A 72,089-nucleotide genomic window follows, 5' to 3' on the forward strand; every position below is an offset into this window, starting at 1 on the left:
CTCAGCAATTTCTTAAAGTCCCTACAAAATTAGACTTTTTCCATTGAAAAATATAAACTGGTGAAAAGTTTATATGAAGGAGAGCCTTGTCTCCTCTGGATGCTTGCAGAAAATATTCCTTCCACTTTTATACCACCACCTCATTAAACACTGAACAGGAGTGCAACTAAATTGCTTCTTCTGTGCTAGAGCAGCGATAGAAATACTTCACAAGTTGCACGCAGTACGGGAAGAACATGTGGCTACTTTTTTTATCCACAAAAAATGAAACTTGCAAGGAATACAAGAAAAACTTCCATCAAAAACACAGGCCCTGAAAATGCAGTCTGGGCTTGGAAAGACGTTTGAAGGAGATCCTTGAGATTAAGGACAACATGCACTCATGAAGGCAGCAGCAAGCTTGACTGTTTAAAAAAAAAAAATTTTCGGCATGAATAAAGCTGACACTGCTAAAAACCCTTGGAAACAAAACCATGTAACTGAATAAACAAAACCAAGTAATCGAATAAATAAAAACAAATAATTGAGTATGAAAGAGCAAAAAGAATTACAGGAACAAAGAAATGTGCTAAAGCTTACATCTCTGGCTCCTGTCGGAAACTTTTAGGAGTGTTTGACAAAACAGAAACTATTTTGAAAGCTTGCTTGCCAGGGGCTGTCTTTTGAGAAAGCACTGGGGTTTATCCTGCCTGCCCTGCACTGAATCTTCACTGTGAGATCTCTGCTTTGCTTTGACCCAAACCTTTTCTTTGAGCTAGCCCATTTCTTAAATACATCCAGCACAAGAGGGAGATGCTTTCCCATTCAGTAATTGTCAGAGTATCCATTTTTCCCCCTTTAACCTGGTACCAGAAGGCAAAAGAGGCAAGAAAGGACAGATACACGTGGTCACTTCCAAAGCCTAAGAATTTTGACCTTAATTATACCATACCTCCAGCCAGTGCTATAAATCACTAGACCGCTGTTTCAGCGGGATGGATGTGACTCTACTTACAGTATATCGCTCCATCTTCAGTGAAAACATATGCGATTTCCTGTGGAAAGCTTTGTTTACATATTTTCTTATGAAAAAATTGTACCAGTGGAAAGTTCCCAGCTGGCTGTACGTGAGGCTTCGTGCAATAAACCTCTGAGAGGGTTTGCTGACACTCTCGACATTCTCTGAGCAGTGAGCGCTCCCAGCTGGTGCCATCGCGCCCCATGCCCTGACCCCTGCAGCTGGCAGGACTCCTCTCAGGTGCACCAGCCTCTCTCCAGCTCCCTGCCAAATTCCTCCCTTTCACCTGCCCTGTTTTCATTTCCTACACACAGAAAAATGAAGTCCCTATCACTCAACGAGGCCTCATATAAACTTTCATCTCTGAAGCCCACATGAGGCATAACGGTACAGAAGAAGCCGCTGCTTCAAATAAACGTGTTCCTTCTTTGCTTTTAATGGAGTGTTCCCTGCTGTGCTCCCAGCAGCACCAACCTCGCAACACGCTTTGAAGGACCAGCACCTAATAGCAGATTTGCATCTGGCCATTAAAGATGAGGACAGATGGCACGTGGCACTGCAGCCCAGAAGCACCAGCTGCAAGAGGGGCACAGGAAGATTTCTGACCACAGAAGGGGGGCTGAGAAGGAGGCAGCATCTCACTCCAACCACCATTTTCAAACCAAGCAAGGAAAATAGATAAATAGATAAATAGATAATCTGTCAAGCACTAAAACCACAAGTTTCTCCAAGAAGCTGCATCTCCATGCCCTCCTGTCCCAAACTTGTGATTCCCAAAGCATCGCGGCCCTCCACGTTTTCAGGCGTTAATGATTCCCCGTCCTCCACGCTACAAATTGCCGCCGCGCTCTCCTGGCCTCCCGACCCTGTGCAGGCCACCCCGCAGCCCGGTACGCGCGGGGGCCCGGCCCGGCCCGGCGGCACCGCTCCCGCCCGGGCAGCGCTCGCCCCGCGGGCGCAGCTGGCTGTAGTAGCGAGCGCTTGCCCCTGGATGGCACCCCAGCCCCAGGCTTCTCTCTGTCGCTCCTATGGTGGAGACACATTCACTGCCTGCTACTGCACAGGGGACCCACGCATCTGGCCACCAAAAAAAGCTCTCGTGGGGTGGGAGCTTCTACTGCACGACCTGTGTGTTCGCAGTGCATCACCTGCATCACCGGGGACTCATCCAGCGCACACGGACACCCACGACACCCCACTGTGCTGCCAAGGCAGAGCCTTGCAGGTCCCAAATAATCTTGCCGTGTAATCATATTGATTACACTTAATTACCTGAAAAACCCAAAAGGGGGACAGCCATGCAATTCTTATCATGGGCTCCAGATAATCTATGTGACATCTGCTTCAAGAGAAATCACTTTCCAGCAGGATCTGCTTCTGCAGCAGTCTCTCATGGAGGACAAGGTCACAGTAAGAGGGTTTTGGGTTTTTTTCCTCCTTGCTTTAAAAAGTGAGGACACAACCATGTACATGGTTCAGGAGCACTGACAACATAGCATTGGAACAGAGCTCCTTCGCACCAGCACCTTCACACCATAGGAGGGTTTGGAGCATGGGATGGGGAATGACATATTTGGTTGTTGGGTTCCCACACTCCTCCAAGCATTTGGCTTGTGGGAGTTTTGAAGTGGCTCAAGCCCACAGCTGTGCCACCTTGTTTGCCCAAGATGATGCCCAAAGAGAAGGCCAGGCACCAGCCTGTAATCTGGGTTAATCCACAAACTCATCCCCATTCCATCAGCAGACAAGCTACAACATGCTGCTTGCACAAAACACACCTACCTGTTTTCACCACTGAAAAAAAAAAAAATCATTCCAGACAGGTCAGCAGGGGGACAACCCAGACCAGGTTTATGTAGTTAAGGTCACAGAAGTTTGTTTACATGACACCAGTCTCACACAAATTGTTCTTGATTTTCTTCAAAGCCACTCATGGTTCTGGGGACTTCTGCACTGTCAGGCCACTGTTTTGGCAAAGCTCACCGGACACCCAAGCTCTCACCCATGGGTTCCATGAGTGAAGGAATTGGTGCATTGGGATCACCACGTCCCTCCAGCATCCGCAGCCCTGTTCCAGCCTTGCTGGACACAGCAAGTAGGCAAATCCCCCCCAACAGCTGGTGGCTGCTGGGCATCCCCTCTCCCACCACAGTACCCCGAGGCTCAGACCATGCCAGACTTGTGTCAGCTGCCACTACATCCCCCAGACCTGTGGTTTCTGGAAACGAGCCCGGATGGGATGTCCCTGACACAGGGAACAACTTTTCTTCCTCCTTTTGGGTTTTGCCCTAACTGGGCTCTTTCCCTACACCTGCAGACATCATCTTTGGGCACACAGCAAGACTTCAATAGCAAGGTTTTACAGAAGCTACCATAAAGGCAAAACCTCACTAAAACACAGGTTGAGAATAACTGCACTGCCAGTGCCCATTTTAAAAAACAAGAGTTCCTCAAGCACACCCTGACTCTAGGGTGTCTTACAGATCAGTGGACCTGGTGCAAAACGAAAAGACCAACCAAAGCAAAGCTAAAAGCAACTGAGGACAGGCTGCCATGCTGGGTCAGTGTAAATAAGGAGAGAAGCATGTATTTAAATGTTTTTATTTCAACTAATGCTTCGCCACCATATTACATCACTTTGAATAGCTTGGAATAGCAATATGATCTCAAAATATAGCAAATAGCTTGCCAAAGCAAGATAATATTAAATCCTATGGATACAGCATCTTCCTTCTTTGGCGACAATGCTTCCTTTTATCTGTAAAAATAGTTTTATGTTCCAGCACATTTGCTGTTCAGTTTATTGAACCCTGCTGTTTATAACATTTGCCTCTTCCCTGCACAAAACCTCCCCACAATGTAGTATGGTTTTATATCCAACAGCATTTTAAATAAAAAAGTTATAGTCTTCATGCAGATTCTTGTAAAAATTATTTTCTAGGTGCACAGAACTGAACCAAGATGCATACAAAAATGCATTCACTTCCATTCTCAGGTGTAACTGTGCCATCAGCAACATGATATCATACGTTACTGCAAGAGGTCCAAGGATGGTGGTATTTTCATATATAGTATAACTTTAAAAAACACCCAGAACAAAATAACAAAAAAAATCCTTTTTATAAGCAGCAAGAGAAAAAACTGCCATGCTTTATTTATAAAGTAATCAAAATAGTTAATGTATAAAAAAGCACCATGTACAGAGAATACCAGAGGAAGATCCATCTTCCTAATTACACGTCTCATTCAGGATTGCGAGCTGGCCTGCAGGTCCCAACTTGTACTGTAGCTTTATTTGCAAAGGTAAAGAAGTGGTCAAACCTAGAATATGCTTGGACCATATGATAGAAATTAAACTGGATTGCAGATAGAAATTAGAATTGTTTCCATTACAACTAATACCAACCACCTTATAGCCCTCAGGGGTAAAAAAACCCACGCACTAAGTATCTGAGAAATAATGGAGTGAAAACAGCTCCAGAGCAGTACTGCAAGATGCAGGTCTGTTATGAATGCATTTCTGTGAGCTCTTGATAAGTTGAACTTTCCTTTGGGAAAAGAGCATGTCTGTTGGTTAAAACTCCTCTCCCTGAGAATTTTGATAAGAGTTTGTCTTGCAAAGCAAAACAAAGTCCTTTGAACTTCAACAGTTCCTAGGCCAACAGCATTTCAACATGGTCACAGCTGATCTGCTACTCATGCACCCAGGGTGGCAGGTTGGGTTTTTGTTCCGTTTTGTTTTTTTTTTTTTTTTTTTCCTTTACATGGATCAACCCTTTTATACTCGCTTCATTCCTCTGCCCATCAAGCAGGCAAACACGGTCATGACCATCTTCGGTTTCACCTCCACAAGATCTTCTGGAAGAGCATAAACTCTGGCACCAATTCTTCTTGCCATGGACACAGCATACCTATTCACCATGGAAAGATGAGTGGGTCAGCACTGAGACTGCTACCAATAAATGACAAGTCAGGTCCTGCTCTAGCCAACACAATTTCACCTATTATACTAAAGATTCAAGATGTGCGACAGTCCAATCACACCACATCTGTTTGTTTTATAAATGTTTTTTGATCTTTTGCAGTGTTCCTTTTCCACAGTAGAGGAAAGTGTCTTTAATGCACAAATTGATCTTTGAATGTCAAGTCCACTTTACCAACAGTTAAAAAAAATTGTAATTAATATTTGTTAGGGCTAATAGATAGCACGTATAACCAAGGATTAATCAGCTAACATTTACATTTCCCCTTCTGTTTGCTCTTTAAGAATAATCAAGCGAGACTATTATCTGCAAGAAACTTTGCTGTCATTCTGCCACTGCAGAACAGTCGCAGAACACACATTTCAAAGGCATGTTTTAACAGGCATACTTTAAACTTGACAACCTATGATGATTCAACGAGACATGAGACATACAAGGGTTCAATTTCAACATCCTGAGCCACAGGCTGAGCACTTCATATGCCTGAACAAACAGGTGAGAAACAGAATATCACTGCTAAGAACTGCCTGGGCTGTTCTGCATCTCTCTCAACAAGCAAGAGAGTCCAGCCAACTACTCCCTCCAGCATTACAGGCAAGGACAGCAATTAGATTTCAAGAAGTGCTCTCTGTCTAAAAGGTACAGTGTTAAAAGAGATTAAAAACCACAGTAATAAACTGTGGTAAAAAGACTTGCAGCTTGAGGCCAGCGCATAGAAGGTGCACTCTTTCAATGCAAAACAGCTTTTGAGATAGCAAACTTACTTAGCGTTATTTTGTTTGTCATCTTCCGATAGATGACCAGTCTTTACAAGGTCATAGTTGATACAACCAGGCTGTATAGCATCAATTAAATCCACAACCGCCAAGCTTGTGCTGATAGTCTTGTCCTAGAGAATACAGGGACAGACAAGTACAGATGAATGTCTAATCCTTAAAGCATACTTCTCAATTCAGCTGCTCTGCAACGTGCAACAAAACAAGCTTTAAACAAGCCATTTCAAAGCAGCAGTGTTAGTGATTATTCCCAGCTGGACCACAGGGAAAACCAAACTGCTGCTTCTCCTTTGGTAACAGTACAAGATCATTACTCCAATTTACTGCAAGTGCTCTGGAAATACGAAGCAGTAACCGATGTGCAGGCAGCAGGTCTGCCCCGCTGACCAGACCCCAAGGGTAGGCTCACCTACAAACGCTCGCCAGCTCCAGCCCCTATGCTTGCCAGCATCTCAGCCCCCACCTCTGCCCCAGAGCCTGACCACCCTTCCCTCCTCTGCCATCCCATCAGCTCTCTTGCCCTACCACTATTCCCCACCGTGGGCAGTCCTAGAAAGTCTCCTCTCTGTTAGCTTGAGGCCACTTTGTTCCCACCACAGACTGAATCCTGTCCTGTTTAAACCCTTCTCTCAGATGCTGCTGTTGTTCCTCCAGCCAAGGAAATACTTTTTGGGCACCTCTCTTCTTTTGGATGCAAGAGGGGAACCTGCACCTTGAAGTTCTGGATGGAGGTCGACTTGCCAGCTTCTTTCAGGGTCTGGTTTACCCAGCTGACTATAATGTCATCGTTAGCTTTCTGACCATCACCCAGGTCCTCGAGGACATTCAGCGTGTACCTGAGAACCGGCAGAGAAAACAAGATTAGGCACAGAGCCTGGGCAAAGCCCTGGTAAGCGTGCAGCCAGGATGCAATATGAGCCCATGGCAGCTGGGAAAGTCTTCACGTAGTCTCAGCCCTGCATTTTTGGGGAGGTTTCTTTTGGGGTTTTTTGTTTGTTTGTTTGTTCATGTGGTTTTTTGGGTTTTTTTAAACTCCTTTAGCAAAAAGGAAGAATCATCTATCTTATCTGAAGTGTGATTTCTGCCAAAGCAGTTAAGTCTTTCTAGCCTTTCAAGTCCTTTAATATGAGCTCACAAAATTGCCTGGGCTCAGGACACTCGTTAAACTGTTTCACCATTAACTATTTGCTCCACAGGGGTAACACATTACCTAAAAGGTGTGGATCAACTCAGGAGTTAACATTCTGACCTCTAATGCCAAATAAGGAGCTACCATGCAGCTATTTTGCAGATATATATTTGCATCATGTTAGAATTCTTCAGAAATAGATAACAAAAAGGACGATCAACTTTATCTGTTATTAAGTTTCTCCTTCCCCCCATTCCAATGCAGAAGGGGGTTATAAAGCAGCCCTGGAATGTTTCTCTCTCAATTTCCAATTAAAAATTAGAACATAAAAGTTGTGTAAATGTTCCTGCTTAGGGTTTCTGCATGTGGACCAGACTTGAGCAGGTGAGAGAGAAGGGATCCTGGTCGGCAGGATGTTCACAGATCCACCAGCAGGTTCTCCGGAGGTCCCTGCTCCAGCCTCCCATGTGCAGCAGTATCAGCTCTGCCAGAGTTTTGTCCAGCTGTGTCTCAGAAACACCCCAAGGACAGAGGTTTTACAATTTTTCTGGGTGACCTGTTCCAGTCCTGCAGTGCTCTCATGGCAAAAAAATTCCCAAACTCTGTACTCCATTCACAAGTTTTACATGTTTGAGACAGGTCCTACCTTCTCATCAACTGCCAGACTAAGGCTAGTGTCAGCGTTGGGTTTCCGTCATTCAGATCCTGTCCTCCGATGCCAACCAGGGAGAATTTAGCTGGATGCTTTCCCAAGTCTACAGCGTAGTTACAGTTTTCTAGCTACACAGGAAAAGAGTTTAAATAGAAAATCACTCACAAATACACTCACTTGACTGGAAGCGTTAAATAGGAATTTTTAGTGTCCATGGCTTCTTTTAATCTCTTTTGAAATGCTTACCTTTTTCATATTTGCTCCAAGCTTAGGGTACGGAGGCTTGTTAACCTTATTCCAGTCAACAGGAACTTTGATCTTTTCATATAATTGTAGTATTACCAGTGCATCTTGGAGATCGCTAAAGTGGAAAACATTAAGCCAAATGTTTCAAGATTTAAATGCACCCTGACTTCGTCACACCATGAATAATTACTGCTCTTTACAGGTTGTTGCAATTTCAACAACCCTAAAAAGAAAAAAGTTCAAAACATTTTGTAGTTTTCAGGGCAGGAGAAATGCTCCATGCTTAACATCAGCTAGCTGCTGAGCTAAAGCAGGTTTTAGCATGGTAATCAGCAACAGATCCAGGGAAGAATTTTCCTACATAAAATCCAAAGGTAGCCACCTCTCTCCACTGACTACAGGGACCCAGAGTATCCTGCCTCTTAACTATGATGTTTTAGTTAAGCCCTAAAATTAGGTGACAGGGAATTTAGTTCCAGTTGCTCTGATCTAAATGTATTGGGATCTCAGGGTACCAATTTACACAAGATAGGGGAAAATAAACAAACTGCCTTCAGCCCTTAAAGCCAATTGCTGGTGTGCCAAGTGCTGGCTCAGAAATCCCCAAGCTACGGACTGCAGGGAGGTTACAGCGAGCATCTCCCACTCCCTACCATCACCCCTTCTCAAGCCCTTTGCTCAGCATTGTGGGCAACAGGACACTGGTGTGGGCACATCTCTAGTCTGATCTAGTTGGGTCTCTCCCAAGAGCCTAACGCTTACCCGTAGAGGTGATTTACATGGGGGTTCACACCAAGGGAGTTCATCCAGTTGCGGAAGGTCCGTTCCTCACGTGTCTCTCCTAGATGAGAGAAAACAGGTTCATGCAACTTCTGCAAGCTCAAAGCTGCACAGGGTTTTCCACCTTGCAAGGCAGGGAGCTTTGAGCAGCATAGCTCATCAATTAGGTTTTCGAACAGAAAAAGGGTATTTTTTTCTACTATATTTTTTTTTCAAAGGAAGAGGGTTGCCCTGATATCTAGTTTTGGATATCAGTTTGATTTCTCCAGGCCTCAGAAGAGCATGACTTTTGTACTTTCTGCAAGAAAAAGTAGCAGGAAGGTCTTTCACACGGGTGTAAGCTACCTGCTGTCTGGGAGCCAGGCAGCCAAAGCCCTAATCCCAGTTCTGCCAACAATTAGTGCTTCCACGAACGTCTCGCTGGATTACCGAGGTGCTCCTGCCCATCGCAGAAAATGGCAAAACCAACTTCCCAGCCCTGGCATGGGGACTGATGGGCTGCTGGCAGTGCTCCAACAGGTTCACGCTCCACATCAGGGTCAGAGCAGCTGAACAGGCTGTCAAGTCCCTTCACATCTGCCCCAAATGAGTAAACAACCACTGCAGCACTGAAGCCTCAAATCATAGGTGTTACTTCAATGGAGATACCTCCGCTGGGCACAGCCTCTTGTGACACAAGTGTTTACTTTAGATATTTCCCTCCTGCTAATTTTGTGACTGATATGGCCATCACCTTCCAGTAGGGTCCAGTCGATGTCCTGGTTTTCAGGCTTGGTAAGTGCTGGGTACTTGTTGAACAGGTTGGCAACAAAAGCCAGGTTCAGTTTGGGATTGCCACTGACCACATCAGCAGGCGTGACGAACTGCCGGCAGCCAAGCCGATCTGCCTGCTGAAGCATGTACTCTGCTCTCCGCAAGTCGTCCTTTTCCTGCCGGGGATGCAATGGACAAGAGCTGTCATGGAAGAGATTGGGCTACAAAGCAGATGGGAAGCTCCTGACTGCTACCTGGGGCAATGTCACAACTCCACCCGCCTTCCTTAGGCATCAGTTGCTAATCAAAGGGATGAAGCATGCACGCTAATCCCTGCTGCTGTGGATGTAATTGTCCCAGTTTGTCTTGGTATTTTTCCTAGCACGGTGCTTTCCAAGTTTATATGCTTTCCAACTTTTATGCCTGTTGAACTTGGTGGTTCAAAAGCAGACATCAGCATGCTCCCAAATGGAGCAAAACCACAAATGATTTCTCAATCATATATGTTAATTGGCAGGTAGTGATCAGGCCTGCAACAACCACTCATTTAGCACATACCCACGGTGCGCACATGCCCACTGACACTTTACATGCTCTAGAAATTAAGATACCAGGTTACCTAGATATCATGGGTCAATTATAGGGTACAGGTAGTTCGCGATTGTACAGCATGAGGACACAACAGCCTGAATACTTACATTGAAACCCGACATGTTAATATCAATCTGAGGCTCTCCTTCTTTCTGCCCTTTAGGTGCAATTTGATTGAGCAGGTGGAAATAAGCTCTGGAATCCTGAAATGGATGAAAAAGAAAATTCAGGTCTCCCACGCAGCAGTGAATACACCATAACAATTCATTTCAGGCTCATCTTTAACAAGCCATTGTGCATAATTGGCTTATGTACCTTTACTGAATTACCAAAATCTGCAAGCTTAAAAGAGAGCATAATGGCAGAAATCCAGGAAGCAGAAAAGGAAACAGAAAAGGAAAAGGTTAGAAATATTTAAGATGAAAATTATGGGTTTTAACTGTTTGAAAGCTGCCTTTGCTGCAAGCTCTGGTGTCACAGCCTCCTCTCCAATGGCTGGAGGAGGCAGTGACCCCATGCTGCTCGCTCTCATGGCCCCCACAGATGCCCCAAGGTGGCCCACCCTACTGCCACAGCAACAATGGAAATGGCTCAGTGAAGACAAAGTCCAGGCAAAAAGCTGATTATAAGGAGTCTGAATGTTTCCTCCTGTGCCTGCCCATTAGCTAGAATAGCTTAAAGGAGAGAGGCCAGGGATGGTCACAAACTAGGAGGAGCAAATAGCTGCAGTAATTATTTATCAACTACAAGTCCTTTTAGTCCGCAGCACTAAGCAGGACCTCAGCATATCCTGGCAGCCTATGGATTGCACCAGACAAGCCAGTCATCAGCAAAGCTGTAATTTTGAAGTTGGAAAGAAGAGTGACCATGTGTGTATGCACACATGCACACACACAGGGGAGCTCTGGGCTCCCCATGCACCTCAATTATCAATTCTTTTTTTCCACCCCAACAGTCCTTTAACCTGGAATCCACTTCAGTCCTCTTTCTCCTCCTTGAAACTGCTGGCCATGTGAATAAGCTCCAGAAACCTGCTAAGACCAGTGTCCCAAAACCCCACACTGATCAGGACTCACCACTCTCCATTTCTCACTAGTGCTGAGAGAAGAGAGCCACCCCCTCACATCCGAAAAATAGCTGTAAGACTCCCTGCTCCCACTTCTGCTCAGCCCAGCGTAAAGAATAAAGGGTCTTGTTTCCCTTCCTCTCTCCAGCCCATGGCGTTTTGGATGAAACGCCATCACGTGCCAAGAGTGTGTGGAAGGCACTCTCTCCAGGGATGCAGTTAAGCATTTCACCCTGTCTGAGCAAGCTCCATGCCCTTGAAAAATTATTTCTATCAAAAAAAATGGATTAAGAACATTTGAAAACACATTAATAACACCAGTTTCCTACTCAATTAAAACATGCAACAGCTTTGCAGCAGGACCCCCCCACTAGCACTGGAGGAAACATTGAGACAGTTCAACACTGGGCTCAACCTCACGGCAAGAGAGAACAGCACTGCCGTACCTTAAATATACCATCCCTAAAACCCCTGTTAAGCCTGCTCAGTGTATTAAGGTTAAGAAAGGTCCTGTCTGCGGATGAAGGGCCTCATTTACACACGCAAACACGGCCCTGGCTGGCTCCCAGCCTGTTCCCAGGCCCATGCAGGCCAGGAGAGCTCTCGGTACCTTGATATCCGAGCTGAAGTTATTGATTTTGTGCCAGCCTGCGTTTTCCAAGTGGAAGTTGGCCCATCTTAGGAGCAGCTCTTCTGGCGATAGTTTCATAAGATCCTCCAGATTTTCACCATCACGAAGTAAGGCAGCCAGTGCTACAAGAAAAATGCTTGTGAGGGGAAGGAAGGAGTTTTCAAGAGGCAAACCTGCATGCCAGAATTAGCGCTGCAGCAACATTTCAGAGGGGCAAGGGGAGGACAATACCAACTACCGATTAAGTCAAAATAATCTGGGTATTAGTGGAGTTTTCCCGAGTTGGTCATTAGACAGAGAAGAGTACGAATGATCTAGAAAACTGTGTGTAAAAAATATTTTCCATTTTCTTGTATAAAATTCTCTGGATTTTACGTGCAGTCTTTTAAGCTGATGACAGTAAGCTAAATGTAAATGTACTTCTATCTGAATGAAAAAGTGCTTCCAGTTTCATACGCACTGTTAAAAAAAGCCAGAGAAGTCAAGATAAGCACCCTTTCAGCTGGCCAGTGCTTCCCTTGCCATGAATTCTCAATCCAAGCCAAACAATGTTACCACTTCATGATTGGGAAGTTTAAATAAAAGACACTGAAGTCCCTCCATCCATCTGGGTGCTCTGATAGCCCATGCAGGAATAACAGAACTCTTTGAACAATTTGAAAAAATTTAAATTTTGGAGGCTGTTGTGCAGGACCAAGCGAGCACAGGGGGAGAGCTGCAGCACCGCTCTCCCACAGCCAAGAACGAAGCAAGAGCTCAGCTGCACCACTGACAGCAGCAAGGAGGATTTTAGGAGAACCAAGTCATTGTGAACACATTCCCAAAGAGCTGAAGCCCCCCCTTTTTTTTGTGTGTGTGAGGAAGATGTGCAGTCACCTATAATCCTAAAAGGATGCAGGTAGCTTTTGCCACCTCCCAACACCGTTACGTACCTATGGCTGAAGCACACCAGGAGAGGCTGCCCAGCCCGAGGCATCACAAAGCAACACGCTCATTTGCACTGCAAGGCTTGAGCCAAGATGAATCTTGACTGTTCAGCCAGTTCTCCAAGGCTGACACACATTACCAGGATGGCACAACCCACCCACCTGAACCTGCTTCACAGCTATAAACAGGCTGGAGAGCACTCAACTTGGCACATGCCCTGATGAACCCAAAGGTGAGTACTCCCCTTTCAGCAGGGAGGAGGGGAGGGAAGAGGCAGCGACGGGGCTGGAGATGACAGCGCAAGCAATGCGGTGTTCATGCTTTAGAAGTAATCACTTATAGTCTCATTTACCTTCATTTCTGCTGAGCTCTATGTCGGCGAACAAGCCGATCTTAATGATCTGCCAGAGAAGCCCAAGGACCAGGTGGGGTTTCCCTTCCCTCAAGTCCTCTGCACCAATATTGACAACATGACACCCGATGGCGGATGCAGAATTCAATGCCAGGTTCAGGTTCTCCTGCAAACAGCACAGCCAAGTGAGACACAGCCGGAGAGATGCTGCTTTGCCTTTCATCCAGCACCAGCAGAGCAGAGATTTCCCCCTCGTCCTTGCTCCAACAGCAGCAGCTCAGAGTAAATGCTCCCAGTTGCTCTCCAGCTGAAGTTTTAATGGAGCTGTGGTGGCAGCAGGCTGAATCAATAAGAACTGAACTAGGCACCAGGGTTTAATTTCAGCCTCCGGTATTTAGTTTCAGCGTCTGAGTTAGCTGCATCTAGTGGCATCAACAAGAATAAGGCTAGAGAAGTGTGAAGTTATATGCACACACAGGCATCCTCGCAAAAACAACCTGTCGTACTATGAAATGAGTCATAGATAGCCAATGTCAATAACCACATTGTTTTAAAGACAGCGCTGTATATAATCACTGCAGCAATATCAGGTGTGCACAGCATTTCAGCCATTTTACCTATTTTGTCATTAAGTATACCATTTTTGTCTTTTGAACTGTACCCACAGCACTGTCAATTATGCGCAGTACAAAACTGCCTTTAATAATTAAATGCAAGTTATAAAACTCGCTCCTTCCCAGAGTTCCACAATAATGCCTTGAGCCACCATGCTGTTTTCATTAATTCTATCTGAATATGAATTTCAGCAAAATACAGAAATGTATTATACCTGAATTATGAACGGTGTGAGTTTCTTCTTGTTAATTGCTCTTTCATCAATCGTGTCCGGAACAGAAAGATTGATCATTTTGCTGGTAGGAGGAAAACCAATAATATTTGAACAACATTTAGTATTTAATCTCAACAAAACTTGAAGCACTGTTACAATACTCACCACAGTACATTTCCTTTTGCCTGCTTGGTTTTGTGGGTTTTGTTTTTTTTTAAATCAAGGTTATATAAATCAGAAGTTAATATTTACGTTATCAAGAACATATTTGTAACTAATAGGTAAGCCTGAAACCTTAAACATGTTACTGGCCACTACTGATCTCAGCTGCTGGAGCAAAAAGAGCACATGAATTATTCACAGTGCAGTCACTGAACTAGCGAAGACTCGCTGCTCTGTTGCATCCACTGCAGATTCTAGTGAGACAACGCGCTTTCTCCTATTGTAAAGGTGTACTACTGCTGGCAAGAAAAAACTGCCCCAAAAAAGCGCAAAGACTTTGAGAGCTCAGTGGAGAGCACGTGAGCACAATGAATTTTTAGTCAACAGAAAACACGGCAAGTTTTTACTTTATATTATGAACTACTTCCTACTCAGTTCAGTCTTCGCCTGAAGACCTGAATTACTTGAAACTGGGGAAATAAAGAAAAAAAAAATCACCAGCTAAAGAAAAAAAAAAAAAGAAAAGAAAGGCAATGGGCAGCCCACTAAACATCTTTTGCGCATTGATACAGAGTTACTGAAATTCCAGGCTGATCCAGTTCTCCACTATATTAATTCACTTACATTTAAAAAACAAACAAAAACCACAAAACCAAAAGAAATCCCATACATAGAAGGCAGCTGCTGTTTAGCAGTCCTGGATGCCTTCTGTTTTCAGCATGCAGCAAAATAAGTTACTTTACTAACTTAGTGCAGCTATTATCAAAAGCAACAAGAGGATTCCCAGAAAATCCCTTTTTGGGTTAATTCATAAGGTTACTAACATTCCCACAGAGGTTACCGTCTGTCTGAACATCCAAGAAAATGGGCTATTTAACACATCTGCCCTCCCCCAAGCTACCCAGCATCAGGCTGCGTTTGCACCAGGACAACTTCTGCTCCCGCAAGGCACCTTCTCCCCTTCAGCAAACTCAGTCTCAAGCCCAAACAAAAACACTAGACAAAAATACCAGCTTGTGAAGTTGGCAAAGCTGAAGCACCATGCAATGACAATGAAAGCTTGGGTGACTGAGCCCCTTTTTATATGTGCAAAACATTATGCACACACACTAGTCACAAAACCAGCCTAGAATAGGATGAAAATTCCCCTAACTACAGTTTTGGGAAGTTATTTTGGTGATTTTTTTTTTTTTAATTTTTTTTTTTTTATATTTAGGAGCCATTGTGACTTACCACAGCACAATCCCATCTCCCACAGCTTTGAACAGGTCATCTGTATTTGGGTTCATTGGAATAACGTGCCTACAGTCAGGATCATTCTCCAGGGCTTTGTTTATCCAGTTTACAAAGGCATATTTTTCTTCCTCTAAGATAACCAATTGTAGATTTAATACAGGCTTTTTCATAACATAGCAAAGATTTTCCCAAAAGAATCAGCGTACAATAGCCCAGGGAAATAAAAGCACCACTCTCATTACCACACTATTTTATTAGTCACACAAAGTTTAAAGAAATATGACTTTCACTTCCAATTACCAGAATATTCCTGTTATTTACTCATTACTCAACAACTTTGTTATATACAAGCATGACACAAGGACTTCATCGGCAAGCACAGTTAACAAAACAAAAAAGCACACATTTAATTTACACGCGGCTAACCTTGCATTACCCTCTAATTCTGTCCTGCTCTCACCTTGACGTGAGATCATTCAGCTATTGGAGAACAAAAGCACAGCACATGGCAGGGCAGTAGAAACCCACTATTTTTGGCGTATGGCCTCCACTCACCCAAGAGAGGAGCTGAAAGGCAAGAGCGATACCTGAGTAGGAGTGCTGCGTCCCCTCGCTGGAGAGCTCCGAGGTCCCCCCGATCGCACAGATTCCTTCCTTCCTGTTAATTGCTTTTCTGAATGTTTTAGCGATATCGCTGCTTTTCACCTCTTGGAAAATCTACAATTTAAAGTGCTCTGTTAGACAAGAAAAACTTGTCTTCATAAAATGAAAAGACCACAGAAGCAGCTATTTCTTCTCGGCTTTAAAGCAAACTTCGTAGTAAAATCAGCAAATGTGAAGGGTCCAGCAAGGGTGTAGTGGTATTAAATTTAACATGGCTAGTGGGCAGAGAGTCATCCCACTCTCTCAAACACATATTGCAAGTGCCTATTGAAGGAGAAGCATTAGGCATGAAGTACCTCGCATACATTTACCTTTTCAAGTAGATTTCAAGAGACCACGAGAAAAAAAAACGTGAAACCTTTGCAGTCTGAGAGCAGGTACACATGCAGCAGTTTCCGCAGGACCGAAGTTGAGAAAGCTGTTGTGCAATTTTAACCTTTCCGCGTAAGCCAGATGCTCGTGTGACTGTGACTTTAGTTCACACAAAAGACTTTGTGCACAACTCAAGAAACAATTCTCTTTAAGTGTATAACAGTCAAATCTGCAATAACGTGTAACAACGAGCGCTTCAGGTAAGGATTCCCCCTCCCCCAACAGCAGGTTTGGGCTAACTGACAAAACACCTCACGTTTGAGGGCAGAAGAGATGCTTTAGCGCAGAAAGATTACACATGCCATTTGCACAGGTTGTACACTACTATTAGTGACCCTGAGGTCCTACAGAACTGAGCAACTGTTAAAAAATACATTCAATGGCTTGAAAGCCTACTGTAACTCCCTCAAAACTTAACCAAATGAGTTTCAACCATGCTGAAAACACAAATGAAATGTATGCAGGTTCTCTAAACACTACCCACAAAAAGGCAATGAAACAGCACTGCAAAGCAGAACAACAAAGTGCTTCTGTTAAAAAGAGAGGAGGGGACTTGCCCACCTGGCTGCAGAGGTGTCACCGCAGGGCCAGCCTGCTGGCTGTCACGCCTTACCTTCCCCGTCCCTTAAACACAGGGAAGGTGGCAAGTCAAGATGATGATGCAGTGCAGTTAAACCATCTCCTGATGGCACGCAGAGGTTTTGCTCACGCCAGCGATCAGGTAGAGCTGAATGAAGACTCAAGAGCCCAAGAGTTTTGCGTTTTCTGGTTGGTTGGTTTTAAACATAAGGATTTTGATACAGATTTATTTATCTTAAAATTTGCTGGACTAACTACTGGCATTGCATACCTTCTTTGAAACTACGTGCTTTAATGCTGAGGTACCACTAAGTCGCTTGGCCCGAACCTCAAGTCAGTTCATGTCATCCTTTGTACCATAAACCCCAGCAAAGTGCTCAGAGTTAGAAAACAGCAGCAGTTGTTTGTAAAAATCCTACAACTAACCATTGCTTCTACTGTATAGCTTAGTCGCCCATAAGACATTTCAAGTTTACTCGATCATTGGTACCATACAAATGTGACAGAAGATATTTACTTCTTCCTTCCTAGTGCAAAGTTAGAGTTACGGACCAGCTCAAACCAACAGCTGAAACATGCACCCAGCATGCAAGTGTTCACAAACTGCAAACAAACTCCAACTTACTAGCTGACTCCGAACTCAAAAGTTCAGAGGGTCTGAAAACAATTAAGGAACAGAAGGTGAAGATAAATTAAGAAATATCAAGAAAAATAGTTGACATGTAAACAGCTCCCTCAATGTACTGCACATACTTTTATTACTCTTTCAGCATTCAGTCATCAGAGTATAAAAAGGATGAAGGGATGGGTATTGAACCAGTGTCTCAGAAGAAGTGTTGTGCTTTTGTAAAAATAAAATAAAAAAAAATTTAAAATTCTGACCTATTTCTACAGAAAAAGGCTGAAGGTTAGACCCATCCTCCAGCTTCTCCTATCTCCTTACTCCTGTTCTTCTCTTTTAAGGCAACAAATGGATCTGAATTTTCCTAGATCAGCATCTAGGACTAATCTCCAAGTATGTCCTGAAATGCCCTCTCAAGTCTTTAGCAAATAGTTGTAGTCCCATTAAATTGAGAAAGGAATTATACTGCTTCACTGGGAAAACAAGCATTCATCTATGCGCCTGGAAAAACTAAGTAGCTTCCAGTCAATACTGTAAGCTTGGAGAACTGGAAGTCTTTTTTCCAGTTATCACCTCATGTGGAAATGGTCTTTCAGCCTCCAACGAAGTTTTCATATAGGAAAAGCATGTGGATTTTTTTGTTTGTTTGTTTAAAAACCAACATATTTCCCCTCTGTCCAAATCTAAAGGCTAGCAGTGACAGCACAAAAGACTGGTCGTATAAATAGATCTGTACAAAGAACTGATTTTTACATGGCAAGTCCTCAGAAGTGATCAGTTTGTAGAAAGAAAACTAGGTTTACCATAAGTGACTGAGAAGCCAGGTTCAACCTCTTCTACCCCTTCCTTAGCTTTGTCTAAAAGGGCTGCCCCAGGCTGCCGGAAATTCAGAAATACCACTTACATAGACAAACTCTTCAAAACTAATCTTCCCATCTTTATTCTTGTCACTGTCGATCATGAGCTTCTGGATGATCTCTCTCACTTTGTACCCTGGGAGAGGCAGGTTGGCTTCCTTGAAGAGCTCGTGCAACTCGTAGTCGCAGATGAACCCATTGCTGTTGAGGTCTGAGGAAGAGAAGGGGCAGGAGAAGGTTTTAAAAACGTGCCAGTACCCTGACAGGACCAGCCCCAGACAGCAGAGCAGAAACACAGTCCCTATGCTCAAAAGTGCTTTGCAGAGAGCAACCTGCGCACTGTGGACATCTACAAGACATGGAGGTAAGGAGGAACCTCCTAGCATGGCCCGTCACAGCATACCTGTTTTGGGGCCACACTGCACAGAGCATTCATCTTTGCTGAAAGCAAGATCCGTGCAGGACACAGACACACAGCAGGATCCCCACACCAAAATACCAAGTCCAAGTAGTACACTATTCAATGGACACCACCAAGAATACACCAGGAATCAAAGGCACGTGGTGAATACACATGGCGCATCCTCAGAGAGGGTCCCAGCGCAAGCCATGAGATCTTTCTGGCTTTGGGCAGCAGCAGCTTCGAAGCAGAGCTGACCAGGATGGCTCTCGGCACACGTGACTAAGTCTGGTGTAAAAGTTTCACAACAGAGCATCTGCGTTTTCATAAATTATCTCCAGAGCATTTCTTTTTACATCTAACTGCAGCTGGCTGTGCATGTTAAAAATATACAGTAATGAAACACAGCACTTCTTACTTTCTGAACTGAAAACACTAAGTCAGCTCTGCATTTACATTTTTTTATCATGTTGAAAATGATGTTATCCATTTATTGCTGACAGAAAATTGTGGCCAGATATCTTAATGCTGCCTAAGAATCCTCTGCAAGGACATTTACTTTGACAGTCAATCACCAAGCCACAGCAGCACTGCATGCTCAGTGAGACGTTATCGCCTACTAGATTTGGGAAGAACGAAAACAAGAATCTAGTGTGAATTTGGAGCTTTTCACATCAACAGATCCCAACCCCTTTGGGGACATCACCACATCTATTGACTGCACAGGGCAAATCCAGCAGCCCTAGCCTTTCTTCAGGCAAGTGATGTTTTGCTGCCACCATGGACAGGCACGGGTTGGGTGTCTCCTTCCTCAGGCTAACCAGGATGAGCAGACTGTGGTTCACAGCACGGCTGGTACCCAGGCCCCAACAGAGTCAGGTTTACAAGCAGCCAGGGCATTTGAAGCAGTCAGACGGCCCAGATTCACATCCCAAGACATAAGCATGACCCTCCAGCATGTTCGGAGAGACAGGATTCAGGGCATGTTGTGCTCTTACTAGCTCAGTAGTGATGTTAAAATCCCTTTGCTGCAGGCAAGTGGTACAGACAGCCCAGGGAAGTTAATTCAGTGCCTGAGCTGCCATCTCCTCCCCAGGGCTGGGGCTGTGGGGAAATACCAGCCCTGGATTACTGCTCCTGGTGGGGAATACCTGGATGGGCTGAGGAGGTGGAGATTTGGCAGTCTCCTACAATCGTCATTCAACCACAGGCTCTGCAAAGTTGACACAGTGCCTGTACTGAAGACATCAGCCAAGCCCTCTAAGGCTAAATGAGAGCAGTCTCTGCATTTAAGCAGCTGCATTACCTTCCCCCCCACCTCCAGAGCTCCTGGCGCTGCGATGGTGCACTGCCAAGTGCAGCTCACCAGCACCGGCTGCCAAAACCACACCGTGCTGCAAGGCACCCGGCCCCGCTTGGCTTCACCCAGCCACTGTTCTGCCCATATCCCACACAGGAGGATTTTTCTGCTATTTATAAGGCAGCAGCCTCTCCCTAAGGCCGTAGAGTTAAATTCCACTCAAGCAACAGCTTCTGCTGCCCAAACACCCTCGCAGACTGCAGGCTGCTGCCGGCTCCCCAGGCTGCGCGATGGAAGAGCTGTGCCAGCCCCAGTATTTGGTTTTGTTCAAGAGGGAATCCCACACCACAGCCACTGTGGTCAGTATTTATGCTTAAAGGGAGATACTTTCGAGAATAAAAGAAAATAATCAGGATAGCTCTAAAGTCCGGGGTTTTTTAGCAAATTTTGAAAGTCAATTTACTTTTAATGAGGTGTCAGTGGTGGTTTTTAGGTTTTATTTCACAGCAATGTTCCAGCAAGCAGCATGTCCGCACCACCGCTCCAACCTTCCTCATTTTCCAGATCCATATGGGATTTTAAAATTGTTTTTTATAAGTTAGCAAGAAAGTGAAATTCAAATGCTTAGTGGCAAACATCCAAAGGAACACAGAGCAAACCTGTACTCCCTCCTACACCCCAGTCCCTAGGTCTCAAACTAAAGAGCATCAATTCCAGTGGATTAATGGATACATTGAACTACCTTATGAAATGTCAGTGTTTACAATAATGCTGATGAAATAAAGTGGTTTGGTCCAGCGATTAATGATAGCAACAGGCTGCTGTCTGGCCTTCAATTTTAGAATTTTATTCCAAAAAAATATAAGCTTACAAAGGCAAGCTTTATTAAACAGTCCAGCCTGAGATGTCATCAGCAAACTATTTCCCCTCTAGATAAATCACAGCTTCTTCTGTTACAGTTTTCTTATTACTAAAACTAACTCCACAATATGCATCTTTTCCCTGCCTCACAGCCAGTGAAGAAAATCAGACAAGAAAGGATTTGCTAATCTCCAGGGCCTATGGACCAGAAACAAAACTTTGCTTCCACCCTCAGCATGCCTACAGCCAACACCCATTGCTTTAGCCTGTGCTTGACTGAACCTACCACAATCCTTTGCCATGCTGCCAAATTAAGCAGGTAAATCCAGAAACACCTGTTCATCACTTCTTCCAATCAATTCACCACCTAAAAACCTAAGTTTTACGTCTACCCAAATGTTAGTAGGCAAAGGACAGAGAAAAATAAGACTTCAAAATACATATTGCATCATTGATAGGATCACGGGTGTGATTTTGATTCGGATTTGGTAGAGGTTTTCCTCTTGACACGTCTAGCCTAAGCACTCAGAAGTGTTTCTGAACCAGGCTTGCACGTGCCATGTCTGAGCCTATTCAGAAGTGAAAGGAAAAACACAATATACAGTATTTCATGAGGCATGTTGGGTGAGACAGCAGGGAACCGAGCTCCAAAGTCCCCATTTCTAATACGTTGAAGGGATGCACGGGTAAAAGGATGCTTAAACCTGTTTAGAGCTTAGTTCTACATATGAAGCCCTGCACATCTTTTAAGGGTACAATCTAGTTCAAGGAATTAATCCCCAGCCTTGCATTTATATTAATTTGCTTGCAGAACAGAAACCATAACTTAAAAACACTGACTGAAACGCAACTGAGGAGTTAGCCCAGGCCACTGTCTGGTCCATCCACACTTGCTCAGCAGACCTCAATCTCAGCCTGAAAGCATCACAACCTGGCTGCAGGGCAGATAGCAGGAATTTACTGCAGTCTGGGTCAACATCTGCCCATTCTGAGGGTTTCGTTCACCCCTGCAAAGCAGCATCTTCCAGTACTCCGGGTGTGCCTACTTCAAAGAAGATTTACCTCTGCTTACTGAAAAAAAAAATAAAAAAAATTTAGCAGCTCTGCCGCACGAACAGCCATCTGAAACACACACTCACATGTGAGTGCATGCGACTCAGGAGCATGGCACCAGGAAAGATGCTGCCCATCAGGAGGGGCTGCACACCAGCGGCTCTCAGCACCTGCACTGGGCTCAGACAGACAGAACATAATCAAGTGTGAAGGACACACGCTGCTGAGTAATGCACCTTAACTCACTCGAAACCCTTGGGTCTCGGGACCTAAGTTCTTCTAACTCTTAATGACATCCCAAACACCCCACCTATAACAGTTACTCTTCCATAGTATCCTGGGAAAAAAATTAATCACTGATTAACTTCATAGATTAAAAGGGCATCTGTGTCCCAGACACTTTGGGAGTGGGATTTATGAGCAAGACAGGTCTGTTGGACCCCACACCAAGTTACTGGCTTTGCAGCAAAGATGCTCTTATTTCAAGTTTTAGCTTCGTGGTAGATTGAAGTGTTAAAGCCTGGTGGATGTGCTAGCTCATGGTTTTGGCTTGGTAGCAGAGTCGAGTAACCCTAACTAGTGATTGACTATGTGGTGGAATATGGACCCATTCTTCTCTTAACATGTCAAAAAGCCTGTAAACATGACAAATAGGCCTGAGACCCCTATCCCACAGGGCAGCTGCTTCCCTTCCTGCTGTCTCTGTTCCCCCTCCAGCATCATGGTCAAATGTACAAAGTAGCAGCATTAAAAAAAATGTCACCTTTGCAGCACCAGCAAGTTCCACCATTATTTCCAGCATTACTGCAGGCGCACCATATGGTGCCTTGCTGGATGTCCTGCAACAGGGCCAGACTTCAGACGGAAGGTGGTCTAAAATCCCTCTCTAGCAAAATCTGAAATGGTATTCAACAGCTGAAGAGGCTGTCAAAATAGAAGCTATCCCAAATGAAATCCTTCGGCATACAGCCCAGCATTACTAATGGAAGAAAGCAAAATTGTTTTAACAGACAAGCTACAGCCTGGATTCATTATAATCTGCCTGATGGAAAGGAAACTACAGCACATCTGAAGTTTCCTATTTCTACTGAAAGATTCATGCACGCCAGCGTACTAAACCTGGGAAAGGTCACTGCAGTGATGTACGGCACCATCTTCTGCCCATATGCAGGTGGCGCAGCAAAGCCACAATAAACAAAACCCAAAAGCTGCTTCAAGCTCTGGCTCAGCTTCCTCCCGACAAGTACTTAAAATAGCTTAAATAACAGGATGCAAGAGGGGAAAGTAACCCACACATTTCCTTATAAGGATATATGCTCAGCAGGACACACTCTAGCAGGATCACAGATCCCTATTTGCCTTAAGCTAACATTTCAGAGCATTGTTTTAGCACCTTGCAGCAGAGAACAAAGTGTTCAGCTGGGTTACGATTTTTCAGCACTTTGTGTTTCCAGAAAAGATGCTTATCTCCGCTATTAGCGGCGGGGAGAAGGAAGACAAATAAACAGAGCAAGTTTGCAGATTTTGTTCTGCCATGCCTCCCCTATGAGGGGCCACTGTTTGGCCAAGCACAGACACACACACACCTGTTCTACAGAACAAATTCGGAGATCAGCTGAAATTTGGAGCAACCTGCTCTTCTCCCACTAACCTGTGGGTCATTCAAAGCCTAGACAGTTCTTATGCCCCACTTAGTTACTTTTTTCAGATGTTAAAATGCTTTTTTCTCCACTGCTGTTTACCACTTGGATCACCTCCCATACAAATACCTGGCTGTAGGATGCTGGGAGCTGCTTATCCGAGCTGTAGCTGACTTTAGTGCTAACCTTAAACCATGGTTTCTCACCTGTGGACTGCTTCTAGTAAGCAGTAGGTAGTCTATGGGACTCTTGCCTTTTGCTGGCTGTCAGAGAACAGCACACCAGCTGCATGGGAGAGAAGGGATACCTTCAAGTGGCATGGAAGGCAAGTGGTGACAGAGTACATAGTAACACACCTCACTGCCTTCCAGCATCACCAGATGTCTCGATCCAGTCCAGCTGCATAAAGAAAAGCTGACCAAACACACACCTTTAAAGTCCCATCAACCTACACATCCAGAGCAGCAACTTGCCGCATGCTAGAGTTAAAGCAGGTCTCCAGGAAGCCCATGCAGCTGCACATTGGAGCAGGGCACGTCTCGGTGAGCAGACACTACCCTGCGAGATGCTTCCTCCTCCCCACATCTCCTTTATGACATCCTAGGAGCCAACCAGCCAAGCTTTGCTTCTCAGCTGCATTCCAAGTCTTCCAGGTAGCTAGGAGATGAAAGAAAGGCTTCATTTTAAATAGCAGCCTTAGTCCAACTTTTCTTCACATTCACTAGAAATGGCATTAGAAGTTCCCAGTGAAAGTCAGTCACCCAATTAGTGATCAGTTCTATATCCCAGGGCAAATATGGCTCCTTTAGGGAAGAATAAAAGGAATGAGAGCATTAAAGACACTCCTGACAGGCATGTCTCACAGCAATGCTTGCGGGCTGTACCATGCCTAAAGCACACAAAACAGAAGGCAGCTGAAAAGGATGAGCAGATCCCATCTCACTTGTGGGTATGTCCAGGCTAATTATCACAGTTCTCAATAACCTAAGTTTTGACACTGCTTTTATAATTTAAAACCAAACAGGGACCCACCTCCTGAGCAGGGTGAGCTGGTTTCCCAAAACAAGCCAGGATTTGACTTGGGTTTCTCCATGTTCCCAGTGCAAAGGCAGCCAGCCAACCTCATCTCATTAATTTCCCCCCACACTAATGACAAAAAGCCACCACATTCCAGCCAGGTTAATCATTTTAAGTTTATCCAAGGACAGAATGGGCTGCCTGCATCCCAACCTTATTAAGGTTTGCACTCAGAGGCATGTTAAGGCAGCAAGAAGCATGATGGTCACTCATCTCCCTCTGTGGCAGCTCACTTCCACCTGCTGGAAAAGTCTCCGGAAGAGCCAGACAGGAGAGGGAACTGCCTAAAATGCAACTTGCTTGAAGTCCCAACAGGGAATACTGCTCCATGAGAATCAGTTGTCTTTGAAATTCATATTTCTCTCTGCAGATTGCAAATTTAAAGCAAGTGAGAGTTCTAAGAGCCACCCTGCTCTAGAGGGCAGTTTACCCGATACAGATGCGAGGCAACGACCAATTCGTATTTATAACCAGTGCTCAAGCAATGCCGATGTCCAGTCAGGAAAATGAAACGCTGCCTCTGATCATTCGTGCAACTCGCTCCGGGCCAGTGCCAGTCCCGGGCGTGGTTCCCCAGCTGCATACGCTGACCTCAGTCCACACTGCTGCGGCCCAGCTCCCATCCCGCCCCTCCCTGGCCTTTCTCTGATCCTCCAGTAAGCCATATCAGGAAACTAAACCAGCAGAAAACAATTTTCTCCATGATGTCAGTTTTCTGCCCATTTCAGCTTCCCAAAGCAGCCTGCCAGAGGCTTCTGCAATGCCAGCGCAGGGGGAAAGCTGGAAGGCAGGCGAAGCAGCTTGGGCTGTGCAACCCCTCGAGCATCGCAGGCTGTTAGGGAGGTGAGAACCAGAGAAGAAATAGAGCCACCAGAGGGCAATGCACATGCACTGCAGCCACAAAGCATTTTATTATCACCGCAAGTTGCTCCATAATGGCCAGGTAAACAGACACTAATTAGGTTTCGCCTACAAGCTCACCAAACACGGTGCCTCAAATGCACCTGCACAAACCAGAAACGTAGCACCTAATATTTACCATCTGCACGGCTCAGCCAATCTGCCAAAACCAACATCATAAGAACCAAGCACTGCGCAAGCCCTGAAGTGCCGCCTGGGCCAAAGTAATGCAATACCTATTTGGATTTTTCATCTGCCATCAGGTACCAACGAAGCCCACCCTGGAGCAACAGGGCAAGGCTGTCTGCCAGTGCTCACTGACAGCCAGACTGCCCACATCCCTTCCTTTGTGCTCCTTGGCTAGAAGTGACAAGCCAGAAGCAGCAAGGCTACCAAGGGACTCCTTGGCATGGAGAAGATCACGAGAGCAGCAGACTGCCCACATCCTGCTGGCACCGCTGCTCACAGGGGTAGAATAAATCCATTTCAAATGTACAGCAGACAGGAGCAAGGTGCCCTCCTCACTGTGACTTACCAACTTTGGCAAAGGCCTCCTTGAGCTCCTCCAGCTCATCTTTGGAGATCTGCATGGTGTTGGCCATCTCATACATTTAGGGAGTACCTAAAGCAAGAAAAAGGACACCGTGTGAAACCAGGCTGCATTCAAATGCATGCAGTTTTCAACAGCAGTATAGCAACAATCAGTACCAAGGTCACTACAGTTCTCGAAGCCACGTTTATCTTTCCACTAAGAAAACAGATGTGCGAAACTCAGAAGATGGGAAATGCACTCCCTAACAAGTTAAAAATCCCATTAGCCTTGTTAATATTTAGCTCTGTGTATTTATTTTATAGGCTATGCTGTTCTGCACACATTAAGGTACCTGCTACCAGTGTGTTCTGTAGGTCAGAAAAGCTCACATCTCCAGGGATTTTCCACAACTTTGAACAAAATCAGAATCCAGAGTCAAAATATTAATGCAAGAGATACTGAGCGCTCTGCCTGCCTGTCCCGAGAGCACACAGCTACCAAACCCAAATAATAAAGATTCTGAACAGTACCTGAAAAAGGTCTTTTTGCACAAAGTAGTATACCTGATATTGTTTGCAAAAAGGAAATAGTCTGCTTTTCTACAAGAAAACTGTTTGAATAAACACCTGCCTATTTCCCCTGAGTCAGCCTCTCAATAAACCACGTAAGCAACAGGCTGTTTGCACTGCCACTGACCCCCTCCACTCTCCTGAGCAAGGCACGGCAGGAACACCGCAAGCAAGTGTGGAACAGCAGGCATCAGCCACACTCAAACCCCGAGTACACAGAAACTCCACTTCAATCAGATCTGCCTAGTGTTTAAGAAACAGAGAGGATGAACCATACAGTTCCTACACCCATCTGCTATAATCCTCCTTTCCAAGCACTGATGAGGTGCCACCCGGCCAGCCTGGACAGAAGGTTATCGCTGTAAGGATGGGAAAAGGCCAGTGACCTGCCCACGTCCCCTTCCCATGACATTCATGACAGCAGCATCAGATGCCCTGCTGGCACTGTGGCCAATACGACCAAGAGAGATCAGCGCTTGATGGAACAATGCAAACAGGGCAATCCCTGTGCATGAACAAAAAGGTAGGCACTGATAAGCACATGCTAGCACACATGCTAGCTCTAGCTCAGGGTCTTTAAAAATGTGGATCTGGGCAGGCTCATTGCAACTTCAAATGAGATTTGCATCCCAAGGCTTTCCAGCTCCCACTTCGTTAGCTACAATCGCTGTAAATTGAGAAATAAAAGGTTCCTCCTCTGCCTATGGGAACAGACACAGCTGCCTCCTCCTCTAAGCAAAAGGATGAGGGGTGGATTCAGATTTACAGACTGTCAGAAGGCAGGATCCTGAACGGCCGGCTCACTACTCAAGCAACAAGAGGCTCGGTTTTACAAATGCCTGTGCTCTGATTAGCAAGCCTCTTTTGTCTGAGGCTCCCAGCTGCCTTCACAAGCACTTGTTAGCTTAAGAACACAAGTTTGCCTGTAGCCGTAAATATTCATTTTCTGTAACACTTCACTCAGTCTGTAAAGAACGAAGTCGTTAGAGATGAGAGCGATGGGCAGGTGTGGCAGCCTGGGAAAGCAGCTCAGACTGGTGCTAGCAGCAGAGAAAGTCAACAAGAAGTTGCATCACTGCAGAGACACGATGGAAAGCACATCAGACCCCACCTCCCAGCATCTGCAGAGTTGCCAGCGGACACAGCAAGATGTTCAACAGTCAGTAAAAGCCACCAACAGCAAGACAGCCAACTTCATCATTGGGCTCGTACTACAAGAATGGGGCAGGGGAAGGAATTGCAGCAAACCTGCATCAGACTGAGAGGGGGAAAAAAAAAAAAAGCACCGCACCAAATTTTTTATACTGTTTCACAGATTACAAGTTAGGCTAGTTGATCAAGGAAATGCTACCATGCAGGTCCTTGCAAGATGCAGGAATGCTGCGTGCAGCGCTGCCCATCTTGCCAGATGCCCAGATTGCCAGTCTGGGACCTGCCCCTGTTCCTGAAGCAGCCCCTGCCCTGCAGCACTCCCACGGGTGCCCCAGCGGCCCAAGCTTCAGTACCACCAAAACCTGGCTGTTATTTCCAGGGGATAAAGGAGTTGCTCAGCAAGAAAGTCAGCTCTGAGCAAGCTTGGTGCATGCTACGGGAGGTGGATTTCACAACTGGCAGAAACACTTGGGGAACTCTATCGGGAATGGAGACAGTTTTGGCTACGCAGGCAGGCACGTGGCATGTGCTGCCAGGCAGGAGAGGCCGAGCTACAAGACTAAAAATTCAGCCAACCCTCCTTCACAAATTCTGCCTTCTTCCTAATCCTCATTTGCACCAATTCATTTTCAAACCATGAGGGTTACCCTTAAAAAGGGATTTCCAAAAGCATCATTATCTAAATTCCAGTGAAGTGGTTAATTTGCTGCTGACTATCTCTAACATCTTTAACACCAAAACAAGCAGTGAACACCACCATAAGCCGAGAGCTTTTGAAAAAGCTGCTCTGTTTGACTTTATCAGGGAAATATCACGCTCTGGATATGCCCTGCAGTTGTTTGTGTGGGTCTTCACTAAAAAAAAAATTTCCCTTCCAGCCCCTATGCTGTACAGCTCAGTCAGTAAGTCTGTAAAACAGGTTTACCTCTCAGTTTTCATATCGCTTCTTCTTTCTCTGTTTCTCTGCTTGAGAGAGGGAGAATTTGAACCAACACAGAAAAAGCAGACACCTGATCTTGTTAAAGCTGTCTGGGAAGGGGGAAGTATGTTATGATATAACAAAACAGTATATGAAAAGGTTAGTGGGCCATAACGTTACCAGTTGACAGGGACTGCTAAGCTCCCAAAGCAATTTTACAGGTTTTTTTCCAATGGAGAGGTATTACACCAACACTGGCACACTGGGCTAGGGAGGAGGGGAGCTTTTCAGTTTTTTGTTGTGTGTGTGGTTTTTTTGTTTGTTTTTAATAGCTGAGTCTAGGGCATTCAGAATCGTGTTTTTCATTCAGTTGCATTTTTAAACAAGTGGCTTTGTCTTCACAGACATAAAAAGCCCTTTTATCACACTGGCATAGGGATCACACATCAGCTGCCTCACTCGAAGCCCTGTGGGGATGCAGCACCACACTGCTCACGCCTCATCACGTCACATTCACTTCTACCTCGAGCAAAGTCTCTGCCAGGGCATGCTATGACAGCCAGAAACAAACTCACATTTAAAGACCCATTTTAGAGGGAGGAAGAGAGAACGAGGGGAAAAGAGGAGACAGAATTGAGCTAGTGATCCCATACCCATTTTACACCCTGGTGACAGATGGTCCATCAGTCAATGCACACATAAACAGAGCATATAAGGAAGCAATTCCTGCTCCAGATCCCTTTTGCTCCTGCCTTCATCCCTCACCCCACAGAAGAAAAGCAAAGGCAGCTCCGTAACACACGGGCGCACAAAAGCAGCTTCACAGAAGAGAGTGGCTGGCAGACAGCGCAGCCCGTTTCTGTCCTCTGAAGACTTCACTTTGTGCTGCAGATCAGAGTGGCTTTAAGTGCATCTCAGGTTTTTGAGTATCAACTCCCTTCCCAGAGAGGGGCTGTATAAAGTTTCTGTGCAAACAAGTTTTATAGCTTCTAAACACACTGCAGTCACTGAATCGGGGTTAGTTTATTTGCTCTCCAGACAGAACTGCAATACAGGCAGGTCAAATAAAGCCCCAGCCCGTGTGTTTTAACAGCTGTAAGCCACCTGGGGACACGCCATTGCAGCGCGGGCTGTCACTGGAGGGACGCCTCGGCTGCACAAGTGTCAGAAGCTAACCAGGACATTTGGGTGGATTAACTGCTCAGACAGCAACTTAAAAAGACTCAAGCTCAGAGAAAAAGTCCCCAAGACTTTTCCCCAAGAGGGGAAGCCCTGGGAGCTGCATCCTGCACACAGGATCGGTAGAAAATGGGGGGCGGGGTGGGGGTGGGGAGGAAAGCAGCATTCAGGCGTTTGCACATCTCCTTGAAAGCTGGAGGATTAACTCAATTTTGAAAGCACATGGCAACCAAATATTTCCTGACAGCCACTTGAACACTTCCAACAGAAACAGAGCTGGAATTTGCTGCTGATCCAAATGGAAGAATTTGCTTTCTTAGCAGCTCAGCGTTAGTTTGAAAACAGAGCCACTCCGTCCCTCCCAGACCCGCCCTGTTTTAATATCTCTACAACTGACTGATTAACAGCATCAATTTGTTTACCCAAATGGGCAAACGCAAAGACACATTAAAGTGTCAACAAAAAGGTATTAATATGCCCTTTTTCCATCTGATTAAAAAAAAAAAAGCGCGAGATAGGCCTAGTCTGGAGCAGTGACTCACCCCATATGTATTCCCCTTTTCAGAGGAACCTGTGGTTTTGCTGCCTTTTCATGACAAAGGCTCCAGACATGAGAAGGCAAGTCAGTCAGCGTTAGCTAATTAAAAATACTTCAAAACCCGCATATCTCTGACCACTAACCCAGCACATACCAGTCTTGCTTTAGGAATAACAAGCTGGACAGCCCGGCACTTGGTCCCCCCGCAACGCACAGAAAGTGCCAGAGCCCTTGGGCTTGCATCACATGGCACTGACCCAGCCGCCTCACTAATTTGGAGCTAATTTGGAGGGAATCCTGGTGATTCAGCTGACGTAGGATCTGGCCGCCAGGCTTCCTGTGGCTCACCCCATCCTCCTCTTCCTCCCTGTTTTGCAGGTAGGGCTGGGCCCTGCCAAGAGCCACATCAGAGAATGGGGTGGCCATCCACAGTCCCCTGCTTCTCCTGCCCGATTCACCCCGCTCCAGCACCTTTTGCAAGATGTGTGCATCTTGGTCACCACAAAGTCCTTTTCTAGCCCTCTGCTGCAAGTGCCTCTCCCCCACTGCCACGCAGACCCCCTCCACGGGGCCAGCAGCATCATGCCCACCGCAGCATGGCTGTGCAAGCTCCAGAGCTGCTGGGCCAGCCCAGGGCACCCACTCTGCTCAGGGCAAAGCAGTGAGGGAAGCGAGTCACTGGTGAGGGCTGAAAGCCTGAGTTTTCTTTGCATCCCTTCCCAGGTGACTGGGATGCTGCAGAGATCTCCTGACCCTGCAGGAACCCTCCTCCATGGGCACCAGCTAGCCCTAGGCTCATGCTGCATTTGGAAATGCTTGCAGGCAGGAGAGGGCACACATACCCCCCCCCCACCCCACTGTCAGGCACACCCAGCAGCTGCACTGGTTCCTTTTTCTGCTCCAGTCCAAGCAAAGCCTTTGAGGTTTTACAGACAACATCTTCAAGCTTGACAGCAACAGGAGCAAGTGAATGCTTGCGGTGCACAGACTTGGTCTGATTAGTTCTCCAAGATAAATACTTACTGCTGCTTTGGGGGGAGACAGGGAATTTTAGGGATTGATGGCCTGTAAATGAAAACCTATCATGCAATCCATCCTCTCCTGCTCATAATCAGTTTGTGTGTTTCAAACAATGTTTTGTTCATCAAATTCCTCCACGACAGCACCCACTCTTTACGTGTGGTTATTAGCAAACACCAGGCTGCTGGAAGCACGTAAACTTTTATTCGGCAATTACCTTCCAAACAGTCACTGGTCAGAGGCACAGGCTGAAACCAGACCTTCGCCATGCTTCCGTCTTTCCACATGGTGATAGGCGTCATGCTGATAAGAGCAGTGATTAGGAGATGCTACCCCATCCGCAGAGACTGCACCACTGTGGTGTCTTAACACCTTACCAACAGCGTGACGTTGCTACAAACCACTGTCCCCCAGAAATGACTTTGCTGTTGCTCTTTGCATGAACGTGGTACTCGGGCACACAAAACACGGAGGTGTTCCTATCGACTCAGTTAGCTGTCTCCCCTGCCTTGGGAGGAAAGGGGCATGTGAAGCTTTGAGCAGGTATTTCTTTGCAGTGCCAGACTTGGCCGAATAGCTGCATCTCTCATCTGTGGCTCTTCCCTTCAACCAAGCTTTCCCAGCCCCATGCACATCGGGCTCAACACCAATGAAACTACAGCTCTGCTCTCAAGGTCTGCAATGCTTTAACTATTGAACAGCACTGGGCTGTAACACCTGCAAAGCAATCACCAAAACCCAGCTTTATTTCATTATTAATCCAGCTTTCCTCATCCATGCACAGCACCAAACAACTCACCTCAACAGGCCAAGGACCAACTACACACACATTCAATTTTAATGCTGAATTTCTTTAAGCTTGTCTTGCTGTTTGAATTGACCACCTCCCAGCTCCCAGTTCTGCAGCTTCCTCAAGCTACTGCCTTCACATAGAGTACACGCTTTGACTCGTCCATGCTGGTTGTGTAGCCCACCAGCTGTTATACAGCCACTTGCTGCATCACAGGGAAAGGACACAGGACCACAGATAGCAATTCCCACTGCACAGGCACCTTACGGCTCACTTCTTCCCAATCCCATATAGAGATTATCTCCAGCTGCTGTTTTTGAAGCATCTCTAAATCAGCAGAAGTCCCATTAGCAGGTTTTACTTTATATTCTTTCAAATCCCTGAAACTGTCATGCTGGGAAAGACAGGCCCCCTGATATGCTTATTTTCACCTGGGAGCAGACTGTGAGACTTTGCTCCCGTTGTTACACAACTCACTGCTCCTGTGGGGGAAAAAATCTGTCAAATCCATCAGGAGCAGAGACACATGCTGGAGTTAGTCACTGCACTTGGCTTGCCAGCAGCTCTCTCTGGATGAGACATAGGCATGTCTCTATGGGGTATGCACCTCTGGACACGCACCTTCTTCCAGCAGGTCCAGGTTAAAAACCCAATTTCTCCTAGCTAGACCTGGGTAGAATGATGCCAGAGATTCTTCTGAGCAGCGCTTGGGTAGATGCCCAGCAGGGATCTGGGCTGCACAGAGGCAGGGTCACTCCAACGGTATGGGAACAACCACAGCAAACCAGTTTTCCTATGCCTTCTGCTTAGACATTAACCACTGCCACAACATCCATCGGCATCCTGGACAACCTGATCCTTCACTTTTTGCATGCTGGTCAAAGTGTTTTCTCTCCCTTCAAGACAGAACCAGATTCACTAGCTTTGATCATCTTAAATCCTTATTAAAAACAACTGTGGATCCATCAGCCAATTCACATGCCTCTGACTCCCCTGCACAGCCAAGGAGGCTTCTTGGGGTGCAGCCAGGCCTGGATAACAGTCAGCATGTTCAGCACCCTGACCCAGAACCAAGCTGTAGCCGGTACCCACAGAAAACCCAAAGTCAGCATCAAACAGGAATTAGCTCCTTGCTAAGAGCCCAGGAAAGCCATGTCCTTCAGGGCAGCATCCAGAATACTGAAAGCTGGGGATATGACACAGAAATTTGTAGGGATTTGAGTACACAAATCCCTCTGTCTCGCAGATACAGAAAACAGAAAGATAACAAGCAGCTGAGGACACTCGGCCACATGATATCCAATTAATTGCCCAAAGGCTGGAGGGGAACACAAGTCAGAGTAACAGTCTCCACTCCAGCTGCACGGGGCGGGGGGGGGGGGGGGGGGGGGGGAAGCTTCCCCAGTCCTCAATGCAGTCCCCTCCCAACACATTCCCATCCAGCCCTGAAAGACTATGAGCCAGAGCTGCCTCTGATGCACATTAAGGGGTGACATGCAATCCTGGAGTAGATGGATGCTTGCTTACTCTCATGACCCAGCGTTTACTACAAGGAGGCTGAACCGACAGAAACGTAAAACTGGTTTGGGACTCAAATGGAAGGGAGAAGCACAGAAAGCTTTCTGCAGACCTACACTCTTCTCTGAAGGCTCCTGACGTGGAAGACCAGGGTCAAGTGGATTTGATGGACAGTCAAATCAGGGGCAGTGCTGACTTTCAAGGAGGAGAGCAGCTGCCCGCCAGACCTTGCAGCTGCACTTGCACACACCCATCACGCTGCAGACTCACAGCTATGGCGTACCAACCGCCTCGCTGCTCCAACTCTATTACACGTATCTACAGAGTACTTACAATCTGCAGGGCACAGTAGAAACCAGATAAAATACTGTTTGAGGCACCAATGAATCAGTCCTTAAAAGCCTCTTTGCCAAACACTTCTCCTAAATGTTGCTTTTTGGCACACCCCCGGTTTTAGCAGAGCAACTACTCCAGGATTAGAGCACATTTCAGATCATAACCTGCTAGATTGGTTTAACTCAATTTTGAATTTCAATATTTTGTTCACATCAGTGGAAACAGAACAGCAATATTGTCCATTAACTAATTAGTACAACATGAAACAGGTGATCCTTTCAAGACCTCCCAGGAAAGGAAGAGCTGAACACTCATCCTGCCTGGAACTTGCAAAAGCAAGTAACATTCAGAGATAATTTAAACCTAAGTGCGAGAAGGTAAAAGAGAGGGGGGCGGGGGTCAGATGTCAGCTAATGGACTGAGACTCAGAAGGCTTAATTTAAATTCCTGGCTCAGGCACAGAAAAATCATGCTAGCTTCTCAGAAAATTCTTATGCTGATAGTAATTCTTATTCTTGCATAGTCCCCCAAATAAAGAGCAACATTAAACACTTCTTTCTGGTTATTCTGTATCTTAACCATAAATGACTTCAAGGACGGACCCACCTCTTACCGCCCATCGCAAAACTCAGCATAACGCATCCCTCATTTTATGACAGGACTCTCAGAGCAATGGTGGGAAAGCCAATGGGTTCCCCGCCTGCATAAGCGAGGAGGGATGAGGATCACAAGGCTGAATCAGTGCGAATTTCCTTCCCCAAAAGGGATTGGGACCTGCTTGCCGAGACCTGCAGGTTACCCTCAACATGCTTTAAGCATGTGTCTCTCGATTTCCCAATATTCAGCCCAAAAGGAGCCCAGTTCCTTACGAGGGTGAGCTGCAGACCTCAGCCTGTGCCCTGGCCCCCAGCAGCTGGATAAAGCCTTTCAAAGGCTGAAGGGAGTCGAGGCCACGCAGCCCAGACCCATCTCCATCCCCCCAGCACCTCCAGCCTCCGCCCTCGGGTAGCGCCTTTGCTTCGCAGGTAAAGCGACTGATATTCAATATGCCCTGATAAAGCAAGAAGCATTACTCAGTCTGTTAAACTCCCCTCCCGCCCAGGCGGGAGAATCAACCCGATTCCTAAATTAAATCACAGTACCGTCACTGCTTATTCAATGCCAGCAAGCAAGCTCCTGCAAGCCAAACACCCAGCATGATGGTGCCGATCCCTGGCGAGCTGGACAATAGGGAGTTTCAGCAATTAATTTTGGGAGGCTGGGTTTCATGCAACCTTATAGAAGGTACAGCTGCGGTTCAGCAATTTTGTAGACTGTTTTATCAGTTTGAAGGTAAACAGAGCTGTCCTGAAATGGCACAGCCAGGGCTGAAATCCCGGCAGCCCAGCGACTGCTGCCCAGATGATAAACATTCAGAGAAGCGCGTCAATGAATGTTTTCTTAAATAAGAAACAAAACACTAGAAACTACAAACCATACTCTAAGCATGGGAATTATGTTTCAGAAGTCTCCTAAAAACCAGAAATTTCAGTAACTGATCCCTTACTATAAAGAGCTACTGATACAAGGAAAAAAAAAAAACTTTTTCCATCCTTCCCCTGCTGCCTGTAATCTTGTTTAGAAAGCATTTGGGAGAAAGGGAAAGAAGTCAAAATAATTTGATTCAGAGCAAGAAGCAACACTAGACTGCAATAAATCAGTGTTGCTACATAGCTGTTCTAGTGGCTTTTGGAAGTAGAAAAAAACCCTGTAAATTCAACACTTATTTTCTTGAGAGAAGATGGTATAGATCCTATCTACCCTTAACAAAAGCAGAAACATTCATCTCAAAGATTAATGTGAAACGGCTAGAAGAGCAGGAGAGCTGCTGTCTTTGCCTCCCAGGAGGCTGCCATGACAGTGAAATCACATTTACTCTGACAGCAGGGTGTTCCCCACACTTCTCTATAATTTAACTTAATACGGGGAGGAGCGATAGGGAGCAAGAGGTAGCAGTTGCCAGTCCAGGATCAGGCAAGATCTACTCCATGACTCTTGGATTTTGGAGAAGCATTAATAATCTCTGCAAAATGCACCCTAATGAGCAGGTTTCAAGGCCAGGCAGGATCTCCAAGATGCATCCAACGTTCCTGGAGCCAAGTGCTAACTTCTCTTTGTGTCCCTTCAAGCTGCTTTGCCTTCTCCTCCTCCCTCGGTTTAGCAGCTCAGCCAGTGCCCAATACCCCTAGGACAGATGTAGTGGTTAAAGAGATGTGCACACTATAAACAGCACGCAACCTCATCACTCCTCCGAATTTCAGGAGGGTGTGAGTCCTCCAGCTGTGGAAATCACTCTTTACAGCCCGATGTTTTACAGAATACATGCAGGATAAGAGTAAAACATAACTCAGCAAAACCTCAGAGCAACACATTCAGTATAAACAAAATCAGGACACGAAGAAGCTACACTAGATGTGTTCCACAGGTTTTCAGACATGTTAAGTCTAAGTTTTTCAGCACAAAAAATTCAGCATTTCAGTCCAATACTTAAAAGTACTTGGTATATAAGCATTTTAGCCAGTAGTGACTGCTAAAGCATTTGGAGACGGTCTACATCAGCTTCCAGCATCAAGTATAGCCAGCCTTCACCAGAAAACATAGCAAGCAAAATAAACTCCTCAGGCTGGAAACAAACTCGTGCCAGGCTGTGATGACACATGTCATTCCCACCAGAACTGCAAAGCAGCACTCAGAGCCCAGCCTCTCCAGGCGAAAGACCCCAAAAAGTTAGGTAGCCACCACAGCCAGCCGCCTACAGCCGTTTCTGAAAAGTACTCAGAGCTCCTCACACTTTCTGCAAGGCAGAGGTTTAAATAGTTAACACTTCTAACATGCAAGTTTAAGCAGTTCCGCTTTTTAAAAGCCTGCTGCAGAGTGAGATGGGGTAAGATGCACCCCAGACTGAGATTTCTGGGAAGGCACACCCTGTCCTCACTTGAAAAATTAAATACTCAGTGATGCAAAGTCAGTCGCAGCACTTGCTGCTGCTCTGTTTGCATGCGCTGCTCAGTCAGGTGCACAGACAAATTCCAAACTTAAAACGCATTACAACCTGAAAGTAATCTTTTCATTCTGCCTACAGCTATTTTCCTTTATCCACTACAGCATTAGGAATCGCTAGACATTCTGCAGAGAAAATAAACGCCAAGCAAGTCGTTGCAGGGCAATCTCTGGCATGTGCTTGCACCCATGCAGCCAGCCAGAACCCTGAGCAGCACCCAGCGGCGCGAGCGGCACCCTAACGTCAGCCCGCAGCAGGAGACACCCTTACCTCTCCTCCTCTCCCGGGGAAGGCGAATCGCTCCCTCGCCCGGCCCGAGAGCTGAAGTGTCTCCCACGCCCGCAGCACGGATCCGGACAGCCAGCATTCCTCCCACCATCCCCGCCCAGCAAATGGGAGGTCGCTTCCCGAGAGCCACAGAAGGGATGCGGTCATGTCGCAAAAAGATGCATTAGAAAGGCTAAGGGACAGGCGTCTTGAAGCGCCACATACAAACGGAGCAGGGATGGGGGGATCCTCCCCCAACAACTAGGTTTTCTTCTTTTAGTGCTTGGCACTTGGGAACAGGAGGCAGTAAGATATAAAACTTTTCGGTAAGCAAACTTTTTTTTTTTTTAATTTAAAAGAAATCTTTTACCTTTAATGTTTTAAATTAAATGCATTTTGCTTTGCTAGCTCTTGGCTCGTCCAGCCAAACAGCGACACGGAGCCTGTATTTTATGTACTTATTTTATGGATGTCTTTAAAACCACCAGAAGCTCACAAACAGAACAATGAGGATCCAGACCTATTTGGCCTCAGTCTGCACTGAAGGATGCTGCCTGCTACTTCACCCCACAGTTCCTCAAAAAAAAAAGAAAAAAAAGGAAAAAAAAAAAAGGTCTGAATGGGTGGTAAATACAGAGTTCAGAGCTGGTCCATGTTGTAATATATTGCATTACCTCAACAATTAATCCCTGTCTGCTCTCGACGAAACACGGACAGACATCTGCTACCAACCAGGAAGACACAAGCAACAGAAACATCATGTACCATGTTGTTGCTGATGCAATGCACAGGAGCAGAATCAATCACCAAAAAGGTTAAGTGGGATTTCCAAACTATAATCACATATTTCAGAAATTTCTATTCCTGTTAAGTCCATAATGTTTGAGCCCTCTCATAACTAAAAGGAAAGGATGTCACTTACTAATAAACACAATACTTAAATTAGTGAAGAATTTGAAGAACCTGTGACTGTTCTAAAAATTAAAAATACTTGACCAATAGGGTCATTGTTTTTTTGTTTCTTTTTAAAAGTGACATCAGCCAGGAAAGTGAGTCATTGCCTGGTCCCATTTCTTGGGTATCACCTGAAAATTTAGCTTCCAGCTGTAAAGTTTCAAAAGAGGTATAAAAAAAAAAAACAACCAAAACAAAAAAACCCAAACCCACAACCTGCCAGCTTCCTCAGGATGGTAAATATAATGGAAACCAAAACAGAGGTTTTTATGCCCAGAACTGCAGCTGCAACTTAAAAGGAAAGAAGTTGGCTTGAAAAACACTTTTACACTCCACCGAGATCAGGTTGCCTGCGCATCAGACGGGGTTTAGGGCAGAGCAACTTTGACTCTGCTCTGACTTGCATCAGCAATCGGCTTCAGCATCGCATCAGCCACTGGGTGCAAGGAGCCCATCTGGGTGCTCTGATCCAAACCAGTGACTGTGTCCGGCCTGTGAAGTCTTGGGGCAAACATGCAACAAAATTGAAGAAACTTATTTCAGGAAGTTTAGTCCCTCCACTTTTTGCTCTACGTGTGAGCACGCTGCACAGTATAAATTCATCCTGTAAGGTTTAGGAAGTGCTGAGGCTTTGTGGCTTGACAGCTCCTGAGGAGAGCATGCCAAAGCCCAGCTCCCAAACTAGTTGTGACGACTTCTATCAATGGCAGAGCCGTTGCAGGAGCAATGTCTGCTTTTGGGAGGGAAAAGAAAAACCTCCTCTCCTTGTCTCTGGCATCTGTGTTGCTGGGATAGAAAAGCAGCACCTGCAGGTGTGCAGGTAGCAGATTCACACTGGAGAGGCAGACACCTAAAAGCCACCAGCTCATGGGTCTTCAAACTTCTACTTACTCACTTTTCTTTTTCAGGTAAGTGTAACGCATCCTACAGGGCTAACAGCTATTACCGTTCCCTCTGTCGGGAAGGGAAAGGGCATTGCCACCCACTGTCGTCACTCAGCACAGATCCTCAGTGGCTCCACCGTGAGGAGAAGTTTAACTGATGCACACACAGTGCACATGAGATACCCATCTTCCCCATTTGCAAAGGATCAGCAATAGCCAGTTTTTCCACAGCTTTAAAAGCACTCTGCTCTCCAAATACTCCAAACCCAGTCCTATCAGTCCAACCTGCAATTACACTCAAACCTAAAATAGCACTTCGGCAGTGCCAGCACCACTCATCTCCGCGTCATGCCCCGAGACTCGCCGCGCCGGGGTGTGGTGATGGCAGGCAACGGATGCGCAGCTCCCTGGGCACTCCCAGCCCACTTCCTCAAGCACGGCTGGTCACACACTGCTCCCCACACTCTTCCAGAATAGGAAGTTTTATGGTCAAGCCAGTATACCAGTGTATTTTCCTCTTCCTCCCTCTTTAAGAAAGCCTTTTAGGGAAGCACAAGATGCCCAGGGTGCTCAGAAATTACTCTGCTCAGGTGACATGTCTGCTCCCCTGCACGGAGCATTGGGATGCAGGCTTACGCACAAGGAGGACTTGTGGCACCGACAGGATCCCTCCAGCGCATCGTTGCACAAGAATGCATCTCCTCCCCAGCTCCAGCTGCCAAGTTTCACTGGGAGGCCACTAATACATATTTGCCCTCCAGACAGAGGTTACTCAACAACAGCTGTGGGAGCAGCAGCCGCTGCCTTCCAGGTGACGAGGCAGCAGAGAGGGTAAATCCAGGAGTCACCTTGTCCCTCTCCTCTCACCACTAGCCCTCAAGAATAGACCCTCTGGCAGAGCTCTGGGGGAGGAAGGGAGCACATCCAATGCGCTGGCCTTCGGCTAGTGGGCTGTGCAGCCCCACTGCTCTCCCCAGTGAGTCCCACCACCCAGAAGAGGACAACCACCTGCTCCTGGACACCAGGCTTTCCTGCCCACTCCAGAAGTAGTCTTTTCCACCCCTAGTCAGCAATGCCAAGAGATGCCATGCTGATATTGGAAGCTGTACAAGACAACTAATGAAACCCATGGCGATGCACAAGTCCCTGGGCATGCTACACCAGCCCTAGTGATTTTTGGGAAGGGTTTTGCCTGCAGGCACCTCTAGCTCCTGCCTAAAAAAGCTGTTTGCTGGGATATAGCCAGCTCCACTGTCATCCAGCCAAGGGGGTGTAGGGCATGCTGGCCCCCTCCAGCATCCCCATGCTAGAGAAACCCCCATGGCCAGAGGGCTGGGCCACATCAGCCCCAGGAGATCCCAGAGCCAGCAGAGAATCAGCGGACCTCAGTGGGCCTCCAGGAGCAGCAAAGGCAGCTCAGCCTCCTGCCTCTGCCTGGCCCTGCCTGCTCTGGTGCTGCATATCAAGCATTTCAGGAGCATCTGCCCTCCTTCAAAAAAAAAAACCACCAAAAAGAGAGGGGACGGGGCCAAACGAGTAACTAGCTGGAAGAGAAACCAGGTAACCTAAATAGTCTGCTCCATCAGAAAGAAAACGCCAAACTTTATGAGCCAGGACTTTAGAGGGCAAAGCAGAGTGGCCAGCCACCATCCCATTTTGGACCGGGATCAGTGACCATTTACCATGTGCCAGACGCTCCCCTCCTCCAGTTCTGTCCACATTCTCTTTTAAAGATAAGGATTTTAATTAAATTATGCACAGATGGATAGAAGCACTCTCCCCTGTGCTTTTTAATACAAATTGAGGTTTTATGCGCTTCTGGCCTTCACCTTCAGCTGCGACCAACTGCAGAGTGCATTCCATCAACGTAAACAGCTATGGAAGGACTTGACAACTGAGGAGCAAGCATTTGACCTTAATTCCTCAATTTATCAGTCTTTTTAAAGGAAAAAAAAAAAAAAAATCTGTCTTTGCTAGATTTCCCCTCTAAAAGCTTCCTGAGCTGCTCTTCCAGCGAGCCTGTCATCAGGAAAAAAGCAAGACATTAGTCAGGCTCATGCTTATTTAATAAAAAAACTTGCATATGCAGTAGGGACTGAAAGTTAGTCTTTATTTAAAAAACGCTTGCAAACTAGAGTACGATTTTGCTGTGCAAAACAGATCTGAGGACTCGCCTGATTTACCCTGTGCTCCAACAGCACTCAGCTTAGTAATTAACTGACTAGTTATTCACAGCTTAGAGCAGGGAGCCATGCAGTCACCAAAGAAGTCAGCAAGCATGCCCAGAACACCGTGCAAAGGATATCTCATGTCTCACTATTTCATAAGGAAATCGGAGGCTCCACTGATGTCAGCTCCAGGAAATGACCCACAGGCAGATGATGCCGGAAGCAGGCTTTATATTTAGTACTGAGTCACCCACATTATTAAATTCGAAAGACACAAAAGGTGGGTGTGGAGAGGGGATACGTGGAAAAAAAAAAATGAACAAGTTATTCCCTTGAGATCACGGGCAATGGGGAGTCTAGGGTTGGGCAGGTTTTTTTGTAAAGGGAGAAAGAAACTAAAAATGACCTGGGAACCCTTTCTGCACTTTCACTGGACAAGCAGTTGCCAGATCTGCTGCACTTACCAGGGCAGAAGCCAGCGCTGAAAATGCTGCAGAGGTTTGCAGTACCATTGAGGTTTGCTCTGGTCAGTCCCACAGGCAGGTCTCAGGCTGGCAGGGCACCACCAGTTCTGAGGCACTTTCCCATCCTTTCCATGTCTTCTTTGAGTCAAAACAGAAGCCGCTGGAAGGAACTTGGAGCGGAGACTATTTTTAAGTCAGTTTTGCAGCTCCACCTAACCCACCACGAAGTGCACCTTGCACCTATCGCACCCCAAAGAAAACTTTTCTTTGGGCAATTACAACAGCATGAGGTGAAGGCTGATGAAGACTGAAGCATGCAAAGAGGAGCTGACCTGGACACACAGTAAAACTGCACCCAAGTAGGGCAGACATCACTGCAGGCTGCTATCCAAAGGCCACCCTGTCCCTCTCCTCCTCCTCAGCATTTCAGTCCCCCCATCCCAGCTCGCTGTGGGGTCAAATGGACATCAGCACAGGGAAAGAGGGGCAGAGCAGAGAAAGACCACCCTTGCACAGCACCCCAGTTAGACCAGCTCAGCCACACCACAGACCAGGCCACTGGAGAAAGGGTGGCACTAGGTCTGGTAGGAGGGTCTTGCAGGCACAAACATACTTTTCCATCTTTCACCTCAGCTGCCAGGTCTGTCTATCACCCAAGCTAGTCCTTGACATGGCTTAGGCAATCCTCTGCTCACCTGGAGAAGATAACTCTAGACGACTATCCGCCTTAAGTCACTACTCAAGGAAATAGTGTTTTATGCTAGAATTGCACTATTGCGTAACACAAATGACTGTTTGCCCAAGATTTCTGAACAGGGAAGCCGTTCTGATCAGTTTTCTGGCAACATCCAGTTTAGACACATTTACAGTTCAGAAGTATAAAGCATTCATGTGGACTGCATCCTCATGGAATAAACTTCAGATAATTCGCAAAAGCTGCAATTTAATAGGTGTGTAGTTCTTTGTACTAAGGTCTTTGGACATGCAGAAAAAAGAAAGTTTTAACAGACACCAAAAAACAATCTTAACTGCAGATTGTATCACAGTACAAATGATAGGAGTACAGATTTGTTCAGAAGAGGTTCATATTTTCACACAAGTTCGTCATAAGGCTTTTCACTTTCTGTCAATGATAAAAACTCTGCAGCCTGAGCAGCAGCAACAGCTTTGCAAAGTTTTCAGCTACTTGAGCCAGACTTTTCCCCAAGAAGACTCACTTTGCAAATACTAAAACATAAATACTGTACCAAAGCCAAGCACTGAACCTCATTTTTATTTAAAAAGTCAACAGCAAACAAGAGCTATCTCTAATGCCAAGCACCACCAGTGACTTGCCTACAGAAGCAGCCTATTAGATTACTAATAAAATTGGTGTAATCTTCAAAATAAGATTACAACAGCAAAAAGGATGTGGCTCAAAAAATAAATCCGTGGACTGTAGCAAGACTGGCAATTATGCAGAACCAGAGGTCAGGGACTGCTTAATATCTTCCACCTATACGCAAGAAGAGGTTATACCACTGCAGTCACAGCCTGCTCAGACCAGCAAATAGACATTTAGCCAACTGTTGACCACTGTCCAGACCAGTCTGCTGCAAACCACTCCTGGCTAGTGGGGAGGCTGTGGGAGGCTGCCACTGGGTGGCTCTTCAGTCCCACACAACTCATCTGCAGGTGACCTCCCACTATCAGAAAGGTTTCGGTGCTGGGGAGTCAAGACAAAGCTGGTACAGTCACAGACCGGCCTGGGCAGCAGCCCATACGCCCAGCCCAGCCTAAGAGGATCTTTAAGGAGTCACTGGTATCTCATCTGGACACGCTGCCAGATGCTGGAGGTAGAAGATTTCTGGCGTGCGGCTCATCATGTTGTGCAAGTGGGCCTACAAATTCAGCTGTGTTGAACTAGTTCAGAATCTCATCTCAAGGGACCTTGAAGTTTTTCCTGGTATTTAGCTCATGCCTGCATTTGTTGGCTTCCCCGCTAACTGCTCTTTTTGTCTCAGACCCCAACAGAACATCTTTTATAGGATGGACCTGCTGCAGAGGCTAACTTCAGGGGCTCTCACTACTCTTGCACTCTTTTCAGATGTGTAGAAAGGTGAGGTAGAGCTGGATTACCACTCACACATACATTGCAAGTCGTCACCCATAGCCTTCGGGTCCCTACAGTGCAATCCTCACCATACAGCTCATTACACTGTTAATTAGTAAGCTGTCTCACATTTTCCGGCCCATAAAAAACAGCTACTAGTAGCAGAGTGATCTCTACGCTGTGAAGCCAGTCTTTGATTTGACTGCAGACTTCTTATATGCTCAAGTCTGTTGCTGCTGCTGAGTTTAATGCTTTATGAATTAGTATGTAAAAAACCCCTCATCCTTCCAAATAAAAAAACCAAATAAATAAAATACATCTACAGATCCTACATAAAGCCAAGACTAAGCAAGGCATGCTATTTGACAGAAGGCACAAAGCAACTTTGCAGCTCAGGTAGGAGGGGAAAATCTATAGCTGGGAGCAATAACACCACAAGGTACAACACGGATTACACCAAAGAGGTCCAAATGCTGATCAAGAATATTAGCTATGAGTGTTACATGTGAAAGGGCAATACACTAAAAGAAAGTGCAATACCTTGCTATGTGCCAAGTTGATACCAACCCAATGCACAAAGCCTTAATTGCTAAAGTGAATTATTGACCAGTACTGGTTGTAAAGGCTCTTGCATAACAGGGGGTTTCAAGGCCATTAGTACAGGGCAGAATCTTACTCCATTTCATTGGCTTTCCAAGACCTCTTTTACACAGACCTTAAGAAGACACGGAGCAAAGAGACCGACTAAAACAACCCTATATAACCCAGAAAAAGGGTATATACCCCTTACAGAAGGGGGAGGTGGGGAGGGAGGCATAAAAGGTCTTGCCATTAGCGATGGATCTAAATAAAGTAGGCTGGGCGCTGCCATAACCATCTGTCCAGGCAAGCTACGGTAACTTCCAGGAGCTTCTTAGCTGGGCAGAAGCAATGTAAGTTTTTCAAGTTTTCAACAAGAAGTCTGACTATGCTGTCTTTGCTTGAGCATTTGGTTTATATAAAACAGTGGCAAGAGCCCAGCTGGAAATCAAATCAACAACAACATTACAAAGGGGTGGGCAACAGAAGGGCAGGGGCAGGATTGCACTGCAACCTCCCATCCACGTCCCAAAGGAAAGCTTAGTCCCAACCTCAGCCAAACAGTGCAGAAAGGAACAGGCTAAAGTTTAGATCAGACATTAAGGCCACTTATTCAAAATATTTTCAGTTTTCAGAAGGCCCAGTTTCCTCTCTATGGAAAGGTGAATTCCACCTAAGTGAGGATTCAGAAACTTGCTTATTACTTCCAGGAGCACTGAGAAACATGAACGCATTTGTAAATGTATTTCCATTTGTTGTCTACTGACCTCCTTGAAAGTGTTGCTATCTCAGAAACAGTTCTTAAAAGCAGGGGCCAACCTTCTCCCTGCTTGTCTGCACAATACCAATCGTAACAGGGTAACTTTACATACACCTACAACACCCTATGTATTCCCTACAATAAAGGTCCTCACAATCTATTCTTGGAGGCAAAACATTTTGTGCAGAATTCAGGAAGAAAAAGCTTAATTGCAATATTGTTTTGGAACTCACTTCGTTTATTTCTGTAACCAGCTGGAGACAAGCACCTTGTTCTATGCTGGGTCAAGGAAATGCTTAACTACAGGATTTATAGTGGAATATATATATGTATATACCACCGCAGCACTGCAGCTGCTCAGCAGTTATAGCAGAAGGCACACTGTTTTAACCCAAGGAAAACAGCAACAGGCTGGAGTATCAGCCTGCTCATTAGCGTCCTGCTGCAGAGGCTCCAAGGCAGGAGAGCATCCAAGCCTGTCCCTGGGACGAGACTCAGCATCCTGGAATCTCAAAACCACAACCCTGCTCCAAACCCAAACAATGCTCCACAGACCCTTCCCGGCTGATTAGCAGGAAGGAGCGCAAGATTGCAATAGCAGCGTAAACAAGGACCCAGGATTTATGATCTTTCAGATATTGTTTAGCAAACGACCCAGCTGAAGCACTGCTTCACAAAATACGAATGCCAATTACAGGGATGGGTAGCTTGAATTCAAGTTTCCACTTCATTAGTGCTGTTCTGGACACACTGAGAACTTTGGTGCTCACCCAGCAGTTTCGCCTGCTGGGAGGGGCTGCACTGAGCTCTCCCAGAAAAACGGGGACAACGACTGTGAAAGCGCATGGGACCTCATCCACCATCCCCGTCCTTCCCAGCAGGGCAGAGTCAAAGGCAGCAAGTTCAGTCCTACTGTTTATGAAAGTAGAGCAAGACACTCTTCTACCTTGTAGCATTGGAGAGACAGTGGAAGAAGCAGATCAGCAATACCCCTCCTCTGTTATTTTGAGCACAGCCCATCGAGCAGAAGTCCTGGCACGGGCTTCTGCAGCCAGGGCTGGGACAGTACCACATACACTAGCAACATGGTAGTTGCAAACAACACTGAGGCAAAGACCAATACAAACATTAAAAAACCCAAAACCTGATCAAATTTAGGAAGACGCACACACATTGCTACAAATATGGTAACCCAAAGTGCTCCAGTCCCCAGTTTCTGTTGGAAGCTAATGGGTACATCAGAGGTGGGATGCTCTTGTGAAGCAAAAGCGTTCATCTCACCACTCTATGTTGACACAAACTGCATCACTCGCAGCTGCTATTTCTGGCACTAACAACGCAGAGTGTTACGTGGTACTTCCAGCACGCAGAAGCAGGATCACACCTCGCTCGCCCAGTCAGCTCCTGCTATGCCAAGCTGCAAAGATACTTTGAGGGAAAGAACATATAGAAAAGCAGGACTTTAGCTATAGTTTTCAGATTCCAACACAACAGGCAGGGAAGAACATGTAAATAGCACACAGGTGACCATGCAACCTTGTTTCAGTAACAACCCACTGCACATCACCTTCCATCTAATCCAAAGAGGGGATAAGCTTCTGTTATCCAAGGTCTTCAACCTTCATTTTAAACACCTTGTGCATTCAGTTCTGGAGAGCCTTAATTTAATCCCTAACATATTGGCAAAAAATTAGTCCCATATATATAATTGAGTGCAGAATCACATGCGTTCCTCTTTTCCTTCTAATATCAAAATACTTTTCATCTGTCGATCTTCAGGAAAAAAAGCAAGGGAGAACAAAGGGGATTTTTCTTAAGCTTCATTTCCCACCACCTCAATGAGACACAACAATTTCAGTAGGAATCCAAGAGGATATCCCTAGAACTCTGTAATTAATTCTTTTTTTTTTCCCTAGCGAGACAGTCTCACCATCATCTCGAGCCAAGGCAACAGAAGCAGTTCTAGCAAACAAAACTCTGGCAGGAGCTGCATTAATGGGACGCCGGTCAGGGGCAGGATTACCTACTGCACGCCAGAGGTGAGTCCTCTGCGGCTACTGCACCAGCGGTCACCGACACCTCCTGCAAAACACAGCATCTCCCCGAACCACAGCCTCATTCAGCACCTGATATTGGAAACACTGATACAGGACAGCAGCACTTCTGATGTTATTCAGCCTGTCTCCATCTCTCAGAGTATCAGATTTTCTTCTTTATGCTTTTTCCCAAATGGGTGTTTTGCAGGTTTTTCCTTGTCTTGACCTGACCCTGCAGTGGGCAACAGTTCACATTGCCTTGTTTAAGTTCCTGTATTTATACAATTTTAAAAAGCAGCCTAGCTAGTGTTTTTTTTTCAAGAAAAATTCAGCTTCCTCTAGCAAAAAAATGTCTGTAGTAAAGACATAACTGCAGGAGTCAGTTTTTCCACTTTAAGAATTTGAGATATGAACAAATAGCCCCTTGACTCGCAGCTAAAGTAAAAACAGGCAACTGAGTTAGACAAAGGATGAAGGCTCTGTCCCTAGGCTTTGGGAGAAAAAAAAAAAATCCTTCTAGTGTCCTTCTACAGCCAGTTTCATGACTGTTTACAAAGGTTTTATATGAGAGACAATATTTCACATTTTTAAGTTTGGTTTTTTTTTACAGTCTAGTCTAGAATAGAAGAATCAGAAACAGAACAGGCCAAGGCGGAGTCTACAAAAACTGAAGAGAAAAAGGCATTTCAGAGAGACATTTGATCAACAAGGCCACATAAACCATTCCAGGCCCACAGAGCATGCTCGTCATAAACAGTCGTGGAACAGGCAATGGGCAGAGTCGCCCTGCCCTCCTCCCATCACACTCCCCTGCTCATTTATTCCCTCCCCAGCCCTAAAAAACTGTAGAGGCTTATGGCTAAGCTGAAGGCTTCAATTGCTAGGCAGCACCGCCTGCTTCCACCTCCTGGATGCGCTGCATGCTGCCTTCCCCCGCGGAGCGGGCAGGAGCCTGCAAGTAGCTGGTATTTGCTACCACCCTGTAAAACAACTCGCTGCCTCACACAAGCATGGCCAAGGACAGTGGAAAACAAATTAAACAACGCAGGAAGTCAACAGTTGAGGTTCACGAGGCAGAGAACAGATGCCCAGAGCAAGGAGACACTCGACTCTTCCCTTCTGCTATCCCATGGCCAACCACTCAGACTTGCCTGAGAAGTTTTGGTTTTGAGGCTTGACTTTTCCAATAGGCAGTGGGGGAATGAGATCACCACACCAGATACCCGTCAACCTCTTGCCCTTAATGTTTTTTTCTGTTTTATAAGAAGAGGGAGGAGTGTGCAGCTCAGGTCTGGACAGACAGGACCGAGCTGGAGGCTGTGGGGCAGGAGCAGTCTCCTGGCCCTCGTACTTCCCCGCAGCACTTGAGCTGGGACATACTTCAACTGGCAGCCTAATGCCTAGCGCAGCCCCAAAATGTTGCTGTTCTTGCCAGGCATCAAAACACTGGTCAACATGAAGGCAAGAAGATAAAAGGCTGTGTTTTTAGGCCAGGATTGCTATCTCCCCTTGAATGCATGGCCTCCAGCCATCGGACCAGCACACATGCCCTTTCTCACCCAACTCCCTGCCAATCTCATACAGCCAGGTAGCAGAGCAGTTGTAGGAAGCACTTGTCTTCATTTTCAGCTGCCAGAGCTCTATCCTTCCTTCCTAGAGCTAGTGACCTGCGAGTCTGCTGGACCTTCCTCCGTGAAAGCACCTCCCCATCCAGGAACCTCTTACACCCCTAAACACTCCCCCAAGAGAGCAGAGCCTCAGGGTCCTCCTGCCACCCATGAGACACCTTGCTATCGTGCTAAGATGTTACCATCACAGGTAATGAAGCATAAGAGCTTCTGCCAGTGTTTTCTTAACAACTGCCTAAGCCAAGATAGGCATTTAAGGAATCAAGGCTTTGACTGCTTCCTGCCCCTGAGGCTCAGTGATACAGCATCCATTCATCTCTTCATCCCATCCAACCAACTCTCTCCACTAACAAGGATGGACATGGGGCTCTTTCCAGGCTGCTGGACTACAGAGCCTATGGTCTACAGTTCTCAACTCTTTCAGGTCCTGCAAGAAGCATGGCTAAAACTTTACTCACTATCTACAATAACTACATGGCTGGCAGTCAGACACTTGGCTGTACACCTGCCCGACACTGGTCACCTTAGCACTTTTGGATGAATTAGCAGCAAACAGATTTTCTGAGGTATTTTATAGCTGAAGGGCTTCCTGTGGCTGCCAGTGCCCCAGAAACCAAGACGTGAACGTGTTGTGTACAGTTTTCAGCCTGCTGAAAAAAAAGGCTATTTTTAATCCAAGCCTACGTAGGGTGGGGCTCAGTCTCCAACCAGGCCAAAAAGCCACTATAATCCACAAGACCAATGTCTGGCAACTTTTGCTTGCAGGCTGATGTCTGTTCTATTTTGGGAATGGGAGGAATTGAGAATAAAAAGATATATAAATTAAAAACAAAGGAGGCTATGAAAAGTGAATAGAGGGAAGGGCCAGATTTATCCTGTGTATTTTGGTCTAAAGAACAGGGCTCTAAAAGAACACAAATCAGAATTACTTTATTTTCCATTTCCTACTGCAGTTTATAAAGTATCATTTATAACATGGGCTGAGAAGAGTACAGCCCCAGTATTTTGTACAGGAGAAGGAGCCAACCTGTGGCTCCTTGCACAGCAGTGAGACCCTTGGGAGGATGAGGCAGGAAAATGGTCACCGGCCATGGACATACCACTGGGATCCTATGCAAGAAGGTTTCCTATCTCGGACACCAATACAACAGCTGTTGGGACACCTTGTTGTTTTGTGATGTTGGGACTGCAAAAAAGGCAAAGCAGAGCCACCAAAGTGACCTGAGGATTGGAAAATAAGAGAAGTTTTGCTTATTTAGGATTTATGGCCAACAGGCAACCAACCCACAAAAAGCAGAGATGTTTTCTATGCTCTTAGCACCTAAACGAATCCAAGATCACACAGACTTCCTACATAAACATACCACTAGGTTTTATTGTTACAAGCACTGTCTCAACTTGGCATTCAAGCCAACTCAACACAGCCATTTACTTCGCCATATTAACTCCACCTTCCTTGCAGTACACAGGTCATTTGTCTAAAAAAGGGTACATATAGCTTCTCTCACTGTCTTCAGATGCCCCTTTAACATCCATCCATCCATCGTGAAACACTCACATAGGCATCAGCATCTCTAGAGCTCCTTCTTCACCTGACCAGGGCTTGATTATTAACCCCACTACAGAAGTCTGCAATTACTTCTCTTGGCAGAATGCAAAAAGGGCAGAACAGAAGAGACAGTATACTGGGCTAAGTGGAGGACCAGCAACGATGAACTTCAAGAACTGCTATCATTTCGGCCATGGACTTCTTAGGAAAAAAGCCAACACCTAAGCAACACTGTGAAGTTCAATGCAGATTTTATAAGCATAGCAGCAAGACTGGATGCTGAACACCTCTTAACACTAGATAATATGTTCATGGCCAACACCACTCCTTCCTTCCTTGTTCCACCCGTAAGTGACAGCACCAACTACCTGCTCTCTCACTTCCATCACTAAGGGCAGTATGTGATGGGGAAACAGTGAATGAGACAGCAAACTATTTTCAGCTTTAAAAAGAAAAAACAAAAAAGCTTACTTCAAAACATCAGAAATTAGGCCTCTTGCAGAGAAACTACACCTTATCTTCTCTTGAAGATCACAGTAATAGTCTCTCTTCCCAGCTATGCAGTGGGGACTCCCAGCAGCATCTGTGAGCTGTCACTCTTTTTACAGGAACAAAAAACCTACTGAAGAGGCAGGAAAAACAGCTGTAAGCATTTCAGAGAAGGAAATGAGACAAGGAGACTGGTTAGAAGCATATGGCCCATATGGATTGACATGAGCAATCGGCAGCAGTCCTAACTAGAGCTTCCCATTTCAGACAGTTGTCCTGCTCCCCACATCCTCAGATGCATGTCAAACCAATAATTATTTTATTTCTTCCATACTGATTCCCAAATGTCAGTAGCACACAGGCCGCCGTGCCCCGCAGGGACAGTCTGGATGTTGCAGGAGGAGCCAATTCACCACCAGGAACGTGCACATCACCCTGCAGCACAGGGCGTTAGAAAGCACAGACTAGCCGGTACAGGGGGACACAAGGAAGGGGGCCCAAGGCAAGCAGCCCACCTGCCAGGGATGCTACATTTCCACAGGCAGCAGTCACTCTCATGGCTCACAGCTGCTGAAAGGTGGAGATAAACTAACAGGAATCAACTGGCAAAACAAGCAAAAGGGAAAGAACGGCTCTTGATAGCTCCATCTCTGCTGATAGCAACTCTCCTGGGGACATGGAGGCTACCTCTTCATCATCACGCCACTCAAAGCTAGTTTTGTCACTCGGTTTGTGAGTAGCCCAAGCGTTAACCCACAAAACCCAGATGTGAAACACTAGCTGTTAGAGGACCACACATGATATAATTCTTCCAAGCGGGCCAGACAGGACTTGCTTGTCATTCTTGGCATTTTTAATCTATTACCAAAAAAGCCAACAGATTACAGATTCCCAGGAGACCGGCGGATGCCACAGCGACTGAGTGCTCTGGCCGTGCACAGCACTGGCTACCACAGCTCAGCACCCTGTCCAGGGAGGTCCACACCCCTCTGATGGGAACAGACCTGCCGGAAGAGTGTAGACTGGGCCAAGCAGGCAGTCCTGCTATCAGGGCAGCTGCCTGTTAGCAGCACTGACCTCAGATGTGCCCACCGCAGGGAAGAGCTCGATTACGTCCAATGCCACCACCTCCAGATCAAACAGCATAGCATTAGCTGAGGGCAGATGGGCATGTCCTCTCCTCCAACCCCACTCTCCAGTCCTTTTAAGTGGAGACTTCTGTCTTCCAGCTCCATCAATTCATCACGTTTTCTTGCTCAGCCGGTACGAGAAGGCAGGTTGCTCTTTACGTGGCTGGCAGATCACACAGGGTTCACCAACACCTTATCACAGAGGGTCACACCAAATACCTGAAATCTCAAACACAGCGCCTGCTGCCCAGGGTTGGGCTCTGCAGCCACAAACACTCAACAAGTCCCATCTTTTGGCTGTTATCAAATCATCTCTTTGATCATCAATTAATAGGGTGGGCATCCATCACCCTCCACAGGCAGCATGTACTCAGTGCCACAGCACACCCACCCTGGGAGGTGTGCTGGTGCAATGTGCCGAGGGAGACTGGGTGGGCTGGGGGCTGCAGCACAGTGAGATGGGGCAGGAGGATTTCTGACAGCTGGGATTCCCTGTCCCCAAGCTGATGGCACGGTGTGGCAACGCCACCCAGCCAGGCTCATGCCGCTTGCTGGTAAAGTGGAGGAAATCTACACCTAACCTAGCCCTTCACTCGGGAAAGGGATCTGCACAAACCAGGAGACTTCTCACAGGCCACGCTGCAGCACTCCAAGTGAATCTCACAGCACAGAACATGATGGAGAGGTGCTATCAAAGTCTCCACTTCAGAAAAACCTGACCTAGAGGCATGAAGAACACCCAGAGCAGGAAACACTAGTGAGGATGGACAGGACAAGCCTGACCCATCACCTACAACTTCAGCATTGAAGAGCACAAAGTAGGCAGCTGCTAAGACTGAAGCTGTACTAAATGCTGCTGTGTCTAAGCACCACCCGCCCCATACCCACTCCCAGCACAGACCACGCCAGGCATACCTACTTTTAATTCCCTGCCATCCAATAAATCCAAAAGAGACAGTACACCCATACGAACACCCAAATCCGAGTGTGTGGAGCAGGGGACACAACAGTAGCACATTCATGGGCAGCAGTCACACGGCTGAAAGCGATTACAGCCACCTAGTCACTGTCAGCTGAGCTGCCGCTGCTCAGAGGACCTCCAGGATGGCTGGTTAGCATCATTTCTCCCAGCCACACCACCCAGAGCCCAGATGTTAGACCATCACCCAACTGCCTTCAATCATGAGATCACACCTCTCACCCTTCCCACCTACTCATCTACCAGCAGCAAGAGTAGCAGGTACCTCCAGGCTGCAAAAGGGCTTTAATGGTGCAAGGAGGGAAAGCTGATTCTGTGTCAGAGCCTGAGCAACTCTCTGGGACGGTCAGAGGGGAAACAGTCCCTCCATGCACCCCCTGCCACCAGCAGCGCTGCAGGCAGAGCTCAGCCAAGACCTACTCACCACAAACACAGCCGCTGCTGCTTGTGCAATAATCCAATTCCCAAAGTGCCAACAGGAATGTATGTGCAAAGATGTCAACAGATGCCTATCGAAGGGTTTGGAGACCAGGGATAGGAAAGAGAAAGGTGATATTGTGACATTCATTAGAGTAACCCAACAAATACTGATTTAATACAACCTTGCATCACCCTCATTAAAAGAGTTGGTCTCAGTTTTGCAACATACTTGAAAAGATATTCAGGAATGTTTTGCTCTGCATATGCATTAAGGTTATTTGGTAAACTTTTTAAATTCAATATTTAACTTTACCTTTCACACAGATCTGGTGGTAGAAGTTTCTGGATTCATGTTTGGCTTTTTTGATGTAATTAGCAACTTTTTAATTACTCCATGAGCTCAATGGCCAAAAAGACACACAGAATACTTAATACACAATAGTACTTAGTTCAAAAAGTGCTGAGTATGCAAAGGTCAGTGATCAGTTAATAAATATTAATACATCATATTGTGGCTATTCCCAATATGACAAGGAACTTCTCAGTAATAACTAATAAGTTAAAAATTAATATCTGTTATTGCACCATGCAGGTTGATAGCTTGTCAGTCATGTGTTTAAACAGCTGGCCCTGAGAGATGAGAATCTGCTTTTCTATGCTGAATTACTGCTCTAACATACATGGAGGCAAAGGTAATATTCAAAGCCTGAACGAAACACCAACTTAAACCATGTTTCTTTTGCTGTTTATTGCTACTCTGTGGCACACAGATAAAAACCAAGTTGTAGCCACATAACTTTCATCTGTCCAACTCTGCAAACCGCAAAGCAACACCGTAGCAGGTGACATCTCTGTCCTTCCTTCTCCACATTTGCTTTCTAACTCTCTTCTTGATCAGAAGCATCACCATGTCCCCACATAGGGTTAAGCTGCCTCCCAACATGGCAGGTCGAGAGCCACCCTCAAACGAACACCATTGTCAAACACCATTAACGAGCTGGGACTGGGCTTTGCAGGGCACCACTGGATCTATATGAAACCCGTGCAGGAATAATGCAAACAGGCCAGACGCTGCTTTACCATCACTTCCTCTGCCACAGGCAGTTCACATGCAAGAAAATCAAGCTAACAGGCCTGCATCTAAAGAGAGACAAATGTCCCTGGAGGATTCTGGTCCACAACACTCAGCATTTCAAGAAAGAAAGAGATGCAAAACATTGTAACTTAAAAAAAAAACCAAAAAAACCCAACCAACCAAACCTGAAAAATTTGCTATAAAGCAGAACTCACTCAGTCTTTGGTTTTGCTGAAAACACAGCCTCTTTGTGTTTTGCCACTTATCATTTAACACTACTTAAAATAGGTTACCAAGAACACAGACAGGGTGTACTTGGGCAACGTCACCAAATGAACTACTACCACCTGAAATATCACCACTAAGACAACCTCAAGTGCTAAATGAAACTCTCGTAAGTGAACAAGTGTACTTACTACTGATCACTACCATCTACTTTGATAAGGAAGTGGATTAAAATATCTATATAGAAAGATTATGGGTGCACCCTCCCTGAACTCACTGCCAACCATGTAAAAAGAAAAGCATTTCTATTCTCCCAATGCATTACACTATACATATTAGCAAAAACACAACGCCTGCACCGATGCTCCAAGAAGCGGAGCACTTGCAGTTTTACCACACAAAAAACACAGACAGTACTTCCAACATGAAATTTACCTATAAAGCTATTCACAAGGCACTTGGATCGCTTAGATCACTGGCAGCTGCTTAAGCAAAATTACTGACTTACTGTCCCTAACATCCTTTCAGTCAATCATTGAGTAGCAGTCTCATTTGCTTCCTTCAAGTCAGAACTTTCCACTTCTCCAAAGCCAGTGAAGTTGCTGCACTGGAGAGCCAAGTAAACACAGGAAAGAGTTACTAGAAGATCCCGCATGAGTGGATTCAGCAGCAAACCCATTTAACAAGGCTGCAATTCCTTCACTCACCATCTTAATCTCACAACAACTGAAACCAAGAGCAGAGAATTCAGCGAGGGAGCCCCAGGGGAAGGAGTTCCTCTGCATTTATCCCAAATCCGAGCATCCATCAGCCGAACACCTAATGAAGTCGTCAGTCCCCAGAGCCCTCCCCACTGTGAAGCTAATCTAGCCAAAACTAGTAAATAGGTTTCTGGAGTTTTGGGCATTCTTTAATCTGGGCAGATGTTTGCCTATTTTATAGGAGGGGAAACTTGGTCAGATTAGCTTTGATAAGAGAACAAAGACCCTGGTTAAGCACAATTCTTTATATCTAGCACTGAATAACTGAGTTTAATAATCACATTATGATCTCTTAACCCAGACAAAGAATGAGTAATTCATCTTTCACAAGCAGAGAATTCCTTCAAAGGAGCTTGGTTACAACCAAGCAACATCCTCAAATTGTTAAACTTTTGGCAAGATTAACGGGCTGTGACAACAGCAGTGTTTCGAAAAGATTCTCTTAGCAAATTATTTTATAACGTACTTTTTTTTTTTTTAAACAGAGTGATTCAGATGCAAACGAGCAGATCTGGAATTTAAGTTCTCTGCATGCACACACCCCACAGAAGGCCATCAAACACCCTCGGGGCAGAAATCAGCTGCAGAATATTGCACCCAGGGGACTCGCCTTGTGTCCACTGAAACACTGCGCTCCACTGATGAACTACCAGCAGCTCCTCTTTGCACAAGATTTCTTTTCAAAACAGATTGAATTTCTATACATCGTTATGCACAGCACTAACATATGTTGATCTCTGTAACTATTGCCTCTTTATATCCAGGTTCCAGCTGTTGTCTTTAAAGTTACTCTGAGCAAGTCTCCCAGCATTAAGGAGCTTTTCTTCTCAGGTTACCAGGCTCACTGGAGAAGTCACAAGTGTTACTGGTTGAACAATGGCTCCACGTTCTCATGCAAAAGCAATTTATCTGAGATATCTATTATCTTTTATAGTCTCTTCTACAGACTGACCAAAAACAGGAAGCCTAGCTCTCATGTGCACACGCATTCCACTGGGATTGTGTAACAGCAATAACAACCTCGGAGGCTGATTCAATGGCATTCGCTCAGAGCTATACCAACAGCTCTCCTGAAAAGAAATAAATGAGTTCAAGTGATGCCCTGCTTGAAGGTATGGATGCTATTACAGAGCAGACACATGCCGCCTGTCCCAAGGAAGCATTAACTGGAGGTTAGATTCCCATCCACACGTCTCGCCGCTGTTTCCACTTAGATAAAACTTACAACTGGAGAACAGTCATGCCTGCAGAGTTTCTTACCTCTGTGAGCAGCGGGACTTGATGCTATCCATTAGAATACCTACAGCCAGTGCCAGGGTGCCCCAGCCTTTCCTATGCAAAGGAAAGTCTAAAGCCTCACCTCCTGAAAAATTCCCTGCTCTTCCCCTTCCCTTCGCAGGCTCCCAACAAGAAGCCATTGTTCGGGGGAGCAGGGTGACACTTCCTCTCCCAGTCCAAATTAGAGATGTATAAAAATAAACCCACGCAGCTGTCCCACTAATTCATTTTATTTCAGCCCGCTTCAATTAGATGAGAAGTCGGCTCCAATTTCCTCACTTTTTCTGCTTTTGGGAACGCTATCCTGCACAAAAGATAAAAGTTACATGCAAATCGAATCCCCTTTTCAGTACTGCTCTGCGGGAACCCGCAGCGGGAAGCGGCACCTCCCCTCCCCTGCAGCCGGGCTTTGCTTCTACCAACTCGCACAAAGCCAGAAGTTTTGCAGCGGTGGGGGCTTTCGCTGCGCGCCCCTCTCCACCCCAGCGGCGGAGCTCACGGCCCGGCCGCACCAAACCCGCTCACAGCGGCCACGGGGCAGCGCATCTCCCGCGCCCGCGCCGGTCCCGCTCCGGCTCAGCCCGGGGGCGAAGTTTTCCAGGGGAACGACCCAGACAAGTGCCTTTTCATCGCCGCGGGGAGGCTGGAAGGGGCGGCCGGAGCGCGCCCAGCGGACACGTACTCCGCGTGCTGGCGGGCACCGATGCGCGCTGGGCTCCGCGCCCGCCCCGGCTCCGCGCAGAGCTCCGCGCCCGCCGCGCCGGCCCATTGTCCCGGGACTCCCCCGGGGCGGCGGCGCGGGGATACGCCTGGCCGGGAGCGGAGCCGGACGGCAGCGAGGGCCGGGCCGGGCCCCGCGGAGCCGCTGGGGCCGGTCGGCGCCTCCCGCCCCGCCGCCGCCGGCGGGATGCTCCGCCCGGGCCGGCGCACCTCTGGGCGGCGGGGAGAGCGCCGTCAACTTTCCCCAAGTCGGAGCCGCGCTGGAAGAGCTCCCGGGAGCACTCACCGCCCGTGCGCCGTGCCGAGCCGCGCCGTCCTGCCCAGCCGTGCCCCGGCCCCGCTGCCCGCGCTCGGCGCGCCCCGGCCCCGCCGCCCCGGCCGGATTGGGCCGTGCGCCTGCACATCACGGCGCCCCGGCGCGGCGATTAGGCGGGCGCGGAGTCACTCAGGGCGGGGAGGAGCTGCCGCCCCAGCCACGGCGCGCCCCTTCCCCGCCGTCGCCGGGCTGCTCTGCCCTGCCTTCCCCTGCCCTGCCTTGCCTGCATCCCTCGTGTCCTTCACGTATCCATCCCACCTCTCGTGCATGCATTCCTCCTGTCCTGCAAGCACCCCTCATTCTTCCTCTGTAGGCAATCGCTTCTTCCCTACAAGCATCCCTGCCTCCTCCTGTGCTTGCGTCCCTCCACCCATGCAAGACTGCATCCTTTCTCCCGTGCATGGGCAGCTCTGGCTCCCTCAGTCCTGCCACACAGACAGAGGAGCTCTGGGCTCCCCTTGCAGTCTCCCTTTGTCTCCCCAGGAGCAACCCTGCTGGGTGGTGCTGAGGTTGCCCAGGGGAAGCCGGTGCTGGTGGGCACACTGGGCAAGGAGCTCCCCACACAGAGGAGCCAGGGGCTGGCCCAGAGCCTGGCTCCCGCGAGGAGCATGTGGGGTGCGGGTGCCTGGGCCCTTGTTGCCACGGCCTTTCCCCACCTGGCCTCCGGCTGTCCGATTTGGGATGGGTGGCCTCATAACTGTCCTAATTTCTACATTTGCCACACAGGCATTCACAGCGAGAATCGCTAGAAGGGCTCAGGAAACCAAGGGCCTTAGGGACACTTTTGCGTAGAAGTGGTGGAGAACAGAAATTAATTCAAAAGAGGCCTTGAACTGAGAAAGAAAAAGCAAAAACCTGCTGTGGGAAGAAGGAGGTGAACGGAGAGAAGGAGCCAGGAGGCCAGAGCTGCGCTGCGGAGCTGGGCCAGAGAAGGGGGAAGCCGTTTCCCCAAATGAGGAACCTCACACTCCCCAGCGGCCCGACACTGCCGCCTCCACCAGGACCAGCCGAAAACATGGGTTCAGGTGTTGATACCTTCTTCTGGTTTTAGGAGAAAAGCAAATGTGCATTCAGGCACACAAGACCCTTTTCAGGTCAGAAAGACAAGCCATTCCCGTGCCTGGAGGTGAGAACAGCACAAAGTAATAAATTCAGACATAAAACAGGAACATTAATGCAAGGTGCTAGCTCTCATACGAAGTAATAGCACATGTCCCATTTGCTTTGTGTTTAACTATTTTCCACCACTGGCAGAAAAATTAAACTTGCAGAAAGGCGACAGTTACCTAAAAAAACTATCAATAGATAAGGCGCACACCAACATTAGACCATTCTTTCTCTTCTCTTTAAAAATTAAATAAAAGTAGGGCATATTTAACTAGAACTGCCCAGTGAAATCCATTGTAATAAGTATTTATTTCTCTATGTTGCCAATGTTACAGGTGCACATTTCTGGATCTGAATTGCATAGTCACGTGTTATGAGCCTTTGTATGAATTATTTACAGAAAGACTGTCAGTCCAATCGTTACAGAATAAAGCAAAACACATTTCATTGTCAAAACTGCCAGGAAAAATAATTTTGCAGTTAATTTTCCAAAGCTACAAAACGACAAGGTCTCACAGAGTGGTCCCACATGATGGAAGCGACATGGTTCACAGTGGGAGTTTCCTCATTACATTAGCAGGAGCAGCTTCCTGAGAAGAATTAGACTCTCTTCCCTTCGTCCTTTTATTCTTTTTATACAGTTGGATTTCTCATTGGATGTCAGAAACTCTTACATATTCATCAGTTTATTAGACTAGCTCTCGGGAGATAGGAGTAGTAATTTTATACTGATTTAAAAGATTAGTTCAATTTTACACTCTATGGTGGTAGTCCTGTGTTCAGATTAGGCCAGTGCTTCACATTGCATTACAAATGCAACAGAACTGTGAGTATTTCTGATTCTGGTTGCAAATTTTAGCAAAAAAAAATATACTTTAGATTATTTTTTGTCAGATTTTGCTAGCTTGCCAACATAAAAGAGCTAGAGACATGAAATCATCTTTGTAGATCTTCACTATTCAGAAAATGCAGATTACACATTTCTGTGCCCTGCTTTTGTCCAAACCAGTAGTATGAAACAGGCAACTCTTTGTTCTCCAAATGAGGGAGCAAAGTATTAAACATATTGAACATTTACCAGTTGCCTCTTTATTAGGATTTCCCCATGTCTTCATGCACAAAGAAAGTTACGCTATAGTAGATAAATCCATTAATTCAGCTACAACCACGGCTTAGTACCCTGATATAGTCATAAAGCTCAGTTTAAGATTTTTGTTTCGTACTCAATGTAATTATTGTATTCTGAGTGAGATGTCAAAACGTGGAGATTCATTTACATATAACTAGCGAACACCTTCTTTGCAAAAACACAAAACTGCATGTTCTTAGGTGATTATTTATGGTTAAAAACACTCATTAACACAGATATTAGTTTCCCTTTCTTGCAAAAAATAAACGCAAGGCTCAGCAATTACTGCTTTGTGAAACAGTGAAAAAAATTTTTCAAGAGCACCTGACAGCATGCAGTTGGATTCTTATTCCACTGCATCCACAGGTGATGTAGCTGGGGGAGGAAAGGTGAAATTTTGGCAAAGGTCACAGGGGAAAACCAGTGCCCTTATAAAAAGTCCCACGGAGATTTTAAACAGAGACTGAAGCACAGGGTAGATCTGGAATATCAGTGTTGGCCAATATCTGAAACTATGTTTGAGACATTTTTAAAGCCCTTTCAAAAAGATTGCTATTTAGAAAATGACAAAAAGAACACTGTTTACACAGAGGGACTTTCCACATAATGGCATGCATGAACAGAGAAGTTAGGGCCAGACAGACAACAGGTATTTCCAACCTGACTTATGACATGGGTAGTTTTATTTACTATGACTTTTAAATAAAGTTGTAGTGAAATATTTCTGTAGAACATACGCACTTATAAGATGCTGACTTCACAAACTACTAGCATATAGGAACTTAGGAGGAAGGAAATAGGCCATACTTTTTGAAGATGAGTTTAAACAGTGCTTCATTAATTCTCTTCTTCAGCAGAGTATGGTGAATTTAACAGGTATCAGAAAATGCCCTGTCTATAGAGCCACAATGGAAGGACTGCCTGCTGGATTTGTGTGTTGAACATTTTTAACTGTAAGGATATGAATTTCCATAAATGCAGTTTATTGTAATAATCATCACCAGACAGTTGAAGGGCTGACCCTGCCTCCAGTACGACTTTGCCACTGACTCCAGTGGAAGTTGGACCGGCCCTTAACAGACTTTGCCACTGCCAGACTAATGTTAGTGTGACTCTGTGCCTACAGAAGTAAAATTAACTTTAGTTATATCTGTTTAAATGCAAGCTTCCTATCTAGCATCTTAGCAATACATCTCCTGTACTGCTTTTCCATTGTATAAAAGCTACATCTCTGCTCTTGGCTGGGTTATTGATTAATCTGTGGTTTTAGCATATAGTTCTGGTCACCTACCTGTGAGAGTGTCTTACTGAGGCAATGCTCGGATGAAATACAGCTAGAGAGGGACTATGAGGATAAATAAGGCTTGTCTTCTCAGTGGCAAATCTAACTCCTTTCTGATTGATAGCTCCTGCCAACATCACTAACAAGAAAAAAGCCCGTTGTCCATTAAAGAGGAGGCGGTGCCTTTTAGAAAGGGTACGCAAGAAACAATATGGTCCTAAGAGATGCTGTAAAACATCGTAAGACGTGCATCTTTGCAAGGTACACCTGATATCCCATGTATAAGCTAGCTGCTTTAAGATCAAGATCATCATAGACCACAAGTGAGGGGTGGTGACAATCAGGAAGAAGGGGAGGAAGCCTGACGGGATAATTAAAAACTTGTGTCTCTGATGTGCAGTATGCCAAAGAGACACAGAAACTGCAAAACATACTGGGGGAGTGGTAAGCATACAGGTTCAGAAGTGGCCTTTAAAGAAATGGGCTTTAAAGGAGTTGGTGTGAAGTTCTTCCATTAGAATTAGGGCATCTGTTCTCAACTAGACTTTTGTTTTGTTTTCTGCAAATACTTACCCACAACATTAACAGAACCTAAGAACCAGGATATTAACGTCAAAAACACTTGTCATCAATCAAGGAACACAACTGAGTGGTGCTTATGAGTAGATTAATAAGCTGGAACTATTTTTTTTTCCATTGCAAGAAAGCAGATGGAAATCTGCATAATATTTTGAACTACAGCAAATTGAATTTACCTCCTGCTAGAAACATTTACTCAAATAATTCTGGGCACTTCTTTACTTAAAAACAACTTTTGGGAAATAAATATCAGTAAGTTTATCCAGCAAGGTTGGCCCGTGCAAGGAATCCATATTCAAAGTCTAAAGTAGTCTGTGAGACTCCTCACGTGAAAGTAGATTACCCGTCAAAGTTATCAGCCTGCCAGGCTGTAGGCAAGCTGCCTGCCAGCTGCCTTCCCTCTCCCTGTCCTGACTGCCAGATAACAGATCACCTTGTGGGACTCTGGACTGTGTTGTGAAACCACCAGTACCTCCTGTTTATCCTGCTGTAAGGCAAGCTTGTGCTTTGGTGAAGGGGTTGCCCAGGGTTTCATGCTGCCTCTATTCTGCTGTATAGGTTTTATTTCTTTAAAATTGTGCTCTTTCTTGTCAAGGGGAGTTTTTCAGTGATTGCCCATGCAGCAGAAGGAGAGCTCTGCACTTCCATCCCAGCAAGCCACAGTTATTCATGTTATGTCTTTGTACAACCCTTAACTACAGGTTTTTTTATGGGCCAGGCTTCCAGAGGACTCATTGACCTTTGAAGCATGCAGGAGAGTGGGTGACTTGAGACTTTATTTGCAGTTCATATCAACAGGGTGAACCTCCCTCCTTCATCATCGTGGACCAAAAAAAAAAAAAAAAAGCAGCATGGCAATGAGAAGGTGTTTTTGTCTCTGCTCTTTACTTAATTAATCAATCCATCAAGACCAGACTCTCAAAAGCTACTGAATCCACACTCCCTTTCTCCTAGCTAAGGTACAAACAACTGTCTCCAAAGAAAATCATATCTCCAGAGAGCATGAGATGCAGGAGGTCAGACACAGGTAGTTTCAGGCAGAAGAACCAAGCAGAGTTAGCTGCAGACTGTGGAAAATACAGTCACTGCCCATGCAGCTGACAGTCGGTCATTTTAGTCATTTATCTAGGTTGACAATTTGGCGTGCAGTAACCTGGTTATTACTGCGGCTTGACGTTCTGCATGCAGCTTCTTATTATTAAATCCTGGCAATCCATTCAGAGCTGGACAATGTTACCCTGGAATGAGTTTTTAGGAATGGTTTGAAGGGGGAAAAGCCTGGTGGTTTGGCAAGCTAGGACCAGGTCAATATTTCATGCAGTTGGTTCTGCAATGGGACAAGACTAGAGGCAGGAAACAAAAAAGCTGCTGACGCAGGCAATTCTGCATGGTATAGAGAGCTTGGGAGGGGATGAACTGGAAAGTGTACAGGGCCTCCAAGGAGGACTCTTGTCTGCGCAGTGCTGGCCTTCATGCCAGTCAGGCTTGCCAGCGATGGCCTTGCTTTCCTCTTTCTGTCCACTCTCCCTTCCTTTGGCTCAACTCAAATTAAAATGAGGTACACACAGACTGTATGGCAGCTAATGAATAATATTCAGCTGCTACAGGATGAAAGCGGGAGGCTGTGCTCAATAACTGAGGAAGTATTCTTGCTGCTCAAGGACACTATTTCTAGTGTTCCTAATATTTCCCCATTTGCTAGTAACTAATTTGGACTTTTTTGTCTTTCTAGTCCGTAATACATTTGTGAATATTTTGTTCTCATTTTCTCTGAACTTTCTTCTCACTTTTCTTATTTTTTTGCCCCTCTGCCTTTTGCCTCGTCCTCCTCCATTTTGCTCATGCTGGCACAAAGTTCCCCCAGCTCCTACGAAACTCAGCCATCCCACAGCCTCCAAAATCCACGGTGAGCGGAAGCAGAGCAGGGCTGTCTACATTCCTGCAAGCCCAGGGCTTGGGAGATGGTGTGGATATGTGCCAGCACTAATAAATAGGGAACTGTTAGTGACTGTGTAAAGCAGGAAAATTGCAGAACAAGATAAGACTCACAGAATTCCCATAAACTGATTTTGGATAAGGATATTTACCAAGGGGAAAAAATAGGTTATCCTTAAATGCATATCTCTCTATCCAGCCATATGCGTGTTTGCGCAGGCGCTACGCCGTATATAAAAGGCAGCAGGATCATGTGTCGAAGTATATCTGTGACACACGCTCGGCTCCTTTGCACCCTGCCCAGTACAGACGTTGCTTTGCAGTTTTGCAGCCAGACTATGGTTGCGGGTGACTATTCCCAGCTCTCAGGCCAGGCTGCACCACGCCTGCCAAACTAAACACCCCGCGTAGCTCCAGTTGGGCCCAGCATGCATGAAATCCAATGCAGTGGCTGGGACAAACTGAGTGGAGCAGTTTCTCTTACAGGTCTAGTAACTGCAAGACTTTATTGCCTCCTCCTGTGTCCTGCAGAGCAGAGATCAGGCCAGGTGCCCTGATCTTACAGGCTTGCATTGCAGCAAGGCAGATCTGCAGATCCGAGGAAGCTGCTTCGCCCTCCTGGGCTGAATTGCATCTCCAGGTAGCTGAGTGCTGCTGGGGCAGGGCTGATCCTGCTGCATCAAAACCAGGAGGCTCTGGTGGGTGCCAGCCTCCCCAGCGCAGGTGGGGTGCATCGACTGGTGCTGGCACATCAGCCAACATTTACATATCAGTGCTTTGCATTCCCTGAGCTTTATTGCTAAGGTCACAGCAGGAAAGAGGGAATTGGCTGAAAATAATGTGACTTTTGTGGTAATTGATGTGTGGGATGGGGCAGAGAGCAGCGGAACTGCTTGTGATAGGCGAGAAGAACATGAGGAACTGCAGAGAGGGCAAACAAATATCAGTCTAGGGTGGTTCAGGTTCAGGTCACCCTGCTGTGGGGCATGGGACAGACCAGCTACCCTCTCCAAGGCCCTTCCAGCCTTATCTCCTGCCATTGCAGTTCCTGTTTGTTGCAGGAAAGCACCTCTTAGTGCCAGTCACGCTGGGATTTCTCTCCTTTCCCATCTATGCAGGACTCCAAGCAGCATGCAGGGTGCAGCTACAGTGTATGGAGCAGCTGCAGGATGTAGGTGCAATGGGGTTAGCCTCAACCCCAGCCCCATAAGCGATGCTCAGCTCCTTCCTCCTGGCACAGGAGCATGGATCAGTCCTCAGGGCAGCAGCGTGTGGAGTGCTGGATCCAGCTGGCAGCAATGCTTTCTCCTTCCTGACCCCACCACTGTACTCCTTGTGCTTAGCTCTTGTTGTTCTAGTTTTTGCTGATTTAGACACGTTAAAATTAATTTTTCTCTTGGTGCCTAACTCTAGGCAAGATTATTAGGTAGCTGGGTCATTGCAGTATGTGACTGTCAGCTGCTGAAATCATTTGCATTGGGCTGCGGGTTGATAACCCACTAAAGACCTCCTTTGGAATGATGACTACAACATTAAAACTCCTGCAAGCTTCATTTTAAAAACAAGGAATATTTTCTTCAAAAAGAACGAGAAAACTGCATTTCCGTGTTGTAAAATGATTGGCCTTCATGTGGCAAGAGCCCAGCTCATTTCCCCTCTGGTCTGCATTCTGGAATCATTACCACACTTATTTCCAGTAGTGCAGAAAGTCTTTTCCATACGCCTCCTCTTCAGCCAGTAGTCCGTAGCTAATGTTTAACGTTTCCTAGGCAGGAGGAGATGAGGACAAACCAACAGCTCTACTGTGATGACAACCACCTTAGAAAACGTAAAACCTTTCTCTAAAAGCAGTCGCCAGCTCTGAGAGCAAGCCCAGTCCTGCAGACAGTACTTCCACAACGCCTCCGAGGAGTGTGCAGCCTTGGGACGGTCTGTGCGAGGTGTTCACGGAAAGCTCCTGTGTCCCAAAAAAACCTCTTCGGCCAGAGCAGGATTGTACCTTGTCCTGGCTGAGGGGAGAGTCCTCAGCAACGAAGAAGCTGCATAAAGTTAAAAATTCATTTGGACAGGCAATTCTTTATGAATTCATAACAAAACGTGTTTTGCATGGATATTCGCTTTCACTGACATGGAAGAGCATTTGTGCCAATTAAGATGGGTGAGCAGAAACCTCATCCTCTGCAACTCACATAACTTCCATCACAGCAGCTTTTAACTGGACGCTGTCCTGGCATTTCACATTCCAGCCTGACAACAGTCTGCAGGTTTTGACCAACATGCTTTATAAAAAAAGTCATTTACTGGAAAAGGACAGTGAACAGCTCATAAAAAGTGTTTCTCAGCATCAGCTCCAGAAAGGAATTCCTCCCAGAAGCCCATCTCACTCTCCTTGTTAGAGCTGATAGGGACATGCGGGATGGAAGGGTATTCATAGCTGCAACGTGGCTTAAAAACAGAAGAAAATAATACTCTTGTGGAAAAAAAAGGTTCTCTAGTGGGCTGGGCACAGGCAGAATTAGAAAACAGGCTGTGTTGTCCTCAAGCAAGGGCACTCCAAATCCTCCTGCTTCTGCAGCAGGCACTGAAGGTCTTTTAAGGATGGCAGATCATACCAGTGAGAGGTCCTCAGCTCCCACATGTGGAGGATACCTGAGATAACCAGGCCCTGGCCATCTGACCTATGCAGAAAGGGCAAACTGGTTCTCAGAAGGGCACTGTGGGCCCCTGCTCCCAGCCTCGACAAGCCAAGGACATTCCCCAAAGCATCTGCCCCAGGCGTTTTATCACTCCGAGGTTTAAGAGCTAGGTCTCTGCACCTTTTTTGTGTCCCTGCCCCAGCAGCCACTCCAGTGGAAGAGCCCAAAGCTGCATTTCTTTAGAGATCCAGCTTTTTTGACAAGGGGTGGATGGTCCAAGACATTTCCAAGGGCCACACTTGCAGGAGAGGTGGCCATGTGCTCACCGGCGTGCAGCCCAGTTGCCTGCCTCCAGGCACCAGAGCTGGCTTGGGCGGGTGATGTCTGTGGTTACAGCTCTCCTGACTTCAGCATCTCCTGTGCTCCAGATGGAGACAAAACACAGTGTTAAGAGCTACCAGCACCAAATGCCCCAGATGGAGTAACAAGCTCCTCTGAAGGACAGAGTAACACATATCTGGCCCATAGAGATCTCATCTCATGTTTAAACTCGGCAGTGTGAAGAGTTTTGATCTCTTCCTACACTTTTTGTTGCTGTTTTAGCATTATCTGTCCTCACTTTTCATATTTTTGGTGTTCCTATCCAGACCAACTTCAACTGGTGTGAAAGCTGTGAATAAAAGGCACTTCTTCTAGAAGTAGGGTAAGCAACATTTGGCCTTAGGTTTGATTTTGCCCCAAATATTTTTACAATTGACTTAGTTTTGTGTTCACACATGTATCGCATAAGAAATTTGAGAATGAAGCACTGCCAAAGGCATTAACACATAAAAACATTTTTCAGCCACTAAATATCCCCTCCTGATCTGCGAAAAGAGGCTTTTCCAGTCATCATATGCTTATGGTCCATCAAATTGATACTGGAAGAAAATCTGAGGTAGCCTTCTCTGTCACATAGTTGCTAAGTAGCTAATACTTCCTTTATGTTTTGAAACACACTTTCGGCAGTGGTGGTGACTACAATATTGTCTGATGGATTTGTCAGGCCAGCTAGCCATGGAGGCAGCTTGGAAAATCTGGCCTTGTTTACAGATGATTTTAAAGGCCTGTGTTCACTGCGGGTTTCATTTCTTTATTAATGCAATTATTTAAAGATTATATTGAAAGACCTGTTTTACAAAGAGTTGGAAATCACACAGTGTGAAAGGTCCTGATGAGCTCCCTGGCGAGGTTGGTTCCCCACTGTCCCGCTGATCCGGACGTGCTCTGCCAACGGGGACGTGATACCCAACGCGGGCAGATGTATCCCCACTCTCCTTCCCCGGGCTCGCAGCTATACCTTCCTGTTTTCTTTTTTCACCACTGAGGCCCCACGCTGAGGGTGGCTGCTGTGAGCCCAGAGGTCCTGCTTATACTTACTGACTTGCTGCAAAAAGGGACGCTGACTCCTCTGAGCTGAGGTGTTGCAGTGGGCTGACCCTGGCTGGATGCCAGGTGCCCACCAAAGCCGCTCTATCACTCCCCTCCTCAGCTGGACAGGGGAGAGAAAATATAACGAAAGCTCATGGGTTGAGATAAGGACAGGGAGAGATCATTCACCAATTACTGTCACAGGCAAAAGAGACTCGACTTGGGGAAATTAGTTTAATTTATTACCAATCAAATCAGAGTAGGATAATAAGAAATAAAAACTAAATCTTAAAACATCTTGCCCCCACCCCTCCCTTCTTCCAGGCTCAACTTCACTCCTGATTTTCTCTACCTCCTCCCCACCAGTGGCGCAGGGGGATGGGGAATGGGGGTTGCGGTCAGTTCATCACACGTTGTCTCTGCTGCTCCTTCCTCCTCAGGGGGAGGACTCCTCACACTCTTCCCCTGCTCCAGCGTGGGGTCCCTCCCATGGGAGACAGTCCTCCATGAACTTCTCCAATGTGAGTCCTTCCCACGGGTTGCAGTCCTCCACGAACTGCTCCAGCGTGGGTCCCTTCAATGGGATGCAGTCCTTCAGGAACAGACTGCTCCAGCGTGGGTCCCCCATGGGTCCACAGGTCCTGCCAAGAGCCTGCTCCAGCACAGGCTTCCCACAGGGTGACAGCCCCCTTTGGGCACATCCACCTGCTCTGGCATGGTGTCCTCCATGGGCTGCAGGTGGATATCTGCTCCACCGTGGACCTCCATGGGCTGCAGGGGGACAGCCTGCCTCACCATGGTCTTCCCCATGGGCTGCAGGGGAATCTCTGCTCCAGTCCTGGAGCACCTCCTCCCCCTCCTTCTTCACTGCCCTTGGTGTCTGCAGAGTTGTTTCTCTCACATATTCTCACTCCTCTCTCTCCACTGCTATTGTTCCGCAGCAGTTTTTTCCCCCCTTCTTAAATATGTTATCACAGAGCAGCTACCACTATCGCTGATGGGCTTGGCCTTGGCCAGCGGCGGGTCCGTCTTGGAGCTGGCTGGCATTGGCTCTATTGGACATAGGGAAAGCTTCCAGCAGCTTCTCACAGAAGCCACCCCTGTAAGCCCCGCCACTACCAAAACCTTGCCACAGAAACCCAATACAGGTGTAGAGTTGTGGTTCTGTTTCACAGCCCCATGGGTCCTTTTCACCCTTCTCCACTGCCCTGCTATTGCCTCTGGGCTCCTACTCAACCACAAACAGCATCAGACCGACCCTTCTCATAAAAGCTGGGTGTAAGCTGTACGGTGGATAGTAAGCTTCCTCCAAAAGGTCAGCTCTGGTGAGCAACAGAAAGTGTGTGGAGTCAGGTCAGACTCAGCAAATCACCCTCAAATCCTGGGGAATACAAATTCTAACAACAGATTCAAGTGCAACATTTTAAAGCAACATCACTTGACACTTCATTTTGAATGTGAGGCTAAACATTTAAAGGAGGCTGCAAATGTTGAAAGTGTTCAAGTCAACGCAAAATAAAGCATTTATTTTCGCTCCAGCTATAACTGATCCTTTTCCTGTTCTGTTTCACCAGCCAAACCCTTATTTCCCCATCCTGTAACTGGGAAAAAGAATCTAACTTCCCCACTGGGCACCAGTCTCACAGACCTGGGAGCTGGAAGATGCGCTGTGTGTAACACATACCAAATAAAGCCTTTGCCCTGCAGTGCAAATAAGCCTGTAATGGTTTTACATCCCCAGCTGGGAGGAAGGCTTTTCCCACATACATCCATCTTTCTGGTGCGTGCACAGCTCCTCAGGTTTAAATCTCAGCTTGAGACCCTGGCATCTTCTTCTCATCATGATGATAATCTCTGAGTGAGCAAAACAGGATTCTTAAAGCTTCCTCTATCAAGTCCCACCCTAGCTAATGCCACCTAGCTGCTGAATCCTTCAGGCCTGTGAGTTGGATATTCCCCTTGGCACAGCCCAACTTTTTTTGTTAAGGCTTGCAATATTTTGCATGATTTTTAAAATTTTCAACCCTCCTCCACAGTGCCACCTCCTTGAATACACTGCTCTTTGTGTCTATCTGCCGTCTTTTACTCTTTATTCAGAGTATTCAGATGCTTTGGGATAAAGACGATCATGTCCAGTGCTCATGTGCCATCTAGCACAGTGGGGTGCTGGTCCACACACGGGATTTCTCAGAGCCGTGATTATGGAGGCAGTAGTGATATCACCAAGGGATACAGGAGGGTGATGGGCTGCGAAAGGCCATGGCAATGCAAACCAATGTTTTCTACAGACAAGCCCTTGGGTGACACATATGCTGTGATCTGCATGACCTTTAATGACAGCTTTACCTTCTGGACACAGATTCGCCGGGGGCTAACAGTCCCTCTGTCCCAAACTGCCCTTTGCGATTTGCCCTCGGTGTCACGTGCAGCCCTGCCTTATCAGTGTGGCAGCTGCCTTCACCCCAGGACAGATCACTCAGTTCCCAAGCGAACCCTCCTCCCCAGCCAGGAACTGTCATGAAACCGTGGAGAGAAAAACTTTGATCTTTATCAGCATGAAAATAAAGACTTCTTGGAGGCCACCCTTCCCCACACTCCCAGCTGCTCCAGCCAAGCAGAGCTGCAGCCGTCACCGGTAGCGCTGAGCATGCCAAGGGAGCACTACCATGTTGGGGGGAGGGATTAGGAAGACACAACTGCTAAAACAACAGCCTGGGCAGGTCGAGCCCTGGGTGCAGGCAGCTGCCTGCGATGTGGGCAGCCAGGGTGGCTTATGGAATCACCTGTTGCATGGGGGGCAGCTCCTGTCAGCACTCTTGCACACCCACGCGTGTGCAAAACTGATTTTCAGCCTCATTACTATTATTAAAAGCATAATTTATTCAGTAGCACACATGCAAGAGCGTAGTATTTCCTCACTTGCTGTATGAACAGCATGATTCAGCTGGGGACAGTCCACATTCCTGCTTGCACCTGCATCTGCTTTTTCTTCCCTTTTCCTTGTAAAATGCTCAGTGTGGAAGAAAACAGGCAGAGGGAGAAGTCACACGTGGTCAGTCCATGGCCTGTTTTAGCAGGATGGTTGGGACCAGAGGGCTGCAGTTGTCTCTAAGGGACCACAAATGCGGATCTACCCAACGGGGTCCCAGCTGTCAGCAGATCATCCCCGAGTTCTCCTTTACTGCTTCTCTGGCCTTGACCGTGAAGTAGTTGATACGAGCTGCTCCCTGCTTCCTCTGGCAGCCTGCTGCAAGTCCACAAGCTGCTAGGCAAACACTCATTGTTTGCATTTTATTGTCTGTGCTATCTCTCTCCTAGCAGCGCAGTTATCTGCAGCACATATAATATGCCAGCTTTCCCGTAAAGCTGCCCATGTTTATGGCCTCTCCTATGACATTTCTGTACCCCAAGCAGGCACTGGCAGGAGGATCAGGGAAGGCAATATTCCGTGCTGGGGGATCGGGAAGGAGAATTAGACAAGCCGTCAATGCAGACGTTGAAACTTCCACACATCAAACTGCTGGTCTGGATAAAGTGGCTGTCCCTGATGAGTTGGAGACAGGCTTTAAGTGTGTGATAAATACTCATGCTAAAGTGAACACTGTTGGGAATCCATGTGAAACGAAGTGCAGAAAGCGAAGGAACCACAAACCAAGGAATCTTATTGTGCTGCGATGCATCTCCAAAATGCTTTGCCAAGCTCAAAATCCTCTGAATCCTCATGTCTTGCAAAGGAAGGATGCTTTCAGCAATGATAGATGACCTGCAACATGGCAAGGGATGGTCACCCGTGCAGCCGGGCACTGTCGCTGTGGCAAGGCAGCCACCCGCTCGGCTGGGGGTGAGAGCTGGAGCTGCTCCCATGCTGCCCTTCCATGTAGGAGGATGGGAATGGGGATGGGGCTGCTTCCTCTGCTGCCCACGCAGTCAGGCTGACAGTGGAGGTTGCTCTGACAGAGCAGATGAACAGATGATATAACACTCATGATGAAAGAGGACTGTGTCCCTGTCTGCTGCTGGAGTGCTCCCAAGAAAGGTATGAAGGGTAATGTAGGTCCATGGCCTTGGCTTTGCCCAAAGTGAGATGTGCAAGAGGACCTGTTGAGGTCAGACTGGCTCTTTCACAAATTAAAAAATCCACCAAGGGAAAGTGTAAGCATCCTTCCTTTCTCATAAGAGAAACCTTGATGCTGGCACTTGGGCACAGCAG

The 72,089-nt window shown here is 46.5% G+C and overlaps 1 protein-coding gene across 2 annotated transcripts; it reads right to left on the reverse strand.

Annotated features, from left to right (window-relative positions):
- Positions 1-3,582: 3,582 nt before the first annotated feature.
- PLS3 (plastin 3) lies at positions 3,583-57,794 on the reverse strand. 2 transcript variants are annotated; one of them, XM_050902084.1, is made up of 16 exons: positions 57,772-57,794; positions 25,970-26,056; positions 18,251-18,414; positions 15,698-15,827; positions 15,108-15,240; positions 13,713-13,794; positions 12,884-13,049; positions 11,584-11,726; positions 10,015-10,110; positions 9,297-9,492; positions 8,546-8,624; positions 7,784-7,898; positions 7,532-7,665; positions 6,469-6,592; positions 5,745-5,869; positions 3,583-4,908 (listed from the first exon to the last, which is right to left on the reverse strand). In XM_050902084.1, the coding sequence occupies exons 2-16, from the start codon at positions 26,043-26,045 to the stop codon at positions 4,776-4,778; spliced, it is 1,896 nt and encodes a 631-aa protein (XP_050758041.1). In that variant the 5' UTR covers positions 26,046-26,056; positions 57,772-57,794; the 3' UTR covers positions 3,583-4,775. The 2 variants fall into 2 exon arrangements, with proteins under 2 accessions (XP_050758041.1, XP_050758040.1); XM_050902083.1 differs by lacking the exon at positions 57,772-57,794 and adding an exon at positions 50,880-50,930.
- Between the last annotated feature and the right edge of the window lie 14,295 nt (positions 57,795-72,089).

The sequence above is a fragment of the Gymnogyps californianus genome, chromosome 9 (genome assembly GCF_018139145.2).
Source record: "Gymnogyps californianus isolate 813 chromosome 9, ASM1813914v2, whole genome shotgun sequence".
NCBI classification, from domain to species: Eukaryota; Metazoa; Chordata; class Aves; order Accipitriformes; family Cathartidae; genus Gymnogyps; species Gymnogyps californianus.

Coding starts and splice junctions, on each gene's coding strand:
- PLS3 (XM_050902084.1), bottom strand. CDS start 26,045: ATGTATGAGATGGCCAACACCATGCAGATCTCCAAAGATGAGCTGGAG. Junction 18,415..25,969: donor GGAGGCCTTTGCCAAAGTTG/GTAAGTCACAGT, acceptor TCTCTTCCTCAG/ACCTCAACAGCAATGGGTTC. Junction 9,493..10,014: donor TTAACATGTCGGGTTTCAAT/GTAAGTATTCAG, acceptor CATCCCCGGCAG/GAAAAGGACGACTTGCGGAG.